The 72089-nt window shown below is 39.6% G+C and overlaps 1 protein-coding gene and 1 long non-coding RNA gene across 10 annotated transcripts; one reads left to right on the top strand and one right to left on the bottom strand.

Moving 5' to 3' along the window:
• Positions 1–33449: 33449 nt before the first annotated feature.
• LOC110799900 (uncharacterized) lies at positions 33450–37530 on the bottom strand. Its single transcript, XR_002536494.2, has 6 exons — positions 37390–37530; positions 36126–36202; positions 35687–35754; positions 35113–35314; positions 34803–34887; positions 33450–33768 (listed from the first exon to the last, which is right to left on the bottom strand). It is a non-coding gene; the product is annotated as an uncharacterized lncRNA (long non-coding RNA).
• On the top strand, positions 36925–60002 carry LOC110799904 (uncharacterized). 9 transcript variants are annotated; one of them, XR_008921023.1, is made up of 10 exons: positions 36925–37178; positions 37837–38017; positions 44053–44169; positions 47852–47891; positions 48603–48669; positions 48983–49059; positions 49285–49354; positions 49443–49529; positions 49620–49689; positions 59754–60002. XR_008921023.1 is itself a non-coding variant. In XM_056828518.1 (3 exons), the coding sequence occupies exons 1-3, from the start codon at positions 37583–37585 to the stop codon at positions 39820–39822; spliced, it is 321 nt and encodes a 106-aa protein (XP_056684496.1). In that variant the 5' UTR covers positions 37461–37582; the 3' UTR covers positions 39823–40010. The 9 variants fall into 9 exon arrangements, 1 of the variants encoding a protein (XP_056684496.1); XR_008921021.1 differs by lacking the exon at positions 36925–37178 and having other exon boundaries at positions 37878–38017; positions 44049–44169; XR_008921024.1 differs by lacking the exon at positions 36925–37178 and having other exon boundaries at positions 37900–38017; positions 59757–60002.
• Positions 60003–72089: the final 12087 nt, after the last annotated feature.

The raw sequence follows: 72089 nt of genomic DNA, 5'->3' as shown, positions 1-72089 counted from the left end.
TGGAAAATGAAGCTTTAGCGGCTGCGCAAGCCAAAAATGACCTCGAAAACGAGAAGAGGATTGAAAAAATGGTCCTACAGCAAACCATGGGGAGCAAATACTTCTCCCTCGATCCTGAACCTTTTCCTGGCATGGCAAATTACCAGAAAAGTTCAGTTCATCTGACTTACCAAAGTTCAAAGCCACGGACAACCCCCGTGATCATCTACTGAGCTTTGTGAATACCATGAACTTGAAAAGCGTGTACAAGTCCATGTACTTACCTGCCTTTCCTTTGTCCTTGGAACCTGTGCCGCTCAAATGGTACTATCACCAGGACCCTAAGCTCTTCCCCACTTGGGAAGACTTTGTCAATGTCTTCATCAAGCAATACTCGTCGAACATGGATTTCCAAGTCACCATGCGCGAGCTGGAAGTTCTCTTCCAAAAGAAAAATGAGGGTTTCACAACCTACTTTGCTAGATGGAGGGACCAGGCGGCCCAGCTAATCAATAGGCCTCCCGAAACAGAATTGGTCCAAAAATTCATTGACAACCTGGACCCGGCTTACAGACAACACCTTAGGTACCTGGGACTCGACACTTTCAAAAGAGTTTATGATGTGGGAATAAAGATCGAGGACGACCTCGCCAAAACCATACAGAGCAAACCCACATATAAGACCAACACCTATAATCGGGGTAACACATCCCAAGCCCAAGAAGTCCATGCTGTAGAAGAGGCTCCCGCCCGAAGAAAACCTGTAAGATGGGTCCGAGACCGAAAGTTTGCCCCACTCGGGTCAACTCTGGTACAAGCCTTTGAAAGACTAACCAATCAAGGAAAGTTGAGACCTATAGGCCCCACCCGTGACCCTCCTGTCAAAAACAAATATTGGGTCGAAGGTACCTACTGCAAATTCCATCAAGGAAATGGGCATGACACTGAAAACTGCTGGACTCTAAAACATACGATCCAGGACATGATAGAGGATGAAGTAATACCTCTCCCTAACGTTGGCAAACCCAACAACAACAAGAACCCACTCGGCTCTTGTCACATCTCTCTCGACCAACCAGAGAATTTCGACCCCACGGTGTATATTACACCTCAAGGTGCACCACTCGCTGTGGTCCCTATGGATCGAATCGAAAGGGAAGTGTGCGGTGTGTGGAGCGATGATGCTGAAGATATTTACCTATCTCAAGTCTCGGGCCAGGACTTCTTCACTGAAACTTGGCCCGGGTATGCTCTCATTGACACCACCCCTCAGGAGCCCGAGGTCGACAACCTCACTCGATCCGGAAGAATATACCAACCGGACATTCACCCACCTCCCATGGACGACGTCCCGGTTAGGCAAACTCCTGAGAATGGACGGCACGCCACCGTCGCGGAAGTCATTGAAAATCCTCTCCTGAAACAACTAAAAAGAACCAAGGCTGAGATTACCATCTGGGATCTTATGTGTACTTCAAAGGAACATCGCGAAAAGCTTATTCGCTCACTTGACCTCATCTCAGTACCTACAGATATCACACCTGACTCATTGGTTAGCCATGTCACGAGAGATGCCGGAGAAAAGGCCATAGTTTTCACTGATAAAGACTTACCCAAAGGGGGGGGGGGGTGCTCACAATAAAGCCCTTTACCTAGTGGTTGGATGCAAAGGACAAAACATCCCCCTAGCGCTCGTAGATAATGGTTCGGCGGTTAATGTCTGCCCATTGCGAACCGCCCATTGCTTGGGGCTAGGAAGCGATGACTTCCAAACCTCCACGCAAGGGGTACGAGCTTATGATAACTCCCGAAGGCCTGTATTGGGGAAAATCAACCTTACCATACAAACCGGGCCTGTGGCACGCACCACGGAGTTTCAAATAATCGACATCAAGCCCACTTTCAACCTCCTCTTGGGGCGACCTTGGCTCCATGACTTAGGAGGTGTGTCTTCTACCTTGCACCAAATGGTTAAACATAACCATAACGGGGTAATACTAGAAATCCACGCCCCTCCTCTCGACGTCAGTTGTACTATGGTTGGAACAGCCGAAACTGCAGACGACCTTTATGGGTTTCAAATGGAAGAAACAATCCAGTTCATCGAAGATTATGATCCAGCATTCCTAGACCCGCATGCATCCCGAGTCATCCCTAGAATGCTGTAAGCTCAAGGTTATTTCCCAGGAACCCCATTGGGCATAAGGAAGAAGGAATACACGTTCCATCCTTTTCCCGACAAATCTACTCCCTTTGGCTTAGGTTATGAACCAACGGAGGAAGATATTGCTGACCGCCTATCTAGGCTACGCCTTAACAAAGCCAAACAAACCACCCTCCTTCCCCCATATCAAAGGACCCTTAACGGGATGTTCGTACGGGAAGGAGAAGAACACCCATGCTGTGATTTCCCTGAACCCTTCGTTCAGGATGGCTTGCTAAAACCCGGATTTGAAATTTTCCATGACTGCCACACCTTGGATGAGACACCCCACCTCACCAAGACTAAAACAGCTGAAATATTGGACAACCAGGCTCTATGGACATTGTTTAACGAATCGAGGCCTATGAAGGACGAGACTGTGATGACTACCCTAGCTTTACAAGATGAAGGTTTCGATCCAACCCGGTTAATATCTCCTGCATCAACACTAGAAGAGGTCGAGAACGGATGGGTGAAGACATATCAGTGGGTCAACGCAAAAGGAATGGAATTCAAGATGAGTACCGGTGAAGGCCGGACCGAAGTTTTATGAGACTAAACCCCAGGCTTGAGCCACATAGAGCACCATTAGTAAAAGCGCCCAGTAGTTTTTTAGATTGATAGAAAAAAATAATATAGACTTTAGATGGTCCTAAGGCCCTTTAGAATACGGGTCAGTTTTAGTTCAGTGTGTTTTCCTTACTTTCCGAATCAATAAAGGCGTAATATTTCTCCTAAATTTTTTATTCTAACACTAAATAAACACCAAATGTACTTGCAAAATACAAAAATAAAGAAGCGGCCCACTCTAGGCCCAACAAACAAAGCCCACTCGGTTTTGAAATAGTGCCATGGGAACCAATTCCCGAAACCTACAAAATAAACCACACTATCCCATTCATATCCCCAAAACCTAAAAAGCCAATCAGCGTCATCATAAGAGTCAATCCATGCAACCCAAAATCAAAGGAAATCAAAAATTTAAAAACAATGCAAATGTTACCAAAAAAAACAGATTCATAAAACATAGATTCCATCATACCCTTCACTAACAACCCACCTCCAAAGCCTACACAAAGATCTTCATAACTTCCGCACCCTAACTCCATTTTCAGAACTGTTTCAAGTCACCAATAGAAAAAATTAATCCAGACAAAAGTGCATTTCACGCTAACAGTCAAAAAAGCCTCCAAAGTAGCCTCAAAATTAAAGCAAAATATCAAGGCACAAAAAAAAGAAAAGAAATAGAAATAAACGCAAGAACATGTGAAGCAAAGCGTCAAAAATTGACCGCCCAAGTCATTTTTAGCGCCCAGGGCTGGGCGCCGAAAATTCTGACGCCCTAGCCTAGGCGTTGAAACTCTCTGCCTGCCAAAAGTTTTCTTGTTGAAAGTGCTCGTCATTTTATCCGCACACAACGGAAAAATAACGAACACTTGGGGGGTACAGTACGTATCCAAATAGGTTTACCAAGAATATAGCCGAATTTTACGCAACCTATGGCAAAAAAAAAAAAAAAAACGGCAGATGAAAATAATGATAAATACTTCACTCATTTGACCAATTAAGTAATATGTTTCCACTTCAGGACATATCTACCGAAATCCGGCATACTAGAACTTATTCTAAAACTAGAACTACGCGCGACCTGATTTTGACAAGATACGTAGGCAATCCTTACCAAGGATTCGGTCCAAATAAAAAAATAATATATTCTTTGTGCAAAAAAGTGTTAGACGTATAAAATACATAAAAAAGAGGAGAAACAAAATAAAAGAGTGAAAATGAAAACTAAAAATACGCCTTTATTAAAATATAATAAGAAGGAAAACAGAGTGCTAAAAATAAAAACAAACACGACTGAAATAAATAGAGGGCACCTACACCCTAACAAGAACTACACTACTCTAGTTCTTCTGGATCATCAAATAAAGTCTTGTATAGGGCAATATTCGCAGGATCCACCCCCACAGCCCTCTGCGCTGCCCCAATGTCAATCTCCATAAGAACCGGCTCCTGGACACTAACTTCCAAAGATGCCAAGGCTTCAGAAACATTCTCAGTTATAGCCCGCTCAGCCTCAAGGGCATAAACAATGGTGGGAGAAGGATTATTATCATCAACTAGACTAGCCACTGTTTCTACAGGCGGTTGAGCCTTCCTAACCCATACATTGTTCCGGCGACGATCTCCGCGAGAGCTTGCATTTCTTTTAACAACAGCAGGCCCCTTCATGTTAGGCATCTTTTTAGGCCTGAAACTGGAACGGGGAGGAACTTCCTTTCGCTTTCGATCAGGACGAGCTTTCACAGTCTGGCAGAATCAGGACCCTCATACTTAACACGAATACGAGGTATCAAAAGCTCATCCGGCTCCCCATTACGAGCCTCGGTCCTCACATCTTTGTCATCGGAGCTCATCCACAACTTGTAGTTTTCAGAAAGACCCACAAAGCCATTTGTAGCTACGGCCCAACGCGGGAGACCATCATAATACTTAGCCCACGCTAAGACCCGTGTTTGTGAAAAGGCCACTACCTTAGGTGGTACCATATCAGAAAAAGGGATTGTCTGCCTTAAACCATATTGACGCATGACTCGGTAAGGGAAAATATAAATGGGACGAGATAGCCCCAACAAAGAAACATAAACCGACACATCAGACCCCCCCTGTCATAGTAGTCAAACCCCACCATGGTACCACCCACTTAATAGAACAAATGCCATAAGTAAAAAAGGAGGTCCATTCGGCCTCGTCCTGGCCTTGGTGCAAGTATTTTCGGTTACCCAAAGCTATAGGGCGATAATGCTTAGGATCGGCAGGAGCTTCCAAAAGTCTAAGCCGTTCCGCAAGCCAAATCTGCAAAAACAGGTACGATCGAATCAAAAGAATGAAAAGAAAGAAAAAACGGTTCCTGGGGCGCAGTTTCAACGCCCAGGACCAGGCGCCGAATATTCCAGCGCCCAGCACTGGGCGCTGAAACTCAGCCCCAAGCAAAAAGAAATATATGCAAAAAAAAAACATACATGTGCGCAAGAAAAAGATCGATTACCTGCAGCAATAGGGGGCTCCCCTTAAAATATTCAGATTTGGCGCCCTTCTTCAGTTCATCCGCACTCAGCAAAGTCTCAGCAACAACCAATGTCATAATAGAATAGCAACTTTCCATCTGGCTAATCAAGGGGATCAACCTTATGTCACCGAACTCACCATTATTATTCGACAGCAAGTAATGATTCAACAAGCAAAATACAAGGGCTCGAATGTTCAATTGTTGTTCGGTCATATTCTTACTAGGCCTAAAATGATGTTTTACAAGTTTTGCCAAGTTAACCTTATCGTCTACAACAATTTCAGCAAACATGTTATCATCTAGCCCTAGGAAAGCCCTTATGGTTGTTTTACCCTCTTCAATGGTGCCAGGAGTAACAGGAGTAGCATTAGTAGGATAACCAAGGATCGCAGCAAATTCATCGGGCAAATGACATATTTCATTGCCCCGAAGGAAAAAACATGATGATCGGAGTCCCAAAAGCTTAGGGCAGCATGCAGAAAGTTATAATCAATATTAATTTGTTGTAAGCCTAAAAGTGCCTCTAAGTGGTATTCTTTTAACAAAGCTTTTTCTGTGGGAGTAAGGGCCCGTAGCCAACGCCTAACAGTCCGTTGGAGTGAGAAAGTAGGGATCGACATGGCAAAAGCAGTGAATAATTAGAGCACAGCAAAAGAAGAGAAAGAATTTGAGAGTGGTGGAAAATAAGGACGTATCTAGCCCCTATATATAGCTAAACGCACCCAATGACATCCTGATCCCATTCGGAAACGTGTTAGAAATCCGAAAATCAAATATTACCAGGAAAGGACTTTCAGCGCCCACCTCTGGGCGCCGAAATGTTTAACGCCTGAACTTGGGCGCTGAAAATGCAGCCCAAGGCCCAAATTTCACAAAACACGGAACAGGAAAGGACTTAAGACCGTGTTGCTAAAACACGAGGCCCTATTGCAAGTAGGATCAAGCCCAAAGCACCTTTAGCTCCCAAATAAGCAAGAAAAAATAATGACATTAAAACTTGGTCGAAACTTAGACTCGTCTCAGAAAATGCTTGTGTACACTTTCAAAAAAAAAAGGGCAAGTTAAATATCATGGTCATTCTTCGAAACACCAAAAATATGTGTCGTCAAGTCATTGGTTTTCCAAATAAAAAATGTTTGTCTGTCAAAGGGTTAATCCGGGCCAGGCTAAAACCGGATGTCGCCTGAAAACTAAAGCCGCACTCCACGGCTTCGCTAAAGTAGCACACTACTATAGAAGGTCGCTCGCACATACGAGCATGACCCCAAACATGATTACAAGATGCGAAAAACAACCGACGAGCCCTAGTGCTTGGGGGTCGCGAAAAAGATAGACTCCAACGAGGAGCGCGCGATCAAAATCACATTCCCGGACTGCGCCATACACCATATCATGTTTGGATATCTCAAAGAAAAAATAAGAACAACAATAGGTTCAACCTCATCGAAAGGACGTCACGGACGCTTGTGCACGGTCCTCTGATCAAAGAACGAGTCGAGCCGTAAAGACTAGCTCAAAATCACGAAAGCGGACGGTCGCAAGACAAAGATCCGTCTGAACACGTTGTCAGCCCACGTTCAGGTTACAACTAAATTCGAGCACCCCTCGAAAGAATTCGCTCTTGCAAGAATGAATAAAAGAAATTCTCAAAAGAAATCCAAAGAACCAAAGAAATAGGAACTTGCCCATCTTCAGTCACGAAAGAATCGCGTCACAAACCGCGCGAGTTCCCAAATCAAAAAGAAAACGAATTCAGGGACGTCCACCCTCAGCGGACAGGGCTCGCCCACCCTCAGCGGGCGGGATCTGCGTCACTAGCCGCGCAGGTCCTCAGTTTTCGACAAAAATAAAGTCTTCAAATTTAAAATAGGCTCGCCATCTTCAGCCGGCGGGGTCTACGTCACAAACCGCGTAGGTCCTTATTTTCAAAACATCAAAACGGATTCGTCCACTTCTATCGGACGGGGTGTCCACCCTCAGCGGACAAGGTTCGCCATCTTCAGTCGGCGGGGTCTACGTCGCAAACCGCGTAGGTCCTTATTTTCAAAACATCAAAACAGATTCGTCCATTTCTATCGGACGGGGCGTCCACCCTCAGCGGACAGGCTCGCCCACCTTCAGCGGGCGGGGTCTGCGTCACTAACCGCGCAGGTCCTTAGTCGCTGCAGCGATAACTTTTTTCGGTTTTCCCTTTTTCCAAAAATTAAAGGATTGGTTTTCCGTTTTTCCAAACAAGAACGATGTGCTGGATTTTCCTTCGTTTTATGTCCTATAAAAACAAGGGGGTTTTCTCGTTTAGCTAGCCCTGAAAATGAGAATCTTTAAAAACGTTTTACCTCGTGATTGGGCTTGGCCGGGCCCATTTACACTTTACAGCTTTAATTTCGAAAACATCTGTAGCTACTCCCAATGACAAAGTGAGGGAGTTTCTACGCACCTTTAGATCCTTCCAATGACAAAGTGAGGAAGTTTCTATACTATCAGTTGACAAATCCCAATGACACGTGAGGGATATGTCGACACTTCAAGTGATGACCCTTAAGTCAAATGTTATCATTCGGGGGCTCGTGAGACCCTCGCAAAACAGGTCACATACACCATGGCTTGTGTGACGCACTCCGTCTAATACTTTGACCATCGTCTTACTCCAAGACTCAGTCAAAGTGGTGGCTAACTGTAGACACCTACTTTTGTCCCCGTTCCCGCAAGGGAAAGGTTCGATGATGAAAGCGTAAATCTCCACTTGACAACGCATCTCCTATAAAATAAACGAATCTCGATTCCCCATTTCATTTCACCCGAAACCTGCTATTTATGGAAACCTGCTAAAAATAGTAACTGCCGTAAAAGGTAGCTTCTAAAAGTGGCAAATCATAAAAGATAGAAACCTGTCAGAATTAGGTGTTGCATTCCAACATAAATCCTAAATGAGATAGAAAACTGCGAGAATCCTATTCCTAATATGATTCAGAAATAAGAGTTACGTATTAATTAAAATCTTAACGAGCCTAGAGTTCGTAACGGGCCCAGACGCATTCCGTCATAAAATTGATACGCGCTAAAAGACTCGAATTAATCTCAAACTCTACGGATTTCAGGAATCCGAATCTGACTAAAGAGAACAGCCCAGACCCTATTTTCAACGCCTGGCTTTGGGCGCTGAAAATACCTGGGTACGTATTTTTTTCCTAATTCTTTGTGGATTAGAACTCTGCAATTTTATCTTTCCACGAACTCTTCCCTATAAATAGGCCCCTAAATTCGACGTGAAAAAAAACAACAACACACAATTATATTCAGAGTATTGACTCCAACCCTTAGCCTAAGCCTCTCGCTGCGAAACTGTTCACGCGTTCTGTCGCAATCGATCCATAAATCGAACAGAACGTATCGTGTCCCATAATTGAGATTCGTTAAATAAAAAGGAGAAATAGCAAAGTCAAAGTGATTAGTTTTCTGAGAACCGTGACGCACCTCTCAAGGGTGCGTCGTAATGTGTCCCTTTTCGATGATTTAACTGCTTTCCTCCCCCTTTTTATGAACTGTTAAACTAACCTAATCTGATTGTTCTATCACGCCTAACAAATATAATATTTTTGGGAAATCGGATTTGAAGGAAATAATGCCCTTGGTCCAAGTATGCATTCTATGTTAAGTCTAATAAATGCGGTTCAGTATTAATTAACAAGTTAATAATTCAGTGAGATCAAGTGAGCTGAATGCCTAGCTAGAGGCCGCTTCAGTTCAAGTGGAATTAATGATATTAATCCACAGCTTACTCTTGACTGAACCCGTAGGGTCACACAAATAGTACGTAAACGGATTAAGTATTTAATGGCATTAAATACTCCATCTATGAATATTCGGAACCGACGGATCTTGGTTTCAGTGGGAGCTAAGATCGTCACGGGCAAGAAATGAATACTCCGGAAACGATGATATTGCCGGAAACGGAAATATGGATCGTATCGGAAATATGAATATTATCCAAGTCGTAGATGTTGCCGGAAACGGAAACATGGTACGTATCGGAAAATATTATTGGAAACGGAAATATTGTCAGAATCGGAAATATTGCCGGAATCGGAAAATAATTCCGGAAACGGAAATATTAAATATTTGTTCGAAACGGAAATTAATTCCGGAATCGGAAATATTAAATATTGTTCGTATCGGAAATAGATTCCGGAAATGGAAATTTAATCGGAAGCGTATCGTACGAATTAGCATCGGACGAGGCTTGCCGGACGAAGGCCCAGCACGAAGCCGGGGCCATCGCCCAGCAAGCATGCGCGCCACAAGCCCAGCCAAGGCAGCGCCTAGGCCTGCCGCAAGGCAGGCCCAGCGCGCGCCAAGGGCCACGGCTGCGTGGGCCGTGCTGCGCGGGCTGCTGCTCGCACGCGCATGGGCAGCCCTTGTGGCTGCCGTGTGTGTGTGAGTTTGTGCTCATGCGTGATTCCTGAATCTACAAGAGTCAGTGTATGATTAAGTTTCTATTCCTAATTGGATAAATTAATTAAATAGAATTCATGTAGGATTCTAATTTCGATTAATTCGTATCCTACTAGGATTACGATTCCTTTTCCATAACTCTATAAATAAAGGCCTAGGGGTCATAATTTATACACAAGTTTCAAAGTATTCAAAAGTGAGTTTTTTGAGAGAAAATTAAAACACACATCTTGCTCAAAAGTGCCGAAATTTTCTAGTACCTTAAGGGCGATTCTAGTTGGTCAATCTTAAGGCGGATCCGGACGTGCTGTGGACTATCTACGGAGGGACGACACTTGGAGTCCTAAAAGACTTGTTCTTGTTCGGTTCGGGCGCAGCTAGGGAGGGCACGCAACAAAGAGTATGCATCTAAATTATGCTATATGATTATGTGTAAATAATATGTTGTCCTGGGTTAATGGTTGTTTCCGCATGATTTATGTAATGTCATATGTATCATAACCTAACAGTGGTATCACGAGCCCCTTATTATTTTCATAATCTAAATTGCATGAACATGGTTAAATATTACAAATTTGCAAGAATTAAAAGGGGTGATTAATTTTCGTAATTGTTAATTAATTGCAAATTGCGTTTATTTAATTATATGTACGCAGTTTTTCGGCAGTTTCTTCATTACTCATCCGAATTGAGTGATTTTTGTGTCAATTCCGCATGTAAAAGGAATTCTAAAATTTTGACAAAAATAGTATTTTTCTGCCGAACCCAGAATTCTCAAATTCGAAGCCTAACTATGACTTTTCGAAGGTTTTAGTTTTTCGAATGCAAAATTTCGTAAATTTAAGATGTTAAATTAAATATTTGCGATTCCTGTTGATAAATCTTGAATTTTGATTGACCTACTGCATATGTTTAACAAGTTTGAATGCCTAGTCTTGTTAATTATGCAATCTAATTTGTAATTATGATTAATTTATTGAAAATTAGAATAATTTAGAATTAATTTGATTTTCATAATTAATTGTAATTTAATTAGAAACCTATGATTAAAAACCACCATAAAAATTGTAAATTTACGATAAATTTTAAATTTTTATGACCTAGACTTGAATCCATATCAATCGGAAATCAATTGGATAATAAATTTTCGATTTTTTCGCCCTAAAATTATGAAATTAATAATATTTATTAATTTGTCATTAATTTTAAATATAAATTTTAAATTTTTATGCGATTCGTTCAAATAACTTGCACGCACGAAGCAATGGACGCTTCGTGTTACCCTTAAGGGGTGTTGTATAATGCGGGCATGCGACGACGAGCAAGGGAGCTCGTCGCCCGTGCGGCACGAATGCAATGAGCAAGGGCGTAGTGCACGAGCACAAGGCAGCAGCCCTGCCTTGTGTCGTGTGCCACGAGCAATGAACGAATGGGCGTGGGCGAAGGGCGAGCCAAGGCAGTCGCGTGTGGGCAGCAAGCGAGCTGCGCCACAACGCGCGCTGCCTCGCACAAGTGCGCGCAGCCTCGCGCGCAGCGAGCGCAAGCTCGCGTGCCACGAGCGCCGCGCCCAGCACTGCTCGCGCGCGCAGCGCGCGATGTCGCTCGCCCAGCGAGCGATGTCGCGCCCCAGCGAGCGAGGGCTCGCGCGCGCAGCGCGCGATGTCGCCCGCCCAGCGAGCGATGTCGCGCCCCAGCGAGCGATGGCTCGCGCGCACAGCGAGCGAGCCAGCGCGCCCAGCGAGCGATCTCGCGCGCGCGCACTGCGAGCGATAGCTCGCGTGCGATGGGGCGCTGTGCGGAGGCTTGCGATAGGACAGCAGCAGCTATGCGACGAGCGCATGGGCTGCGCGCACATGGCCAGCAATGGCTGTGTGCGTACGGCCCATGGGCGTGCAACGCGTAGGGTGTTTGCGTTACGATTAGATCGTTTTGAATGTTTAATTTGAAAATTTCAGTTCACGTAATTTTAATTAATTTTAAAATTAATAATTTGAATTAATTTCTTGGATTTTAATTTTGAATATTATAATTATAATAAATGGAATTTATTCTAATTATTTTACTAAAATTAAAATCATGAATTAATTTAAATGCGACTGAAATTAAATTAAATTTTTGGATTCAATTATAAATTTATATGAGCTTTAAATTTTAATTAAATTTGTATGTTTCCGGTTAGACTAGAAATACAATTTTATGTTTAAAATTAGTAAAGCATATGAATTTATTGGTTTGAGTGGGAGCGCTTTTTAGTCATAAACTCTTGATTAGGTCTACAAATCCTTAAGGTTAAAACAACTCGATTAGAATTAATAAGGACTGAATAATTGGTAGATTATTGGTGCCCTTGATTAATTGCTGCAAATGTTTACGTGATGCATAATGTGTTTTACTAACCAGCTATGTGGGCCATTCATGATAATGAATGGGTGAATGGTATATATTGTATATGTACTGTTTTGCAGGTTATGAAGTGACTAGTATGACCCAAATAGGATAGAAAATATGGTCTGCGTACCATTAATTTGAATGTAATTGGTCTAAAGCACCAAAGTTATTTTTCAATTCAAAATGGTCTGCGTACCATCAAATAGTTGTAATTAGTTATAGCTTATCCTATTTGAAGAAAATGGTGCCTCCCACGGAGATTTTCAAGACGGACTTTGAAGTCAAAGCTTCAAGATGAAGTCGGGCCATACTAGATCACAAATATCTTATGCATGTTTTAAGTTATTTATTGCTTTAAATATGTCTTAAAATGCATGAGATCAAAAGCTTGATTATGTTGCATGATTAAGGATTTTAGTTCACTTAAAATCTAACCAACATAGTAAGAGCCTTAAGTTCCAAACTTAAAAATTGAGTTAAAAGGTGCCATGCCAAAATATACACTTGCTTGGATATCCTTTACATCAATCTAGTAATAGTTTTCGCTCAGCGAGGTGTTACTTATTGGTCCTAAAGGGGCAAGGTACACAAATAATTGTGAGTACATGTTAGTTTTGGTGAAACTCAACGATATAAGTAAGGAGTCCTTTTATGTCGTGGCAAATTCGATAGGTTTACCTAATAAGTTCTTAGACGTACCTATCAACCAAGAATAGTTTCTAGACTATTAGCAAAAGGCTTTTGCTTACCTAAGATGTTCTAGGATTAAGTCGACAAACTGTGCTTAGTTCTTCAATGATTTTAGGATCTTGGAATCATTTTATTCACACCTGCCGGAACACATAACTTGAATAAAATGCTTAATAAACATTGAATTATGCATGTATGCTAGAATTTAAGTTTATTAAGAGAAACTGTGAATGGTTATTTATTTGTTTATTCTTTTCAATTGTAGTTTTTAATATGGCAAACAACAATTCATTCAACATTCGATCAATTCTCGAAAAGGAGAAGTTGAACGGGAAAAACTTCCTTGACTGGCAAAGGAACTTGCAAATAGTTCTTATGCAGGAAGAAAAGGAGTATGTCCTAGATGAGGCGATGCCCGAAGCTCCTGGCGACGGGGTCACTCAGGCTGCCCTCAATCGTTGGATTGATGCCAACAAGGATGTGAAATGTCTAATGCTCGCCACCATGAGTGCGGATCTGCAGAAAACGTTCATCAACTCAGATGCTTTCACAATCATCAGTGAGTTGAAGAACATGTTCCAAGATCTGGCTCGAGTCGAAAGATTCGAGACTCATAGGCAAATTCTTGAGACCAAGCTTAAGAAAGGCGAGCCCGTAAGTCCACATGTTCTCAAAATGATTGGACTCATTGAGAATATGAGTCGGCTGGATCAGCAATTTTCTCAGGAAATGGCTATAGACACCATCCTCCATTCTCTTCATAGCGGGTATGATCAGTTCAAACTGAACTACAGTATGAATAGTCTTGACAAAACGCTCACTGAGCTTCACGGTATGCTGAAGACCGCTGAAAAGACGCTCAAAAGTGATAAGCAGGATGTGCTTATGGTGCGTGGGGGCAAGTTCAAGAAATCTGGAAAGAAGAGGAATGCTAAGAAAGGTGGCAACAAGGCCAGCCCAACTAAGCAAACTGGCGCCAAATCTGCAAAGAGGAAGGTCAGTCAACCCACTTCTGAATCCGAATGCTTCTACTGCAAGAAGAAGGGGCATTGGAAGAGAGATTGCTTGAAGCTAAAGGAAGATCAGAAGAACGGAACAGTCGTTCCATCTTCAGGTATTTTCGTTATAGACTGTATACTTGCTAATTCAACTTCTTGGGTATTAGATACAGGTTGTGGCTCACACTTATGTTCCAATCCACAGGGACTAAGAAGAAGTAGAAAGTTAAGCAAGGGTGAAGTCGACCTACGAGTGGGAAATGGAGCACGGATTGCTGCATTAGCCGTAGGAACTTACTATTTGTCGTTGCCCTCCGGGCTAGTTTTGGAACTGGAAGAATGTTTCCATGTTCCAAGTCTTACTAAAAACATCATTTCAGTTTCTTGCTTAGATGCTAAGGGATTTTCCTTTATAATAAAAGACAATAGTTGTTCGTTTTATTTTAAAGAGATGTTTTATGGATCTGCTAGATTAGTCAATGGACTTTATTTATTAGATCACGACAAACAAGTATATAACATAAATACCAAAAAGGCCAAAAAGGATGATTCAGATCTCACCTATCTGTGGCATTGTCGATTAGGCCATATAAACTTGAAACGCTTAGAAAGACTTCAAAGAGAAGGAATTCTAGAACCATTTGACTTAGAGGATTATGGTAAATGCGAATCATGTTTACTTGGCAAAATGACAAAGCAACCTTTCTCTAAAGTTGGAGAAAGAGCAAATGAACTATTGGGTTTAATCCATACAGATGTATGTGGACCAATGAGTACAAATGCTAGAGGTGGTTTCAGCTACTTTATCACTTTCACTGATGACTTCAGTAGGTATGGTTATGTCTACCTAATGAAGCATAAGTCTGAATCCTTTGACAAATTCAAGGAATTTCAGAGTGAAGTAGAGAATCAATTAGGCAAGAAGATTAAGGCACTGCGGTCTGATAGAGGCGGTGAATATCTGAGCTATGAATTTGATGACCATCTGAAAGAATGTGGAATTCTATCAGAATTGACTCCTCCTGGAACACCACAATGGAACGGTGTGTCAGAACGGAGGAACAGAACCTTGCTAGACATGGTCTGGTCAATGATGGGTCAGGCCGAACTTCCATTAGAATTTTGGGGACATGCACTAAATACAGCTGCACTCACTATAAATAGAGCTCCGTCTAAAGCTGTCGAAAAGACTCCATACGAATTATGGTTTGGAAAACCTCCAAATGTGTCTTTTCTTAAGATTTGGGGATGTGAAGTATACGTCAAACGATTAATTTCAGACAAACTTCATCCAAAATCTGACAAATGTATCCTTGTGGGCTATCCAAAGGAAACAAAGGGGTATTACTTCTACAATACATCTGAGAACAAAGTGTTTGTTGCTCGAGATGGTGTCTTTTTGGAGAAGGATCACATTTCCAAAATGACAAGTGGGAGAAAAGTAGACCTCGAAGAAATTCGAGTCGAACAACAAACTCTAGAGAATGCTCAAGATGACATTCAGGATGAAACTCAGAGATCTTTAGAAGAATCTGGTGAGAATCATGGTCAATCTAGAAATGTTACCCCGCGTAGATCGCAAAGATATAGATCTCAACCGGAGAGGTACTTAGGTATTTTGACGAACGAGAGCTATGACGTTCTATTACTTGAAAGTGATGAACCTGCGACTTACAAGCAAGCTATGACGAGCCCTAGCTCCAAGCAATGGCAAGAAGCCATGCAATCTGAATTAGACTCCATGTCTGAAAACCAAGTATGGAATTGGTCGATTTGCCAGATGGCTACCAAGCCATTGGAAGCAAATGGGTTTTCAAACTGAAAAAGGACAAGGATGGGAAACTTGAAGTTTTCAAAGCTAGATTGGTTGCAAAAGGTTACAGGCAAGTCCACGGTGTGGATTACGATGAAACCTTTTCACCAGTTGCAATGCTAAAGTCTATTCGAATAATGTTAGCAATCGCTGCATATTACGATTACGAAATATGGCAGATGGATGTCAAAACTGCTTTCTTAAACGGCGTTTTAACAGAAACTGTGTTTATGACACAGCCTGAAGGTTTTGAGGATCCAAAGAATGCTAAAAAGGTATGCAAGCTAAAGAAGTCAATCTACGGATTGAAGCAGGCATCCAGGAGCTGGAATATACGTTTTGATGAAGCAGTCAGTGACTTTGGTTTCATCAAGAACGCGGACGAATCTTGTGTATACAAGAAGGTCAGTGGGAGCAAAATTGCTTTCCTAGTATTATATGTCGACGACATATTGCTTATCGGAAATGACATTCCTATGTTGAACTCTGTCAAGATTTGGCTTGGGAAATGTTTTTCGATGAAGGATCTAGGAGAAGCACAGTACATATTGGGCATCAAGATTTACAGAGATAGATCTAAAAAGATGATTGGACTTAGTCAAAGCACTTATATCAATAAGGTGCTTGATAGGTTCAAGATGGCGGACTCCAAGCGAGGCTACCTACCCATGTCTCATGGAATGACTCTAAGCAAGACTCAGTGCCCAAAAACACTTGATGAGCGTAGACGAATGAATGGGATTCCATATGCATCATTGATTGGTTCAATAATGTATGCTATGATATGTACACGCCCGGATGTTGCGTACGCACTCAGTGCTACGAGCAGATACCAGTCAGACCCAGGAGAGGCGCATTGGACTGCTGCCAAGAACATTCTGAAGTACCTGAAAAGGCACAAAGATGACTTCCTGGTCTATGGTGGAGATGATGAATTAATTGTTAAAGGCTATACGGACGCAAGTTTCCAAACCGACAAAGATGATTTCAGATCACAGTCTGGGTTTGTCTTCTGCCTCAACGGAGGAGCAGTAAGCTGGAAAAGTGCTAAGCAAAGCACCATTGCGGATTCTACAACTGAAGCGGAGTACATTGCTGCACATGAAGCAGCAAAGGAAGCTATATGGCTAAGGAAGTTCATAGGAGAACTTGGTGTAGTCCCCTCCATTAAAGGACCAATAGCCCTGTATTGTGATAATAACGGAGCTATTGCACAGGCAAAAGAGCCTAGACACCACCAGAGAGTCAAGCATGTACTTCGTAGATTTCACCTTCTACGAGAGTTCGTTGAAAGAAAAGAAGTCGAGATAAGCAAAATTGGAACTGATGACAACATATCAGATCCATTAACTAAACCTCTGCCGCAAGCGAAGCACAACTCGCACACTGCAGCTATGGGAATCAAGCATATTGGAGAATGGCTTTGATGTCTCTGTTTAATGTTTTAAAGCTTTAGAGTTTAAATCTTTGTAAAACATTATTGGTTAATCATTCACAATAAATGAAAGAAATTCATTTTTCCATTTAATTTGTGGTTTATTAAATGATGAGTCCCTTCAACTTGACGATATATTCAAGATAGACTGTCAGGACCAGTCCTGTGACTAAGAAATGTCTATCAAGTGAACTTGAATGTCAAAGGTTGAAAATGGTCCCTAATCGGAGTTTTCTATAAAATTGGACGCATAGAAAACGTTAGACGATTAGAATGCAAGATGACTAGTAGTTCTGTTTCTTGAACTATGTGGACATGGCAATGTCATAATCATTTGCATAGATACTTACTTTGGGAAGACTAGTATCGGACAAGACCTATGAAACTTTACTGTAAGAGATGAAAGTCTGTCATAAGTAAATTTCATTAAATTATTAGACACTAAATCCTCAATACCTGAGTGATTTGAGATTACTTGTTTGAGAACTGGTTGCTTTGACGTTGACCAACCGTCGCACCGTAAAAGGAGGCTATAAAGGCAACGCTCAGGTAATCACCTATCAAACGAAGTCTAAACTCAAGATCGCAATATTGGGATTGTCCTCCCATAAATCGGGATGAGATGCTTAAAAGTTGTACAAGGCCACTCGGAGAGCTAGAAACTGTGAAATGCATGGCCGTGCTCGGATGAATCATAGGCTATGATTATCTGTTTATTTGATCAGTTGAACTCTGAAACCGAGGAACACCTCTGGACATAATAAGGATGACAACTCTTACCTTATGTTCAAGAGCAAGCATCGAGCGACAAAGGAATTAGGAAATGCACACTTGTCCCTAAGGACAAGTGGGAGACTGAAGGAAATAATGCCCTTGGTCCAAGTATGCATTCTATGTTAAGTCTAATAAATGCGGTTCAGTATTAATTAACAAGTTAATAATTCAGTGAGATCAAGTGAGCTGAATGCCTAGCTAGAGGCCGCTTCAGTTCAAGTGGAATTAATGATATTAATCCACAGCTTACTCTTGACTGAACCCGTAGGGTCACACAAATAGTACGTAAACGGATCAAGTATTTAATGGCATTAAATACTCCATCTATGAATATTCGGAACCGACGGATCTTGGTTTCAGTGGGAGCTAAGATCGTCACGGGCAAGAAATGAATACTCCGGAAACGATGATATTGCCGGAAACGGAAATATGGATCGTATCGGAAATATGAATATTATCCAAGTCGTAGATGTTGCCGGAAACGGAAACATGGTACGTATCGGAAAATATTATTGGAAACGGAAATATTGTCAGAATCGGAAATATTGCCGGAATCGGAAAATAATTCCGGAAACGGAAATATTAAATATTTGTTCGAAACGGAAATTAATTCCGGAATCGGAAATATTAAATATTGTTCGTATCGGAAATAGATTCCGGAAATGGAAATTTAATCGGAAGCGTATCGTACGAATTAGCATCAGACGAGGCTTGCCGGACGAAGGCCCAGCACGAAGCCGGGGCCATCGCCCAGCAAGCATGCGCGCCACAAGCCCAGCCAAGGCAGCGCCTAGGCCTGCCGCAAGGCAGGCCCAGCGCGCGCCAAGGGCCACGGCTGCGTGGGCCGTGCTGCGCGGGCTGCTGCTCGCACGCGCATGGGCAGCCCTTGTGGCTGCCGTGTGTGTGTGAGTTTGTGCTCATGCGTGATTCCTGAATCTACAAGAGTCAGTGTATGATTAAGTTTCTATTCCTAATTGGATAAATTAATTAAATAGAATTCATGTAGGATTCTAATTTCGATTAATTCGTATCCTACTAGGATTACGATTCCTTTTCCATAACTCTATAAATAAAGGCCTAGGGGTCATAATTTATACACAAGTTTCAAAGTATTCAAAAGTGAGTTTTTTGAGAGAAAATTAAAACACACATCTTGCTCAAAAGTGCCGAAATTTTCTAGTACCTTAAGGGCGATTCTAGTTGGTCAATCTTAAGGCGGATCCGGACGTGCTGTGGACTATCTACGGAGGGACGACACTTGGAGTCCTAAAAGACTTGTTCTTGTTCGGTTCGGGCGCAGCTAGGGAGGGCACGCAACAAAGAGTATGCATCTAAATTATGCTATATGATTATGTGTAAATAATATGTTGTCCTGGGTTAATGGTTGTTTCCGCATGATTTATGTAATGTCATATGTATCATAACCTAACAGGATTATCATGCTAGGTCCCTTAATACTACTTAAATCAGATAATCACGATCGAATTAGTGTTATATGTTGCATATTGTTAAAATCAACTCAGATTAAGTTTAATAGTTAACGCATGTCCCTTCAATTATTTATGCTGAGCTAGTAAGGATATCCTGCCTCTGGAGTTATCGACGAGCGAAGTACTCCTCTCGGTAGTTACAGTCCCCCGAACCCTCAATCTCTACCTTGCGGGTGTATATTGAGAGATCCCCACACCAGGGATCACAAGGGAACCTACGGCCGTCGTGGTCAAACATAATTGCACTCCCTTTATGTCACGATAACCGGGTTTTGTCAGTTTTTCTCATTGTCGTTAAAAATTGAATGGCGACTCCTATATTACTAGTCAATTGGGTGTATACTCACAGGAAATCCAATTACACTTGATTGAATAAAAAGAATCGTCACACCCACGAGGGACAAGGTCACGCATTAGCCTCGTGCTTTTTCGACCCCCTCACAGATCTCCCCAATTAACTACCTTGCCAACATTAAGCAAAATGGCGCATGACAAATGAACACCCAAGGGTTAAAATCTAAAGTGTCAACCAACGAAAGTTATGGTCCAATTAGCCTAAGTCTGAGAGTCGCTCGGTCAAGTATTATAGGCTTACGCCATGTCATTATTTTTAGTCTAGGCCACCTCCTTATATTCATACACGGGTTATAATCAGAAAGATTAATGAAAGTTTGAGTCAGAATCACAACTTCCAATTAAATCCCGAAAACTGTAAAAATTATTTTCTATGTAATTCTTTCGTTAAACTTCAATAAGGTAAAAACAACATTTTAAATCTACGCTATTTGCACATTTTAAGAAACGACTAAATACGCTTGCAAAGTAAGACAATTTAAAGGTCCACCCTAGGCCTACTAAAATTAAAGGTCCACCTTAGGCACACTAAAGTTAAAGGTCCACTATAGGCCTACCAAACGAGGCTCACTCAATCTCGCCTCGCAACTCAAAGACCACAACCATCTACCTTTTAGCCCAAAAAAAAATTTATGTTGGGGAGAAATCCCAAGCAAAAAGAGAAAATAGAAAGAGAAAAGGGAGAGCGAAGAGAGCAAGCCATGAAATACTTAGCTCGTACCTCCCGAAGTGCGAAATTTACCCAAGTAAACGAAGGAAAAGAATTGAGTCAACCAATCCAAATCATGTCACAAAAACTACATAAAGTTCTACGATGTCCACCCTTTCCAATCCTTATGTTCTTAGACGCCTTCGCTCAGGGGCCATGTTCAGCTCATTTAACCCATCCATGTTCTCATTGCCATAACCCAAGAAACCATTACCTCGACTCTTGTTCTTGAACTTGTTATCGACTGCAAACCACGTACGGCCATTGACACTTGCGTCAAACCTGCTCTTGCATCACCATTAGCATAATGACCATATAACTTGTGTGGATACATCCTGTTGATATACCCTTGAGCCGTCCCCATGCTACTCATTGGCCTTGATTGATGTAAACTCGTGACACTAGCTTGAGGCTGCAAATTGTGAGTCCTAGCAGATATAATCCTCATGCTTGACCAATACCTATACAAATTATCCTATCTCATTCAACCCATTTTTCAAACCGTCTTGAGTCACGAGTAAAAAAAAGAAGACAAATGAAAAGTACAAAACAATAATGAATAATAAAAAAGCAAACTTTGCAAAGCGCGTTTAAAAGTTCGTCTAAAAAGAAAAAGAAGCATTTAGCGCACCAAAAAAGATCCGCCCAGAAAACATTTTCAGCGCCCACCGCTGGGCGCCGAAATCTTTAGCGCCCCAGCCTGGGCGCTGAATCTCCCTGCTTGCTAAATTTTGTCCAGAAGTGCTCGTCGTTTTATCCGCACATGCACGGAAAAATAACGAACACTTGGAGGGGTACAACACGTATTCAGATATACGTACCACCAAAAAAAACATACATGTACTCAAAAAATAAAACAAATAAACAAATTTTTGGCTTACGGCAAGGTAGCAGATTAAAATAATAATAAACTTCACTTATTCCACCGTTTCAAATAATACGTTTCCACCTCAGAACGTACTTGTTTAAAATCGGCATTCTAAGAAACCATTTTCTAGGATAAGAACTACGCAAGACCTGATTCCAAATTAAATTTATTTAAGGCGGATACGTAGGCAATCCATGATTCGGTCCAACCAATTTGTAAAAATATTAAAGCCTATAGAAAAACAAGAATAAGAAATAAAGTCCCTTATTTGAAATTTAATTACTTGCAACCCAAGTCGAAAGAAAAATTTAAGTCAAAGAAAGAATCCAAGTCGTCAAGATGCCAAAATGAGCACACATCGAAAAATAATAAAGGGCACGTACCCTTGCCAGAAGGATCACTCACACTCCTAGGCACTTAGCCAAGACTCAAAAGACCGCTTTGCCTCAATTGAATGGGGGCTAGCACAAGCGTCCATGACCTCTAAAATACTCGACTTGACCCTCCCTAAAGCAAACTAACTCACTTAAAGACTTTCTTTCACCTCTAGACATAGTCATTCGCTTAAAGACCTCCTTTCACCACTAGACACAGTCATGATCGCCAACAAGTAGTAAAGGCAGTAAGTTTGCAATAAAAAGGATTGTTCTACGGCATAGCCCCATCGTTCCTTCGAACTCAGGGCACCCGTTCATGGTAATTCGATTGTTTGCTAATCTCCTTTGAAAAAAAAACAGACATTGTCAATATGACTTGGCACTTAACCAAGGCTCATCCTACTCAGACATATGACACGGGCATCTAAAATCGAAATCTAAAAGCATCATAAAAGGGAAGACATAATAGCAACTGGGGGCTAAAAATTGAAATGAAAGAGCTAGGGAAAGAACTAGGTATACCTTGACCTTTTGTACGGACATACACCAAGTAAATCTAAGTCGATTTGAAAACGGATTATATTCCCGCAATTCTGGAAAAGATGGCCCTAAAAGCCTAAAGCATATGCCAAACGGGCACAAGTATATCTTGACGCCTGCACCTTGGCTTCCAGCAAATCCTTAGACAGCATTCCAAGAATCGTAACAGTATTTTGATTCACTCATGCAATCTTGTACGAACCCTTCTATAAGTCAAACTTACTTAGGGCACCTCGGATTGTACATAGTAGGACTCGGATTTCAAATAATTTTCAAAGACTTCTTCGAACATAATAAAGTGTCATTGGTTTAATCTAAGTATGCATTTATCTCGATGTTGCAAGTGAGTCAAAAAGATCTATAAATATGATTATGGGTAAAGAAAGGCACCTAGCTTTTGGTCAAGGCACACTTCAACGTATGATTACCTTGACCATGGCAATGTCGCACAATACGACATTTACAAGAAAAGTAGCAAATTACTACCCGAACGTACCTCGCACTAAACGAGTCTGGTTCAAACTATTCATGATCCATGTCACCATGAATGCATAAAGACGTATGCAAAGCATTATAGCACCAAGCCAATCCTGTAGCTACAGTTGGAGGCTTGAGAAAAACACTCTAAAATTGCTCGAAATGACGATTTCATCGCAAATTCTCGACGCTAATGCTATACATATGTCATAGGGGCTCAATCCTAAGCTTTAATCGCGTAAAACGAACCTTGGAATGGCTACAACCCCTCCCAAATTCTAAGCGCTACTTAGAATATATGAAGTCACCCCACTAACAAGGGTAACTGAAAATCGCGAGTCACCAAAACTCCGATCCAACTACTGCACATAACGCTCGCCCTACAAGCGTCCGTTACACAGTCTACCTCGTTCCAAAGCAAAAGCGAAAGAAAAATCAAGGATAAGAACTGTCAAAATATACCCAGAAATCATTTTCAACGCCCAGAGCAGGGCGCCGATATCTTTAACGCCCCATCCTGGGCGCTGAATCTTTCTGCCAGCCATGTTTTGCCCAGATATAAAAATAAGAAAGAAACACCTATGAATCCTCGCATCGAACGAAGTAATAAGCCGTGCAAACCCACGCAGAAGGTGCTACACTTGTTCGAGCACCTGAACGAGGCGTGATGAAGTACTCCAATGCCAAAAAATAAATCCCAACACCTGGAGGAACGTTCTAAGACACGTTGTTAGGCCACACAAGCCTACGTCGCGCCATAAGTTCAACCATCCCACGGTACAAGTCTAAAAAAGGAGAGTAAGGCATATTGCACTAATGTAGGCACGACCAAGAGCACGTGTAAAAGAGGCAAAAACTACTTATCGCCCAAATTCAAAATGCAAGCCACACGACTTCTACATTAAGGATTAAAAGGTAGCCAAATATTACTTGCCACGGAAGGGATAGCTCGTACCTACACGATCGGAACCCCAAGGCATCTTTCTCAAAAGAACCTACAAAATCGTACGCCAAAAGGAAGCATCCCAACATGCATACTTGGGGGCTCCAAGCTACGAAACGACCATAGCAAAATAAAAAAAAATCTCGAAGCAAATGTTTGAACAATCGAAAGGGCACGATGTTTGAGCCCACTTCATGAATGGGCCCGAACCCTATCAAGCTTCTAAGCAAACTATTCAAAATTAGTCACTGCTCAAAAAAAAAATAAAAAAAAAATAATTCAAGCAAACTGATTAATGGACCGCACACAACGGCCATTCCTATGAACGCTCGTTCGCACATACATATCATCATTCTAAGTATCGAACATTCACGAACGCGTTCAAAAGGGAAAAAAAATATATACAAGAGCGATCAAAGTCTTACGCCTCAAGGTATGTTCCTCGGGCCATATAGACTCGCCCAACTGTTGCAATAACTGTACGCCTTAAAGAGCAACAGTTCCTTAAAATAATCGCCCCAAAGCGACAAGCACCGTAGTCCACCAATCGGCCACGGCTTCTCAAGAAAGTCGTCACGTTCTAAAAACAAAAAAAAAAGAAAAAAAAAAGAAAAGAGAATACATAAACTTCTAAGTGAAATAAACGAATGAACAAGAGGCCAACTGTGTCATCAAAAGACCAGCCCAAACAACACTTTCAACGCCCCACCTGGGCGTGAATTATTTCAACGCCCAGGCCTGGGCGCCAAAAATGAACCCAGGCTCAAAAAAGGCCCTAATTTCTATTGGGTCCTGCCGCATCCATTTGACTCGAAAATTACAGATTTCCTTACTGAAAGTCGCACCTCACGACTTTGTCAAGAATAGCACACCACTACAAAGATCGCTCGCACTTACGAGCACGATCCCAAAACACGATCAAGGACATTACAAAATGCGTATCCCCAAGGAACCTCTTTGACAAGAAATGACCGTCAAGCACGAATGCTTGGGGGCTCGAAAGAAAATATATATTTCAAAAGAAAGTGTGCAAAGTTAAAACAATATTCCCAGACTACGTCATACACCATATCATGTTTGGATATCTCAAAAAAGAACAAAAGGTTCGACCTCATCGAAAGGACGTCACTGACGCTTGTGCACGGTCTTCTGATCAAAGACCAAGTCGAGCCGTAAAGACTAGCTCACAATCACGAAAGCGGACGGTCGCAAGACAAAGATCCGTCTGAACACGTTGTCAGCCCACGTTCAGGTTGCAACTAAATTCGAGCACCCCTCGAAAGAATTCGCTCTTGCAAGAATGAATAAAAGAAATTCTCAAAAGAAATCACAAAGAACCAAAGAAATAGGGACTTGCCCATCTTCAGTCGGCAAGATCGCGTCACAAACCGCGCGAGTTCCCAAATCAAAAAGAAAACGAATTCAGGGACGTCCACCCTCAGCGGACAGGGCTCGCCCACCCTCAGCGGGCGGGGTCTGCGTCACTAGCCGCGCAGGTCCTCAGTTTTCGAAAAAATAAAGTCTTCAAATTTAAAATAGGCTTGCCATCTTCAGCCGGCGGGGTCTACGGCGCAAACCACGTAGGTCCTTATTTTCAAAAAAGCAAAATAAATTTCAAAATAGATTCGTCCACTTCTATCGGACGGGGTGTCCACCCTCAGCGGACAAGGTTCGCCATATTCAGCCGGCGGGGTCTACGTCATAAATCGCGTAGGTCCTTATTTTCAAAACATCAAAACAGATTCGTCCACTTCTATCGGACGGGGCGTCCACCCTCAGCGGACAGGCTCGCCATCTTCAGCTGGCGGGGTCGGCGTCACTAACCGCGCAGGTCCTTAGTCGCTGCAGCGATAACTTTTTCTGGATTTTTCTTCGTTTTACGTCCTATAAAAACAAGGGTGCTGGATTTTCCTTCGTTTTACGTCCTATAAAACAAGGGGGTTTTCTCGTTTAGCTAGCCCTGAAAATGAGAATCTTTAAAAAACGTTTTACCTCGTGATTGGGCTTGGCCAGGCCCAATTACACTTTACAGCTTTGATTTCGAAAAACTCTGTAGCTACTCCCAATGACAAAGTGAGGGAGTTTCTACGCACCTTTAGATTCTTCGAATGACAAAGTGAGGAAGTTTCTATACTATCAATTGACAAATCCCAATGACACGTGAGGGATATGTCGACACTTCAAGTGATGACCCTTAAGTCAAATGTTATCACTCGGGGGCTCGTGAGACCCTCGCAAGATAGGTCACAATACACCGTGGCTTGTGTGACGCACTCCGTCTAATACTTTGACCATCGTCTTACTCTAAGACTCAGTCAAAGTGGGGGCTAACTATAGACACCTACTTTTGTCCCCGTTCTCGCAAGGGAAAAGGTTCGATGATGAAAACATAAAAACTCCACTTGACAACGCATCTCCTATAAAATAAACGAATCTCAATTCCCCATTTCATTTCACCCGAAACCTGCTATTTATGGAAACCTGTTAAAAATAGTAACTGCCGTAAAAGGTAGCTTCTAAAAGTGGCAAATCATGAAAGATAGAAACCTGTCAGAATTAGGTGTTGCATTCCAACATAAATCCTAAATGAGATAGAAAACTGCGAGAATCCTATTCCTAATATGATTCAGAAATAAGAGTTACGTATTAATTGAAATCCTAACGAGCCTAGAGTTCGTAACGGGCCCAGACGCATTCCGTCATAAAATTAATACGCGCTAAAAGACTCGAATTAATCTCAAACTCTACGGATTTCAGGAATCCGAATCTGACTAAAGAAAACAGCCCAGACCCTATTTTCAACGCCTGGCTCTGGGCGCCGAAATCTTCGGCGCCCAGGCCTGGGCGCTGAAAATACCTGGGTACGTGTTTTTTCCCAATTCTTTGTGGATTAGAATTCTGCAATTCTATCTTTCCACGAACTCTTCCCTATAAATAGGCCCCTAAATTCGACGTGAAAGAACACACAATAACACACAATTATATTATGAGTATTGACTCCAACCCTTAGCCTAAGCCTCTCGCTGCGAAACTGTTCACGCGTTCTGTCGCAATCGATCCATAAATCGAACAGAACGTATCCTGTCCCATAATCGAGATTCGTTAAATAAAAAGGAGAAATAGAAAAGTCAAAGTGGTTAGTTTTCTGAGAACCGTGACGCACCTCTCAAGGGTGCGTCGTAATGTGTCCCTTTTTGATGATTTAACTGCTTTCCTCGCCCTTTTTATGAACTGTTAAACTAACCTAATATGATTGTTCTATCACGCCTAACAAATATAATATTTTTGGGAAATCGGATTATCATGCTAGGTCCCTTAATGCTATTTAAATCAGATAATCACGATCGAATTAGTATTATATGTTGCATATTGCTAAAATCAACTCAGATTAGTTTAATAGTTAACGCATGTCCCTTCAATTATTTATGTTGAGCTAGTAAGGATATCCTCCCTCTGGAGTTATCGACGAGCGAAGTACTCCTCTCGGTAGTTACAGTCCCCCGAACCCTCAATCTCTACCTTGTGGGTGTATATTGAGAGATCCCCACACCAGGGATCACAAGGGAACCTACGGTCGTCGTGGTCAAACATAATTGCACTCCCTTTATGTCACGATAACCGGGTTTTGTCAGTTTTTCTCATTGTCGTTAAAAACTAAATGGCGACTCCTATATTACTAGTCAATTGGGTGTATACTCACAGGAAATCCAATTACACTTGATTGAATAAAAAGAATCGTCACACCCACGAGGGACGAGGTCACGCATTAGCCTCGCGCTTTTTCGACCCCCTCACACTCGTCCACTTCTATCGGACGGGGTGTCCACCCTTAGCGGACAGGCTCACCATCTTTAGCCGGCGGGGTCTACGTCAAAAGCCGCGTAGGTCCTTATTTTTCAAAAAAAAGCAAACAAACTTCAAAACAGATTCGTCCACTTCTTTCGGACGGGGCGTCCACCCTTAGCGGACAGGCTCGCCATCTTTAGCCGGCGGGGTCTGCGCCACTAACCGCGCAGGTCCTTAGTCGCTGCAGCGATAACTTTTTCTGGTTTTCCCTTTTTCCAAAAATTAAAGGATTGGTTTTCCGTTTTTCCAAAAAAGAGCGATGTGCTGGATTTTCCTTCGTTTTACGTCCTATAAAAACAAGGGGGTTTTCTCGTTTTGCTAGCCCTGAAAATGAGAATTTTTAAAAAACATTTTTACCTCGTGGTTGGGCTTGGCCAGACCCAATTACACTTTATAGCTTTGATTTCGAAAACATCTGTAGCTACTCCCAATGACAAAGTGAGGTAGTTTCTAAGCTTCTTTAGATACTTCCAATGACAAAGTGAGGGAGTTTCTATACTATCCGTTGACAAATCCAAATGACACGTGAGGGATATGTTGACACTTCAAGTGATGACCCTTAAGTCAAATGTTATCACTCGGGGGCTCGTGAGACCCTCACAAAAGCAGGTCACCATGGCTTGTGTGACGCACTCCGTCTAATACTTTAACCATCGTCTTACTCCAAGACTCAGTCAAAGTGGGGGCTAACTGTAGACACCTACTTTTGTCCCCATTCCCGAAAGGTAAGGTTCGATGATGAGAACATAAATCTCCACTTGACAACGCATCTCCTATAAAATAACGAATCTGAATCACCCTTTTCATTTCACCCGAAACCTGCTATTTATAGAAACCTGCTAAAAATAGTAACTGCCGTAATGGGCAGTTGTTAAAAGTGGCAAGTCATAAAAGATAGAAACCTGTCATAATTAGGTGTTGCACTCCAACATAAATCCTAAATGAGATAGAAGTTGCGAGAGAATCCTATTACTAACACGATTCGAAAATAAGAGTTACGTATTAAATTAAAATCCTAACGAGCCTAGAGTTCGTAACGGGCCCAGACGCATTCCGTCATAAAATTAATACGCACTAAAAGACTCGATTAAGTCTCAAACACTCCGGATTCTAAGAGTCCGAATCTGACAAAGAAAACGGCCCAAACATCAATTTCAACGCCCAGCCCTGGACGCTGAAATTGCCAGGATCCTATTTTCAACGCCCAGAACTGGGCGCCGAAATCTTTGACGCCCAGCCCTGGGCGCTGAAAATACCTGGGACGTGTTCTTTCCTAATTCCTCGTGGACTAGAGTTCTACAATTCTATCTTTCCACGAACTCTTTTCTATAAATATAGCCCCAAGTTCGACGTGAAAAAGACAGCACACAATTATTATTCTGAGTATTGACTCTAAACCCCTAAGCCTACGCCTCACGCTGCGAAATTAATCACGCGTTCTGTCGCAATCGATCCAAAAATCGAACATAACGTATCCTGTCCCGTAATTTGAGATTCGTTAAATAAAAAGGAGAAATAGCAAACTCAAAGTGGTTAGTTTTCTGAGAACCGTGACGCACCTCTCAAGGGTGCATCGTAATATGTCCTTTTCCATGGTTTAATTGCTTTCCTCGCCCTTTTTATGAACTGTTAAACTAATTAAATCTGATTGTTCTATCACGCCTAATAAAGATAACATTTTTGGGAAATTGGATTATCATGCTAGGTCCCTTAATACAATCTAAATCAGATAATCACGCTCGATGTAGTGATATATGCTGCATATTGTTAAAATCAACTTAGATTAGTTTAATAGTTAACGCATGTCCCTTCAATTATTTATGCTGAGCTAGTAAGGATATCCTGCCTCTGGAGTTATCGAAGAGCGAGTAGTCCTCTCGGTAGTTACAGTCCCCTGAACCCTCAATCTCTACCTTGCGGGTGTATGTTGAGAGATCCCCACACCAGGGATCACAAGGGAACCTACGGCCGTCGTGGTCAAACATAATTGCACTCCCTTTATGTCACGATAACCGGGTTTTGTCAGTTTTTCTCATTGTCGTTAAAAACTGAATGTCGACTCCTATATTACTAGTCAATTGGGTGTAAACTCACAGGAAATCCAATTACACTTGATTTGACAAAAAAGAAGCGTCACACCCACGAGGGACGAGGTCACGCATTAGCCTCGTGCTTTTTCGACCCCCTCACAGCACCATGACTCGTACATTCTTGTTGTAACTTCTTGCAATATTTTATTGGTATGACGCAATTCTATCTTTGACAACGTGATGTTGGAATCTCGACTTCAGGTGGGATCGCGGCTTCACATCCGAACAGTAATGAAAATGGAGTGTGGTTGGTTGCTGTTTTGGGTGTCGTCCTGTCGGACCATAGTATCATGTGTTGGTTGGTGTTTGAGCCAATGGATATATGGGTTTCTCTATGATGTGGGAGTTGGTAATTGACTTGTGGAAGGTTGTTCATTGACTGAGAAGGTCTCTTTTGTGATGGTTGGATGCTTGAGGTGTACAATAGAAAAAATGGGTTAGTTTGGTCGGGTTGATGTTAGTTTTGCTAGTGCGTCGGCTTTGGGTGTTTTGGTCTCTTGGGATTTGCTGGAGGTTGCACAAATTAAATTTTTGACAAGTGTCTTGGTTGTCTCGAGGTAGGCTTGCATCTTGGAATCTTTTGTTGCATAAGAACCGTTTAATTTGACTAATAATCAATAATAAATAGCAGCGTACCTCAAGTCGTCAAATGTGAATGTCGCGAGTTAGCGTCAATCCTAAGATCAGGGTCTCGCACTTCGCTTCGTTGTTGGTAGCTTTAAACTAGCAACAGGTAGATTGTGCTATCATGTTCCCTTGTGAAGATTTTAGCACAAGTCCTAATCATGTCCCCCGTATGTTGGAAGATCCATCAGTGAACAATGTCCATGTTGGTGAAATAGTGTCGTCTTACAGCATGTTGACTTCATGGTCGACATCGTGTTGCATATTTGGGTTGATGTCGTAACACCCTAACTGGACGGCCCATTTAGACATCCTGCCAGGTAACTCAATTTTCCTCATGATCTACTTCATGGGATAGTTAGTTCTCACAATTATAGGATGACATTAAAAATGATGGCGTAATTTAGTAGATGCTACAAGTAATGCAAGTACAAGTTTTTCAAGATGTGAGTACCTTGTTTCGGCGCTAAGTAACGACTTACTGTAGAAGACTAGTAGTTTCTTACTGTCATCATCTCCTGCAAGGACTGCGCTGATTGTCGACTTTGTGACTGCGAGATACAACTGCAGCTCCTCCTTGTCCCGTTTTTCCCGAGTATGTCGTAGAATAGTTTGCATTTGTCGGGTATGTTGTCGATCCATGTTGACCACATGAAGTCGTCAATCTGTTCACCTTTGTGTGTTATCGCGTTTAAGATGTTAGGCTATTGCCTATGTGGTTACATCTTTTAACGTTCTCCGGTTTTGCGTATGTCGTGTTGCAGTTTTTTGGAATGATTTTTTCGTCTCCGTCTGCTATGCTTTTGTTGATCTTGACAAGATGCTTGATGTAATCCAAGTCGGTGTTGTCGTCATTGACAGTGTCGTCAATCATCATCAACAATGTAGTCGGATGTCATCAACATTATACCTGCAATCAAAGTCTTGTGTGCGATATTATCACGAAAAATAAATCATATAATTAATTGCATTGTTAGTTGTAGCATATAAATAAGATTATAATCAACATTTAAGATCATGAATATGAGTAAAGTATACTATCTCGTCCCCCTGTGGCAACTTCAAGAAAGTATTTGAGTTGGAGTTAGCCACAAATAAGATGTCGTATGCCAATATCTGATGCTGGATATTTGTAACGCCATGTTGAATTGTCCCTATGTCCTTGACACTCTGGTTGTGTCTTCTTCATGTCGTTGACGTCTTCATGTCGTTGTTAGTGAATCACATTGTCATGATCGTCTTTTAATTTTTTTTTTACAGAGATGTCACTAGTTGATGTTGAGCCAGCACTGCCTCGACATGGAGTTGGCATCAGGAGACGACTTATGGGTGTCGCAACATTAACCCTTATGACGACATCATTGGGTTGGGATCTGTGACGACAAACAATGACAACATGGTCTTTTGCATATGTCGTTCGCTTAGTCATTTGAAAAGGTGAACCTGTTCACAACAACACTAAGGTGAGTTGTTAAAATAACATGAATATGAGTGGAGGCTTATCTCTATTATCCGTCGAGAAGCATTATTTTCTGTTAAGAATCTCCAAGCGTCAATGTCTCGTGACTTGAAGTGGTGTTTTCCAAGTTGTCCCTCATTTCCGGTATGTCGCTCACTTGGTGGATGATGATGTCATGACTGCCACCTGCCACAAATTCAATGTAACCAAACGAAACAATGAGTTAAATCTGATTCTAAGGGAATCCATTACCCATTTTCTGTCTCGTCAAGGATTGACGTCTTCATGAAGGCGATCTAGTCAGTTTGCATAGATATGACACCACTTCACGAACTCGTCACGTCCGGATTGTTCAACGTCACTCCACACTCCGATGTTGAACCGTACTTTGACGACGACACAATCTCGACACATCTCTATCGACGCGCGCTTCGACATCGTCTCTTACTTTGATGACGACATTGTCTCGTCACATCTTTCTTCGACGTAAACATGCTGCCACTGACTCGTACTTTGATGATGACACGGTCTCGACACATCTTTTGATGACGACACGGTCTCGACACATCTGCTTGACAGCGGCACGGTCTCGGCACATCTTCTGATGACGAGGTGGGTTTGTACTCAGATTGGGGAATGGTGGCGATGGAGGTTGCGGGATCTTATATGCGATCGTAGAACTTCATTCTCCCTCTGGAGGAGGCTGATGTGCGTCTCCATGGTTTTGAGACGGCGAGTAACATCATTGGATGAGATTAGGAATGCGGACATGGTGGAGATCGAATTGGGTTATTTTTAGTGAACGGATGAGATTATCAGGCTATTCTTGATTGTCAGCCCCACGGTGGGCGCCAAATTGTTTTGGAAAAATTTTACCTAGGGTTGAATTTGTCGGAGGGAGGGGGTGCTAACAATCCGAATAAACAAGATAATATAAAGATGATGAGAACAAGGATATGAAACTCTTACAGAAGGGAGAGGAGTAGTTTATCATTATGAAGTGTGAATGTGTATGATTCCGCATCTACAATGAACAATAACATGCTATTTATACATGAGTAATTTAATTGCAATCATAAAAACCATCATTAAACCAAGGAGTTATTGCATGTAACCCCCTAGCCTTAATGATTGTAACATCCCCTTGATTTCAGCCTTGCATTAAATAACTGTAACCGCCCATTGATTTCATCATTGCTTTCAATGTTTGTAACCGCTAATTTACTTTAGCCGTTTTCCTTGAACAATGCCCATAGCTTTTATTATTGTCTTGATGGTTGTCATATGACCCTTTGAATGGGTCTCCCTTGCCACGTCACGGGGACGTTATTTTACCGCCCAAACAAGTATCATATTTGTTTATTTGTATATTATATAAAATACTCCCTCCGTCCCAAAATTATCTTCTTACTTTCCTAAACGAGCGTCCCAAAATTATCTTCCTGTTTCTAATTTTGGCTAGTAAGGTCCCCACTTTCTCATGTACTATATTAATTAAAATTGAATTGAAAACCCCACCAATGTACTATATTCCACTTTTCCCATATACTATATTCTCTTTCACATGTACTTTATTCCACTTTTCCATACAACTCAATCATCATTTGCACTTTATTCCACTTTTTCATGTACTATATTCCACTTTTCTTAAAATCCGTGTTTTTGGTCAAATAGGAAAATAATTATGGGACGAAGGGAGTATATAATAGATAGTATACTATAAATAAAATACACATTTATCGTTTAGATTGGAACATATATTGCTCAGATAGTACCATATACTGTACAGATTCTACCAGATACATCGTACCATAAATAACACACATGTATTGTTCAGATTGTACCATATAGTACATATTGTACCATATATTGTAAAGATTCTACCAGTAGAATTATATCATTAATAGAATACAAATTGTCTATTATATCATATATGTTACATATTATACATAGAGTCCTAATTATACATTATATATATAGCTAAACATTGTCCCCATAATTCACCAACACCACAATACCACACCTATTACCTATTACTATTACCACAATACATTTGTAGTCGCCTGTTATTCTTGGGGCTCGATCTGCTTCCTTGACCTATCAATCTCCTCCATATCCCATGCCATTAGCCTTGGGAACACCCAACATTACACTGGTCTTTTGTTTAGTAGATCGAGATAAAATATCTGCATAAAAAGACCAAACACACATACACTCATTATCAAGAACTTAAATCAAATTATACTTATATAAAGAACACAACTGAACTCAAAGACTGTTGGCACGTTGTTACGGTGTGCCTCATTGAAGAGAGGCGCACTGTATAAAGTTTTAAAAAACTGACTGAAGTGTTCTTCCGGGCGCGCCTAAGATGCGCCTGGCCCAGAACCAAAAAAAGGGGCTTACCCCCTAGCACAATTTCGCGGTTTGTATACACTCATTTAAGGGGCATAATTTTTTTCATGCCTTAGCTTGAAGGTGTCTATTTGTTCTATTACCAAGACACAAGAGCATGGTGACAATAAAAATAAGAATGGCTTCACAAGGGTCAACAACATCAAGAGCAACATGTAGGCAGCCTATCACTGCTGCCAAAGTGCCAAGGAGCAAAACCTGATCTAAAAAAAAGAATAGCCACTGAGCAGCATTTATTTCATTGTACAGAATGCATGAAAAAGTGAAGAAAGTTTATATAGTTCCCTCTAACGAAGCATTTGAACAAACTAGATGTACATAAATTTCAAGCTACAAAAAATCAAGCATATCAAAGCAAAGTGGGGATAATTAATGGAGAAAAGGAACACATAGAAGTATATATCTTCCTCATTTTGAACATGAAGCAGTCCTCAGTTCCTCACCCCCTCATCCTTACACCTACAAAAACATTAAATTGAAGAGACTCTATGTCAATCTTCCTTTCAACTACTTACTAATCTTAAATCTTAATATAACTTTTACTTAACCTCAAACAACCCCTTTGTACCTTCACCTAAAGGAGCAACGACCAAACCCCCCAAATAATTGGAAGTTAAAATAATCATTTTCTTTCATCCATAAAAAAGAAAATGTGGAGACTAATGGAGTAGCAATTAGGGAAATATAATATGTTTTTCAAGTTATATATTTTCTCCGGACAACCAGTCATGTCTCAGAAAAACAATACTGCCATCATGATCAAACAGCTCAGTAAACATGACAAGATTATCCATGAATACTTTACCAGATTCGGAGATATGCCATGGGAAATTGCAGATCACCCAATTGTATACTTTAGCATCAAAGCCGAACCAATCAACCACGCTACACTGCAAATTGATGAAAGTGATAATGTCAAGAAGTTAAGAAATCAAATTTAGCTGGCACCTAAATAGTGGTTAGGAAGAGAACTAAATCAATAAGCTTCAAGATTTCTTTTAAGAGATCAACCATTCTACTAGTGAAATCAAAACATCTTTTTCAAATAAATTTTATGTCATGTAAACATGAACTTTTAATATTTTCACAATGAGCATTAAATACCAAAGACTTACCCCACTCCAACACATACATATGAGTAATGATACGCACTGCTAGCAGAAGGTCACCAACTGGCGAGCTCTGCATAACAAAATGCAGAGAGAGCAGCAGCTATACCAGCAAACAGAAAGGATAGCGGCAGGGTCGGTCCAGTACTCTCTCTAGCGATTGTACCGATCAGAATAAAAACTCCGGCACCAATGGTCGTGCCAATTCCTGCATATTCGATAAATTAGGTAGCATTAAAAAATACAAAACAAAAGCTTCCATATAAGTAGAATTCAACATTGACATTCAGTAAAAAAAAATCAACTTAAATAAACATGAGCTGAAAATAATCTCAATTAATACCAGATCAAGCTGTTCTAAGTTAGAATATGGTGATGGTGATAACAGAGTGTGTAAGATGCAACTCACTCAAACTTCGAGTATCAGTATCAGATAAAAGTACCCAATTCTAAAAAACATTAAATACAATATGACCACTTGGACACTTGTAAGTAGACCTAAAAAAAATCAATCCGACCTTAAAAAGTTATCAACCACAAAGAAATGGATTTTTTTAATAGTACAAGATCTAACAGTTACCTGGATAAAAATATCAATTACGCACCTTCCTATAGTTCTCCAAGTTCTACCATCTTTAATTTGTAACTCTGCAAATCACAGGAGCACACTATAATTACCATTTTCAAGCCCTAACCCATGATATCTTACAGGTCAGGCTGACAGCCTTGCTGTTTGGAATAGTTAAGAGTTTAGAGCAATAAACTGGCGTGGAGAGTTAACTGAATAACGCACGTTATTGTTTGAAGTGAACAATCCGACATTATTGACCGCCCAATTGTCATTTCTATTAAGAAAATAAGTGGCACGACCAAGGGCCTCATTATCACTTTCATATATGGGTGTATGCAATCATGCTAACAAGAAAGAATCTGAAGTAAAAACCTAACCACAGGGCAGGCAGCAATACAGTGCACGCAACAATACAATCAACTACATAGCCTAGATGGAGAGCACGTACCAATCAACTGGAAATCCAGTGAAGCTCTTATTGAGGTGCATTGGTACTCTCTTATCCCTCCTCTTTTTCCTTGCAGACTGTAAACAATAACGTGTGTTATCCAGTTAACTCTCCATATTAAGTTACAATTGATCAAGTTAAGGGAAGCTTATTCCTTTTAGTTGATTATGAGCCATATCAATTCACATATTGTATTCGTGTAATTTTACTCCAGTTATGGAGTTGAAAAGCAGCATTTCCAACCACCTGCATATTTTCCCTTTGTTCAATCAATAGTAGATCATCCATGACTATTTTGAAGTAATGTCTAAATAACATGCTGTTTGATTTTCAAAGTAGTACAATCTACTACAAAAAGGCACTTATGTTTCAACATTATAATTTTTGAATAATCATTCCTTTCTCAAATATTATTCCAATTTGGAATTTTATCACTATTCATAATTGAAGAGAATCTTTTCATTTATTTCGAATAGGTATTTCAAAATACATCCATGTGAGATCTTGTTTTATTCATCTCAATGTGTAGTTTCACAATATCAAATTTTTATACTTTTTTAACATTAGCCTTATATAGGTTTAAATATTGAGTTCAAACGGGCCAAAAAGTCGTAAGGGATTAATATTTAAGAACGGATGGAGTATTTAATCAAATTTATTACACATACAATAAGAAATTTTTCTGAAGAGTACAAAAAGAATTACTATTATTGCGCCATCAAATTATAATATCTTCCGTACAAATTACTCGTATATTCATAATAATATCATAGTCTATACTAAAGTAAGCATGCCTTTTTACATAAATTAATTAATCTAATTTATATTTGGGTCATAAAATATAGTTTCAACATCTTGTATTACTGTTCATCATCTTCAACACTAAGCAATACATAGTCAAATATTGACAGCTAACCACCATCAGCAACCCAATTCCATAAGAACACAATTCATCATCAACATCTACTATGCCATTTCAAATACTAAAAATTATCACACAAAACTTCATCATAATCATCCACAACTACAACAACAATATATTTACCTCACAAGGTACGAAATCTCGCCTTTTACTACTGTTTATCATCCTGTCCATTGCTCCCAACCCCACACCTTCCGGCCAACAAACATTCACAATAAAATCCGGAACCACAAATCGACATCGATTTTTTTAAAAAAACAAATGATTGGAAGTAATTATAAACAATCTCCAACAATTACAAACAAACACAACTAAATCTCGCAAAAAAGAGTGAATGCTTACCTCAGTTAATCTTAGATTTCAACGAAGAGGGAGGCGACAATTCCAGAATATCAGAAATCCTTGAAGGTTAGGTTTTTGCTACAGTGATTGATTCCAACTACATGAGAGAGAAAATGTTCGTGGAGTTTGGATTGGAAATGAAATTTTGCAAATTTACTACATCTCATTTGAAATTCAAAAGTAACGGTGGAAAATGTCTGACAAACGGAGGTAAACGACAGTTAACTTAAGGCTTTACCGTCAACAAACGTCTACCAGCCTCCATTTTCTATCCAAAATTTCTTTCTCCTTTATTTTTCTCAATTTTTTTCTATTCATACCCCCCGATTAACGCCCTTAGTTAATCTGGCCGATTAATTGGGGGGCCTCCTAAAATTCATATTTTGTTTGTCAATCAATTTTGTCATTTTTGTTGGGGAGTTTTCTAAAATTTGTTGATTTGAGCAGGATTTTGTGTTGCGGAGGCGACGGGATGCTATTGAGGCGACCAAGGTCCTTCTGTTCAGGAGTTGAGTGTTGTAGATGTTCCTATTGGTGGGGTTTCTATTTTGTCTATAGATTGTTCGTTCATTTTCGCGGTTGTTGGAGGAGAGATTCTATGTTTTTGGTTGATTTGCTCCTCAAGAAGGTAACCTACTGCTCCTTGCCCTCTCTCGCTTTCCCCCTTTTCATTTCACAAGCTATGGAATTTTCATGGACGGTGACACTATTAATCTTGAACTAAAATTCGTTGTCGTTTTTATGCAAGCAGATAAGGTACTTTCCCTATCTATTTCACTAACTCTAACGATTTTTTTCCTTCGAAATGGGATATAGTAGTAGATTTACCCATTTGGTTCAATTGATTGATGAAGTTAGGTTTAGATCTGCCTGTCAAATTCTTGATTCCTATAAATCTAATTCTTGAATCGCAGTAACCTTCGATCCCAGCAAAACCTCATAAAGTAGGTAATTTTTTTTTCTCATTTGTTAATTGAGTTTCTATTGTGTTCTTATTTGTTGATTTCTGGCCATTTTTGTGGTGTATTTATAGATTTTATATATCTTGTAAAGTTTCATCCCCTGCTGGGACTTATGATATTGGAACTCTTAATCTAGTTGAATTGCTTCCGGGTAGTTCAACAAAGATCCAACAAAGTAAACGATTTATTTTAATAGCTTTGTTTTGTTTTTATTAATTTTGATGAATAATTTAATTTATATTTCCATTTAATAAGTTGTAGACTAATTGATCGAATTCCAGACTTTTCCATGTGGCTCAATTGTGTACTCCGCCTACATAGCAGCGTTTAATAAGCTAATTTTGTTTGATTGCATAGACTTGCTTTAATAATTTGCACAGAAGCATTCTCCATAAATATCTATCTCTGATATTTTTTTGGTTTGTAACTCTTTAGTGCTTTAAACTTTATCATTTCTACTTCTTGTTTTCTTCAAGCCTAGAGTAAGGAAATGTATTGTGGATAATTTTTTATCTACAATGTCAGGAGATTTCAAATGAATTCCTTAAATCCAAACACGCCATATAAGGTTAAAACTTAAAAATAAGTGGTAATGATCGTCCCTCTTGGTGTTTATTTGAATATACCACTTGACCGTGTTTTATGGATTTTATTTGCAATTTTCTTATATGCTTAAAAGGCATGTGTAATTGCAGACTTGTACAAGATGCCTTGTGCCATTGTAAGAGGTAGGTTAATGGATCTGCTATTTTCTTTGTGATCTTCTCATGTTAAGTTGCACAGTTGATTGCTATCTTATCTTTTGGCAACCATTTTTGATGTAAAGTGAGCCGCACATATTTCTTGCCATTCATGTGGTTGATGGCAACTAATTTGTGGAGCTTCTACAGGATCTTTGGGTATCATTTAAGTATACTTGTGGGTCTTATTTTGATTTAGTAATATTACGTATCACGTGTTCTAATTCCGGACATTTAGCAGAATCGCTTTTGTTAGATGCTGCGTAATTTTGAGTTGAACCTTTCTGTTTTAAATGGGACCCGTCCATGTTCATGAATGTTTTTTTTATCAAGTCGGAAAATACATCTTAAATCATACATAAGTTGTTGTAATTCTATATCTTTTCTCTTATTCTTGCTCTGATACAATGAACTAAAGTATCACACTTTTAATTAATAATGCAAGACTAATTGGGTATTTAAAGCCTTGTGAAAAGTGAGTACTCTGTATTATGGTTTAAATCTTGAATTTAAAGTCAGACTTCTGCAACATTATCTCCTGAGATGGCTTGAGATTTGTTACTAGCAGAGGAATATCTTTGTTTTCTAATGTTTTTTATATAGTGCAGAAGATGCTCTTAGGGTGTTGTAGGCCTGCTGCAGAGAACATTGCGCCATTTTGTAAGATGGGTCACTTAACAATGGTTTTTTATGCTTGGCCTGGGAAAACATTTGGCGGTCTTCTTTGTTAAACTTGATAAATAGGGCTTGAAGTAGGTTTGAGTGCCCGTTGTGAGGGGGTCGAAAAAGCACGAGGCTAATGCGTGACCTTGTCCCTCGTGGGTGTGACGTTTCTTTTTGTCAAATCAAGTGTAATTGGATTTCCTGTGAGTTTACACCCAATTGACTAGTAATATAGGAGTTGCCATTCAGTTTTTAACGACAATGAGAAAAACTGACAAAACCCGGTTATCGTGACATAAAGGGAATGCAATTATGTTTGACCACGACGGCCGTAGGTTCCCTTGTGATCCCTGGTGTGGGGATCTCTCAACATACACCCGCAAGGTAGAGATTGAGGGTTCGGGGGACTGTAACTACCGAGAGGAGTATTCGCTCTTCGATAACTCCAGAGGCAGGATATCCTTACTAGCTCAGCATAAATAATTGAAGGGACATGCGTTAACTATTAAACTAATCTGAGTTGATTTTAACAATATGCAACATATAATACTAGATTGATCGCGATTATCTGATTTAGGTTGTATTAAGGGACCTAGCATAATAATCCGATTTCCCAACATATTATCTTTATTAGGCGTGATAGAACAATCAGATTTAATTAGTTTAACAGTTCATAAAAGGGCGAGGAAAGCAGTTAAATCATGGAAGAGGGACACATTACGACGCACCCTTGAGAGGTGCGTCACGGTTCTCAGAAAACTAACCACTTTGACATTGTTATTTCTCCTTTTATTTAACGAATCTCAAGTTATGGGACAGGATACGTTCTTCTCGATTTATGGATCGATTGCGACAGAACGCGTGATCAGTTTTGCAGCGTGAGGCTTAGGCTTAGGGGTTTAGAGTCAATACTCAGAATAATAATTGTGTGTTTTTCCCCCTTTTTTCACATCGAACTTAAGGCCCTATTTATAGAAAAGAGTTCGTGGAAAGATAGAATTGTAGAACTCTAATCCACGAAGAATTAGGAAAGAACACGTCCCAGGTATTTTCAGCGCCCAGGCCTGGGCGCCGAAGATTTCGGCGCCCAGAGCCAGGCGTTGAAAATAGGATCTAGGCTGTTTTCTTAGTCAGATTCGGATTTCTAGAATCCGGAGTGTTTAAGACTTAATCGAGTCTTTTAGTGCGTATTAACCTTGTGACGGAATGCGTCTGGGCCCGTTACGAACTCTAGGCTCGTTAGGATTTTAATTAATACGTGACTCTTATTTTCGAATCATATTAGGAACAAGATTCTCTCATAATCTCTATCTCATTTAGGATTTATGTTGGAGTGCAACACCTAATTCTGACAGGTTTCTATCTTTTATGACTTGCCACTTTTAACAACTACCCATTACGACAGTTACTATTTTTAACAGGTTTCGGGTGAAATGAAAAGGGGAATTGAGATTCGTTATTTTATAGGAGATGCGTTGTCAAGTGGTGATTTATGTTCTCATCATCAAACCTTTCCTTTCGGGAATGGGGACAAAAGTAGGTGTCTACAGTTAGCCCCCACTTTGACTGAGTCTTGGAGTAAGACGATGTTCAACGTATTAGACGGAGTGCGTCGCACAAGCCATGGTGACCTGTTTTTGCGAGGGTCTCACGAGCCCCCGAGTGATAACATTTGACTTAAGGGTCATCACTTGAAATGTCGACATATCCCTCACGTGTCATTGGGATTTGTCAACGGATAGTATAGAAACTTCCTCACTAGCTTTGTCATTGGAAGGATCTAAAGGTGCGTAGAAACTCCCTCACTTTGTCATTGGGAGTAGCTACAGATGTTTTCGAAATCAAAGCTATAAAGTGTAATTGGGGCTTGGCCAAGCCCAATCACGAGGTAAAAATGTTTTTAAAGATTCTCATTTTCAGGGTTAGCTAAACGAGAAAACCCCCTTGTTTTTATGGGACGTAAAACGAAGGAAAATCCAGCACATCGTTCTTTTGGAAAAAACGGAAAACCATTCTTTTAAATTTTGGAAAAAGGGAAAGCTACTCACATCGTTCTTTTTTGGAAAAACGGAAAACCAATCTTTGGAAAAAGGGAAAGCTACTCACATCGTTCTTTTTTTGGAAAAACAAAAAACCAGTCTTTGGAAAAAAGGGAAAGCTACTCACATCGTTCTTTTTTGGAAAAACGAAAAACCAGAAAAAGTTATCGCTGCAGCGATTAAGGACCTGCGCGGTTTAGTGACGCCGACCCCGCCGGCTAAAGATGGCGAGCCTGTCCGCTAAGGGTGGACACCCCGTCTGATAGAAGTGGACGAATCTGTTTTTGAAATTTGAAAATAAGGACCTACGCGGTTTGTGACGTAGACCCCGCCGGCTGAAGATGGCGAACCTGTCCGCTAAGGGTGGACACCCCGTCCGATAGAAGTGGACGAATCTATTTTGAAATTTGTTTTGTGTTTATTCTTTGAAAATAAGGACATACGTGGTTTGCGCCGTAGACCCCGCCGGCTGAAGATTGAGAGCCTGTTTCATTTTGAATTTTGAAAATTTTATTTTTGGAAAACTGAGGATTTGCGCGGCTAGTGACGCAGACCCCGCCCGCTGAGGGTGGGCGAACCTTGTCCGCTGAGGGTAGATGTCCCTGAATTCGTTTTTCGGTTTGGAACTCGCGTGGTTCGTGACGTGATCTTGCCAACTGAGATGGGCAAGTTTCCTATTTTTTCATCGTGATTTCTTTTTTTGAGAATTTCTTTTGTTCATTCTTGCAAGAGCGAATTCTTTCGAGGGATGCTCGAATTCAGTTGTAACCTGGACGTGGGTTGACAACGGGTTTAGACGGACCTTTGTCTTGCGACCGTCTGCTTTCGTGGTTTTGAGCTAGTCTTTATGGCTCGATTTTTGCCACCACTTGGTCTTTGATCAGAGGACCATGTACAAGTGTCAATGACAACCCTTTTCTGAGGTCGAACCTGTTCTTTTGAGATCATCCAAACATGGGACGGCGTATAGCGTAGTCCGGGAATGTGATTTCGATTGCGCACTCTTTGCTGGAGTATACTTTTCGCGAGCCCCCAAGCACTTGGGCTTTGTTGGTCATTTTTCGCATATTTCATAACGTTTTTTAATCATGTTTGGGGTCGTGCTCGTAGGTGCGAGCGACCTTTCATAGTGGTGTGCTATTTTGGCGAAGTCATGGGGTGCGACTTCAGTCTTGGGGCGACAAGGTCTAATATCATCCGGTTTAGCCTGGCCTGGATTAATCTTTTGACAGACACACATTTTTATTTGAGAAACCAACGACGTAACAACATTTTTTGGTGTTTCGAAGAATGACCTTGATATTTCATATTTGTTTTGAAAAGTGTACATATATGTTCCTTGAGACAAGTCTAAGTTTCGACCAAGTTTTACCATTCATTTTTGCTATTTGGGAGCTTAAAGGTGCTTTTGGGCTTGATCTTAATTGCAATAGGGCCTCGTGTCTAGCAACACGGTTTTAAGTCTTTTCCTGTTCCGCGTTTTGTGAAATCTGGGTCTTGGGCTGCATTTTCGGCGCCCAAGGCTGGGCGTTAATTATTTCAGCGCCCAGCTTCGGTCGCTGAAAGTCCTTTCCTGGCGAATTTTGACTTTCGGATTTCTTAACGCGTTTCCGAATGGGATCAGGGTGTCACTTGATGCGTGCAGCTATATATAGGGGTTAGATACGCCCCTATTTTCCATCACTCTCAATTTCCTTTTTCTTTGCTGCGTTTTAGTTACTCCTTGCTTTCGTCATGTCGATTCCTACTTTCTCACTCCAACGGGCTGTTAGGCGTTGGCTACGGGCCCTTACTCCTACAGAAAAGGCTTTGTTGAAAGAATAGCACTTAGAGGCACTTTTAGGCTTACAACAAATTAACATTGACTATAATTTTCTGCACGCAGCCCTAAGCTCTTGGGATTCCGATCATCATGTTTTTGTCTTTCGGGGCAACGAAATATGTCCTTTGCCAGATGAATTTGCTGCGATCCTTGGTTATCCTACTAATGCTACCCCTGCCACTCCTGGCACTATCGAAGAGAGTAAAACAACCATAGGGGCTTTCCTAGGATTAGATGCTAACATGCTTGCTGAAATTGTTGTAAGTGATGAGGTTAATTTGGCAAAACTTGTAAAACACCACTTTAGGCCTAGTAAGAATATGACCGAACAGAAATTGAATATTCGAGCCCTTGTATTTTGCTTGTTGAATCATTATTTGCTGTCGAATAACAATGGTGAGTTCGGTGACATAAGGTTGATCCCCTTGATTAGCCAGATGGAAAGTTGCTATTCTATTATGCCGTTGGTTGTTGCCGAGACTTTGCTGAGTGCGGATGAGCTGAAGAAGGATGCCAAATCTGAATATTTTAAGGGAAGCCCCCTATTACTGCAGGTAATCGATTTTTTTTCTTTGCGCACGTATACGTTTTTTTTGCATATATATTTTTTATTCGTCCTGCCTTGGGGCTGAGTTTCAGCGCCCAGGGCTGGGCGCAAGAATTATCGGCGCCTGGTCCTGGTCGTTGAAACTGCGCCCCAGGAACCGTTTTTTTTATTATTTTGAATTGGAGGGGAAGGGAGGTGAATCGGGAGAGAGATAGAGGAATAAAAGTAAGGTTTCTGGAAAATGATTTTGGAAGGATGAGAATTAAGGTTTATTGTGGTTTGATGACTCATTATTCATTAAGCAAAAGAATGGAACATTTGGCAGGAGTTGGAATAGTATATCATAACACATGACTTAGAGATGGAAAATAATTTGGCATTTTTAGATGAAACCAAAATTCAGTTTTTTGTAAGACATATTTAGCTTGATGTATATTATATAAAGTCAAATCAATTAATTTACAGAATATTTATTTAAAAAAATATACTTACAAGAATACCCTTAAAAAAATATACTTACAAGAATAAATATATTTTCCCTAATTTAATTTTTTTTTGAAAAAAATTAAATTCTTAATTAATCCTTGAATTTAAATAAATTATTTTAAAATAAAAAAATCCAAAATCATTAAACAAGTTAACTTCTACAAGTTTATCTGAGGTAAAACCCAAGATTTAAATTTCGAAAACTATAATAAAATTTTCAAATTCACTCACTAATTTTTAACACTTCGAAATATCATAATCTCAAATTCGTTTAGAAAAAAAAAGTAAGAGAAACATTAAGACAATATTTACTCTTAATCATCAAGTTAAAAGCTACTCAAAATCTGGGCTAATACAATACATCACTCTTAGATAAAGTTCCATCCTCGAAACTTCAAAACGCAAAAATTTAAGTCATCTGAACAAACTTAGTTAGTAAGATAGTTATAAACAATTGAAATGAGTTGGACTTATGAATGTAAGTATAAAAAGAGATTGAGGTTTACAAGTTAATAACTCTATAAGTTATCAACTCTTATGTATGCAGCACAGGCAAACTTTATTTTTAATTTTTTTATGCACCATACCTCTTATATGTAGCATAACTTGCGCCAGGGGTGAAGGTTTGTAGTAATGCGTTCAATAATAAATTCAAACATAGTTAAAATAAGGTTGTACCAGGTAAATAAGTTTCAATAAATTTCAACCAGCTCACACAAGTTTACTCTAACTACTCTATAGTTTACACTCTTGCAAGCATGTATGAATAGGTCAAATTAGTTCAATTCATATCAATCAAGTAAAGTGTAATAAGTTCCAATAAGTTCAAGGAAAATTTGGTAATATTAATCCAACCTTTGGGCGATTTTCTTTTATTAATCCCGCCTATGACATATTTTTTAATAATCCCACCTTTACTACCCAACGACTTTTATTGGGCTTAAGTGACCGATAACTGGTGAAAAAGTCAACGAGATGGTGATGAATTGATGATGATGACTGGATATATCGAGAGAGAGTACTATAACGTAGGGATATATTACCGCCTACAACAGGTTTATGACTTTTTAGGCCCAATAAAAGTCGTCGGATAACAAATGTGAAATTATTAAAAAATATGTCATATGTGGGCTTAATAAAAGAAAATCGGCCAAATGTTGGATTAATATTACCAAATTTTCCTAATTAAGTTCAATTAAGTTCAGGTTTAGGGGTCAGGTTTTGGGTTTTGGGTTTTGGCGTAACTTAATATTTTTTATTTCTTTTATTTACAATATGACAAGCCCTTATTCAAGGCTATAAACTAAAAAATCATATTGTTTTAAATTGAGATTTAAGAAAAAATTTGCAAATTACTACCTAGGTCTTTAGCGATTTTCAAATTACTACCTAACTTGTTAAAAGTTGTCAATTACTACCTAAGTGTTTAGTTATTGTTGTCAATTACTACCTTAGCTCATACTTCGGCCAATTACTCACTAATTATATCATAATCAACTGCTAATCATAATTTAATTATTTTAATAATTTATTTTTAAAAAATTAAATTTAAAAAAAAAGTTTTAAAAAAATTAATTTTTTTGAATCATTAATTTATTAATATGTTTTCATAAATATTTCACAATCAACCATTAATCATACTTTAATAATTTATTTCAATTAATTTAAATAATTAAAGTATGATTAATGGTTGATTATGATATGCTTAGTGACTAAGTGACCGAAATATGGCCTAAGGTAGTTATTGACAACAATAACTAAACAACTAGGTATTAATTGACAATTTTTAACAAGTTAGATAGTAATTTGCAAAGTAACTAAAGACCTAGGTAGTAATTTGCAAATTTCTCAAATTTAAGTGAAAATTTTCTCTATATATACAATAAAGCATTTTTTGGCCAAACATCTAGAAAGCAACTTCTGTTATTAATAATTAATAGAAGCATAAACAATTTTACTTTGTCTGGCCAATTATTTATTAATAAAAAATACATATTATAGTCCACTATTTATATCATTTGATTTGTTTATGATGAAGAAAGTACACAAATATTTTTTTATAAAAGAACCCACCCAATCTTCTTACAAAACATATCGAACTAGGTTATATAGCTCAATCAGTTCAGATAATTTTCAATAAGGTCCTATAATTTCACTATGTTTTCATGTGCATGACTTATCAAGTCCATTCAGTTCCTATAATTAAGTTTCAATCACCAATTAGGTCTAATAAGATAAGTTATAGTTAGGAGAAGATCAAATGTTAATTTGAACATAACGTACACACCATTAGGTATATTTCAATTTAGATCAGTTGTCTCAACAAAGTAAAATATAACCACCCGAGCATAATTGACAATGAATTATATACATTTAGTGTAAACAAGTTCAAACAACATAACAAAAAAGTATATAACTTACTTATTAGTTCAGATACAGTAATGTTAGTTTTATGACTCAATTAAACACTTAAGTAGTTCATATGTTATATTGAATAAGATACATTTGTTCAAACATGCAAGTTATGTTTAATTTTTCTGTTAATAAAATGAAACATAGTACACTTTATATCATAGTTTAAATAACTCAAAAGGATGAACTCCAATCCAGTCCTAATCGATTTCGATTCCAATTCCAAAATCGAACACTGACTTATTTAGCTCACTCCTAATTATGAGCACTTATCTTATAAGTTTTGAATTTTAATTTTTTTAATAACATTTAACATAAATTTTAAATAAAAAGGCAACCAAAATATTGAAATTGCGAGATTAAATTTGGATTTTTGTTTTCACTTTTAATAGACAAACATCCAAAAAGAAGACTACCAAAACTTTTCAAATGGAGAAAATGTTAGACTATAATAAGTAGAAACCTCTTGAACTATAATAAGAATACAATAATATTATTTGTAAATATGAGTTAAAAGCAGGAGGAAAATAAAGAAGGTAAAACCCCTTTTACTTTTGCGCCAACAAAAAAGAAAGAGAGGAGCTAAAGAGAGAATGCAAATTTCGTTTAAGTGCCATAAAGGAAAGAAAGGTGAATTTTTGGCGCCTTTGACAATTGAGAGCTGAGAGCCTGCAATTTTCATTTGCGCCAAAATATTTCGGTAACCGCACCTTCCCTAGCCACCTCTTCACTCTTCCCCACTCTTCCTCAATTTCCGCTCTCTTATGAACTGCCCTGCCTCAATGAAGAAGATCAATCAACGATTTGATTAGGGGACACGTCTTTGATGAGGTATTCTTCTCTTATCATTGATTAATTTATCAACTTTTTGGCTTTTCTTAAATTTTTTTCGTTTCATGGAATTTCTAAGGTTTGATTATGCTGATAATAGTTTGATAGTCTCCTGTGTATGATCTATCTTTTAATTTAGGGGGTTATCATTAATCTACCTAGATTTTTGCATAAAATTTCGAATTTAATGGTACTAAATTTTTCATCTTTTCCTGTCTTTGTGCTTCATCAGATCTAATATCCAACTTTTGATGTTCTTTTAACTTAAAAAGTTGGAATTTTTTAAATTTCATTGTGGAAAATCGATGGAACTTGTATAATTTTGAGATATTTATTGTTTGATTGCATTGAAACTATGATATATCTAGATATTAGTGGATTGCTCCTTCCTTTTTTTCAACAGGATTTTTTTGTTCATCTAAAATGCGTGGATTTGGAAAATTGGGATAGTATTCATTTAATATGAAAAGAAATAGGATCAAAATTTGGTGTCTTAGCTACAAGAACCCCCAGTTGCAAAGAATGAAAAGATAATTTCGTTGAGTTATTTGTGTTAAGAAATGCTTATTTCTTTAGCCTGTAGAATACCTTCTCTCTTTCTCTTTGTTGATTTCAATGGAGTCTAGGTTCTTTAGTTTTTATTTAATATTTTAAACTTGGATTTTAATATATGCTCGGGTTTTTGTTTTGCTCTTTTATGATATTGAGAAGGAAGTTTTGGAGGCTTCTAAATGACTTGTGTTTGGGAAGGTGAAGTTAGCTGCTTATATTGAAGATGGTAAGAACTTGGTTGAAGTTATTTTAATTTTTAACCACTACATTATGGGTGCAGATTATCTTTTGTTTGTAGTGATTTTAATTGATAACTTATGTGTATTTTATGTCGAATTACGTGACTATAATTAGTAAACAAACCCCTATTTAATTACTCAAAACAAAAGATAATCAGTTCTGATCTTCATGAACGATTTGTATAAGCAGTAAATCAACTAGGGGGAGCAGACAGTATGTCAGTTTTTAACCTGACATTGAATAGGGTGTTGTAGCATAACAAGGGTCAGCTAACCCATTATATTTCCCATATTTTGCAGAAGCTACCTCAAAAGTAGTCATGAAACTCATGAGAATTCCAGGGATAACTTTACACCACCTAAAGTGCTATCTTCAGGTGATTATTATTCTCTGAACACCAGAGTTCAGGCCTCACCCTTAGTTACTCTATATTGGACTATTTTGCATATTGGCATAATATGAAACACCTTATTTCCAAGTGTGGTTGAGACACTGGAACCAAAACGATTATCAAGACTTCAAGATATTATCTTTTCCACCTTTTTCCCTGGGAAGATTAAAATCAAAACCAGTTTCTGATGATTGTTTCACTATTGCTTAGTAAATACAAAGATTGAGAAAGAATATTCATGGACAAATGCCACATACCTCAAGCGGGGCCAACAAAAATGGTATGAAAACCTACTCATCAATATCCTTTATCATATTCCAGAAATTTTTTAATCTTAAAATGGAAACTAACTGAGAATACACATATAGAGTTGTCATGTCAACCTCAGGTGATAAAATTCCAGAAACAAGTCCTTCCCGTACCAGCAGTATCAACATCGCCTCCCAAAAAAACAAGTAAATATGATTCCAAATGATTATGTTTAGCTCCGGGAAAATTACTTCTATGCCTTGAATGGTGCACTAACAACTGATTTTAAAATTCAGCAACTTACATATAAATGAAGCATTGCATATGAAAATTGAAGTCCAGGGAAGGCTACACGAGCAACTTGAGGTACATGATCCTGTCAATTTCCAATTCAAACATAATGGCCTTCTTTAGTTTGCTATACCTCAAATGAACCAGTTTTAAGTTCGAATTCTCTTCTTTAGTTTGTTGCATGCCTTCTGGTGGTAGAGTTATATAAAAAGAGATATCCTTGCACCTAATCTTTCCCTCATGCCACTTTCGAAGATATTTAACTTAAACCTACCTTTTGGTTACCTAATATAAAGTCAATCTTCAAGCATCACCTATAAATACAATAGTTAGTGCCCCTCACTTCTTGATTGAAATAACTAGATTGCTTGCCTTACTTAATTAGTTGATTAAGTGTATGTATTTCATTACCTTCCACTCTTCCTTCCTTTCTGTTATGTTATGAATAATACAATAATATAATTCATGCGGAAAAACCATAAAGCCAGAATTCAAATTAATTGACACATAGTCAATTAACATAATTTAGGTTATATACAATGTGATGCGTGCCTTCCCTCACTGCTCCGGAACCGAACATATGAACAAGTTTTTAGAGCCCCAAACGTTGCCCCTCCGTAGAAAGTCCACAACACATTCGGATCCGCCTTAGGTTCAACCAACTAGGATTTTACTTAAGATTTTATGTATTCGGATTAGGCTATATTATGTTCTCCCTTGAACACAATGTAAGTAAAGAATATGATTTTCTATATTGTGATGTATATAATTATGAGGGCCTAGACTCATATTTATAGGTTAGAAAATAAGGAGTTTGACTCTTACTAGGAAAAAAATTACCAACCCTACTAGGATTGAAATTCTTATCCAATTTAAATTGTAACTTTAATTAAATTCTTAATTAAACCAATCCTAGTAGGACTAGGAAAACTAATACTTAATCCCAAAGTTACTTGGAAACCAAGTAATCGAACTTTTCTTGGATCCCAAGACGAAGCAACCAACGCAGCCACGATGGGCCACGCTGGTGCGCGTGCCTGTCTAGGCCCAACCGCAGCCGCAGCTGGCTAGAGGCCCAACGCGCTACAGCCTTGCCTTAGCGGGCTTGCTTGCTTGGCGGGATGCATCGCTGCCGCTGCCTTGCTTGCTTGGCGGGCTGCAATGCTGTTGCTGCCTTGCTTTCTTGGCGCGGCCCACTGTGCTTCCAGGCCCATTGGCTGGGCGCCGGCGCTGGGCTTCGTGCTTAGTGCTCTGCGCTCGACCTTTGCTTGTCGAGCGATGGGCCGGCTCGCTTGCCGTCTTGTCGCTCCTTGAGCTTCCGATTCGTTTTCCGATTCCGGAATCCATTTCCGTTTCGAACAAATGTTTAGGTTTCCGTTAGTATTTTCGATTCCGGAAATAATTTCCTTTTCCGACAATATTTCCGATTTCGGTAAAAAATTCCGTTTCCGGCAATATTTCCGATTCCGGCAATATTTCTATTTCCGATAATATTTTTCGATACGAACCATGTTTCGGTTTCCGGCAACATCTACGACTTGGATAATATTTATGTTTCCGTCATGAACCATATTTCCGTTTCCGACAATATCTTCGTTTCCGGAATATTCTTTACTTTGCCTTTTGACGATTTCATCTCCCACTAGAACCGAGATCCGTCATTTCCGAATGATCATAAATGGAGTACTTTATGAATAATATATTCACTTAAATACTTGATCTTTTCACGTACTATTTATGTGACCCTACGGGTTCAGTCAAGAGTAAGTTGTGGATTAATATTATTAATTCCACTTGAACTGAAGCGGCCTCTAGCTAGGCATTCTGTTCACTGATCTCACTGAATACTGAACTGCATTTATTAGACTTAGCATTAAATGCATACTTGGACCAAGGGCACTATTTCATTCAGTTTCCCACTTGTCCTTAGGGACAAGTGTGCATTTCCTAATTCCTTTGTCGCTTGATGCCTGCTCATGAACTTTAGGTAAGAGTAATCATCCTTATTATGTCCAAGGTATTTCTCGGTTTCATAGTTCAATTGATCAAATAAACAGATAATCATAGCCTATGATTCATCTTTGCCCGGCCATGCATTTTTCCCTTTCTAGCTCTCCGAGTGGCCTTGTACAACTTTCGGCATCTAATCCCGATTTATGGGAGGACAATCCAATCTCGTGATCTTGAGGTTAAACTTCGTTTGATAGGTGATTACCTAAGCGTTGCCGTTATAGTCTCCTTTTACGGTCCGACGCTTGACAACGTCAATGTAACCAGTTCTCAAACAAGTAATCTCAAATCACTCAGGTATTGAGGATTAATGTCTAATAATGTAATGAAATTTACTTATGACAGATTTTCATCTCTTAGAGTAAATTTTCATTGGTGTGTCTGATACAAATCTTCTCAAGTAAGTATCTATGCAAATGATTGCGACATTTCCATGTCCACATAGTTCAAGAAACATAACTACTAGTCATCTTGCACTCTAGTCGTCTAACGTTTTCTATGCGTCCACCTTTATTGAAAACTTCCGACCAGGGACCATTTTCAAATTTTGACATTCAAGTTAACTTGATAGACATTTCTTAGTCACAGGACTGGTCATGGAAGTCCATCTTGAATATATTGTCAAATTGAAAGGACTCATCATTTAATACTAAACCAAGATTAAATGGAGTATGAAAATACATTTCATATATGATAAATGTTCAACCCCAGTGTTTTACAACCATGGGCCTCGAACCCATCTTTAAAACAATTAATGGAATTCAAAACTATGTTTGACTTCCAGTGCCACAATGTGAGTGTTGTATTTTACTTGTTTCATAGGTTTAGTTATCATGTTTTTCCAATCTTAATATCCTTTTTCATCGAATGTCTTTCGAGATAGGATGATAAGGATCTTTTGAGTTTGTTTATTATGTGATCTAGCCTTTCTTACTTCAATAGTGGTTCTACGCATTTTGCAATGAAGAACCATCAAGTTAGCAGACATGTGATCTACCCAAGTTCAGTGAAGAACTCTTAAAGTAAACAACTCTGTTTCATTGCTTCTTAGGCAATAAGTACTGTACTTCAACTGTATAGGTTGCTAGTGATGCTTTGTTTGGATTTGCTTATCCAAGCAGTTCACGGATATGCGAAATACTTTCCGACTGTATCTTAGAACATAGAAATTAATATTTAATTTCCCACGTAACAACTCATGGTCTTAAATCCATGTTGCCATTTCAAAACACAATGCGTTGTAGCTTATCCTTGCCAATGGTTAACTCCAAAGGGATCTTGCTTGATCATTTGCCAGTGTTTATGCGTGTATCATTGATATATAGCATATCTTTATTTCCTTGAATCAAGAACTATTTCTATGTACCTTTTCAAGTACCATAAGTTTTTCTTGATCTCAATCTAGTTGATCTTTACTTAGAACAATAGAGATTGGTATATGTTCGTTATGCCTAAAGCCATACGATACATTTTTGGCGATCCTCATATTATATCATACATGATAAATTCTCTTGCAGAATAATTCCCAATTGAATTCTGTTCATGTAACTTTAGCTATCCAATTTCAGTAGATACTGAATCCAGCTAAATTCTTTGACATATAATATAGGTGAAGAATCTCATTAGATTTTTTGATGTTTAACTTAGTAAATGCTTATACATAGTGCAAACATTCATTGCTTAGATTTATTCACATGGGTCGAATATCTCCAATGGAATCTTTCATGTTTGATTTAGTAAATGCCATTACTTAATCCAAAACAATATTCTAAGATCCTTTGAGTATAGATTTTAATACCCAGTATGTACTAATTTTCTCCTTGGTCCATTATTGATGAATAATTTCAAATCTAAGTTATTAGCATTTGAATGTTATTTCACAATAGAGAGATATGTGTGTGATACACATAGGACCAATTAAGTTTTACGTACTCCCACTAAACTTCTTATACATTTATAATATTCATGTATATTTTATGAAACTAAAATACTTATTAGTTTCACTAAAATACAATTCTAATTCCCAATTGCTTGTTTAAATCTGTACTTGATTTCATAAGCTAGCTTTCCTTTTCAAGCATTTATTTGGATCCACAAATCCTATGACATACCATGTACATAGTATCTTCCAACATTTGATTGAGGAATACGTTTTTTCATCCAATTGCCATATGTACCAATATGCAATCATTGCTTGATTTATAGACTTGAGCATTACGCTTTTGCATGAGGTTTCAACACAATCCACACCGTGAATTTTCTTGTAACCTTTAGAAACTAATATAGCTTTGTGTGTGACGACACAATTCCATGTTTGATGGTTTTTATCCTTAAAACCAATTTGCAACAAATAGGTGTGAAACTATTCCTGCAAATCAACAAATTTTTAATTTTGTCATTAAAACACTAAGTATGTTTTATGGCCTTTAACCAATTAAACATTAAGTCTATATATGGCCTCTAACCATTTTAGGGAATCTATATTTCGTCATAGCTTTCTTACAATTCATAAAATCATTACCATTCTTGATAATAGTTTGACTGCAAGTTGTAGGATTCTTCACTATCTAATAAAAGAATCTCATAGCTTCAGTGACCTGAACTCTATGCCTACTTGAGTATTGAACATCAAACAATAGAATATCAATAGACACTTTGAAAGTCCTTTGAATATTCTATTCTCCTTGAAGAAATTGTAAATTCTTCTAAGATATGTCTATTCTTTAAAGCCACTTCTAAAGTCCTTAAAGAATAAGTGTTCGTATTTTCTGAAGAACTTCGAAAAGCCTCCGGAATGTCCGTTTATGTTTGTTGTTCGCCTCGAAGACTTTTGAGGTCTATTTTCTCCCACTTGTCATTTTGGAAACGAATCTCCAAAAGGACACTATTTCGAGAAAACAAACATTATGTTCTAAAAAAATCGTGGTAGAAACAATACCCTTGTGTCTCATTTGAATAAATCACAATGAAACATATATCTATACTTAGGCCTTAGTTTGTGAATAACAAACACTAAGCTCCCACTGATTTTAGCAACTATTTATATATATATATATATATATATATATATATATATATATATATATATATATATATATATATATATATATATATATATATATATTATTGAAAAGATATTCTGAAATTACTTTTCAACAGCTTTGACGATTTAGTTTGGTGGTAGGTGAGCATTTTGTTTAGAAATTATAGGAAAAATCTTTATGATTCATCATTGATCGAATCAAGTACTAATTAACTTCGATCATTCCAATTTAGATAAACCATATCTTATGAAGCTAGATTGTAAAATAGGGTATTTTGGTATTTACTACCTTTAAAACACACCACTTTTGTATTTACTACCTTATGAAATTTTTATTTTAAATTACTACCTTAAACTTCCAATTTTTTTTTATTTACTACCACTTTATAGTTTTCTCATTTTAAAATTAAGATATCTCTTTCGTTTCTTAATCGTTTAAAGTGATTCAAAGTTCATTATTTTCCTTTTTCTATAGGGATTTCATTGAGAACGTCATTTCAAAGAAATTCGTTTGATAATTCATAAATATTTTAAAATTTTACAAATAATATTTAATTTGTTTAAACTTTTACGAAATGTTAAAAATTCGGATCCCTTTGGAATGCTTACACATAAATGAGAAGAATGAGCTTTGAATCACTTAAAATGATTAAGAAACGAAAGAGATATCTCAATTTTAAAATGAGAAAACTGTAAAATGGTAGTGAATACAAAAAAAATGGAACTTTAAGGTAGTAATTTAAAATAAATTTTTCATAAGGTAATAAATACAAAAATGGTGTATTTTTAAGGAAGTAAATACCAAAAAATCCTGTAAAATACAACACACAATTATTGATGATCAATCTTGGTTAAAGTAATCAACAACATGATGTAACCTAGATCTTTATGATTTCTTGCCAAGTGGACGTTTTTAATACTTTTCTATGAATCTTTGAACAAGCCAAACATATTCAAACTTATATCACTTTGAGTAAGTAATCCATATTCACTCAAAATCATGTGAAATAATAAAGTCATAAAATCTTTCTTTAGATTTGAACTCTATTGTCTAGGTGTTCTAACACTAGTTCATATCTTTTGTTACTTTCAACAAGTAAGACTAGCTTCTCTAGAATTGATCTAGAAATCGATTAACTTTCAAAAGTCCATCAAAATAGAGCTTTTGAATGTTAACTTGTTGATATGGTCTAAGTAACAATGCCAAAGATTTGTGAAACTCACATCAAGAGATTGATTTGAACCTAGTAAAGTTCTCATTGTTAAAGAGTTGTTTTATTAATCAAGCATACCGAATCAACCCGTAAATGACCATTTCATTCAAATAAACAAACAAACATTGTTTTTGTTTTTCTTGAATGTGAGTCTTAATGTGTTTGAAAACAGAAATTTAGGTATGCTGATTATGGAACAAAATAGCCATTAAGTTCCAGCCTTAAAAGGTCTTAAGAAAAACTAGATGACCCTACAACTAATGTAGCATTTCCATGCTTCATATCCCACTTGTAGGTCATTAGTATAGCCTAGCTTCCATCATTTGAGTTATTACTAAAGTAAGGACCTCAAGCGGTATATGCTACCAAGGAAGTTTGATTGCTAGGTTACTTTTTCTTTAAACATAAACTTATAGGTAGAAACGGCATTGTAAGTTCCTTTCACTTGTTCCTTGTTTTCCTATTTCTTGTACCCTTTCGTATAGTCTTAAGAATTGACTTCTCTAGTGTTGACTTTTATACTTTGTTAGACATGTCCAATGTCACTCCAACAAGGTTCTTACCATTTAATTTATGTTGAATATTTTGCTTCAACGAGATGATCTTACCAGAAGCTTCTAAAGTTCTCTAAGAATCGATCTATTCAAATGTCTAGGGACTAGACTCATTCGAGAATTAAATGGACAAAGATATTAGATTGTTAACCATTGGTAAAGCTGAGCGTTTAAACTCAATGCTTTATGATCTCAAAACTACATTTTATTTTGAATTCACAATCACCAATCGGTTTGCCATTCGACTTTGATACTCGAAAACAACCATAAAAGTTGCTAAAAGAAACGTACATTTTAAATTGCTCACTTTCTCTCATTTCCGTGAATAGTTCTTGGATTCACTACCAATCGAGGAAATTTACTGTTTCCTTTCTAAAAGGATTTACTGTAGTGGAAGATATTTAATTAAAAACAATAATTAAAACATACATTGAAGCATGCAAAGTCTAAACATTTATCATGAGTAATAACTTGAAAATTAAAGCAATCATGCAATTTGAACAAGTCATTGGAATTTTATTCGAAATATTTAGTTTCGGCAGGTGTGAATAAAATGAACCGAAGACCCCAAAATCATTGAAAAATTAAGCACGATTTGACTTAATTCTAAAATATTTTAGGTAAGAAAATCCGTTGCTAATAGTCTAGAAACTATTCTTGGTTGATAGGTACGTCTAAGAACTTATTAGAAAAACCTATCCCATTTTCCACGACATAAAAGGACTCCTTACTTATATCGCTGGGTTTTACCAAAACTAAAATGTACTCACAATTATGTGTGTACCTTACCCCTTTAGAATCAATAAGTAACACCTCTCTATGGCAGAAAACTATTACTAGATTGATGTAAAGGTCATCCAAGTAAGCGTTATTTTAGAATTGCACCTTTTAACTCAATTTTTAAAGTTTGGAACTTAGGGCTCTTACTATGTTGGTTAGATTTTAAGTGAACTAAAATCCTTAATCATGCAACATAATCAAGCCACAATCTCATGCATTATTAAGACATACTTAAAGCAATAAATAACTTAAAACATGCATAAGTTTCAAATGTGATCTAGTATGGCCCGACTTCATCTTGAAGCTTCAACTTCAAACTTCGTCTTGAAAATGGATTGGAAACTCCGTCTTGAATTTCACCATGGGAGGTGCCATTTTCTTCAAATAGGATATTCTTTAATTAAAATTAATTACAACTATTTGATGGTACGCAAACCATATTTAAATAAAAACTTTGGTGCATAAGCCCAATTTTACATTCAAATTAATGGTACGCAGACCATATTTACGATCCTATTTAGGCCATACTAGTCACTTTCCATGACCTGCAAAACAGTACATTTACAATATACCATTCATCCAGTCATTTATCAAGGAATGGCCCACATAGCAAATTAGTAGAAAAATCATGCATTACATAAACATTTGTAGCAACTAATCAAAGGTTCCAACAATCTACAAATTATTCAACCTTATTAGTTCTAAGCGAGTTGTTTTAATCTTAATGGAATAAGGACCTAACCAAGAGTTTAATGACTTAAAGATCCCACCAATACTAAGAACTTACATGCTTTACAAATTTTAAACATAAAATTGTATTTCCTAGTCCAACCGGAAACTTACAAATTTAATTAAAATTTAAAGCTCACATAAAATAATTTTAAATCCCTTTATTTTATTTTGAGTTGATTAAAATTAATTAATTAAAATTTACCAAGGTTTTAATTTTATTAAAATAAATAGTACAAAACAAATTATAATAATTAAATTAATCAAAATTAAATTCCGGGCAAAATTAAATTACGAAATTAAATTAAATTAAACCGAAAATTAAAAAGCAAAACGAAACAAGTTAATCGGCCAAGGCAAGGCACATGGGCGCAAGGCCCATGCCTCCCCGAGGCTTGCAGCGACGCAAGGGCTGACCGCACGCATGGCTGAGGCCATCGCACAGCCAAGCCCTCGCCAGCGCCCATTGGCTCAACGCCATCGCTGGCTGCTGCTGTGCGCGCATGGAACGAGGGCATCCATCGATGCCTCGTCCCCATCGCCGCTGGGCACAACACGGGCTGGCAGTGTTGCCCATTTGCCTTGCTCGATCACTTGCACAACACACACTGCACAGGGGCTGTCCTCGCGCGAGTGGCTCGTGCATTGCTCGCTGTCTTGTACCGCATGTGCGATGAGCTCCCTTGCTCGTCTCGCATGCCCTCACAATGCAACAACCCTTAAGGGTAACACCTAGATTTCATTGCTTCGTGCGTGCAATTTTGTGAACGATTTATAAAAATCAAAACATTTATATTTAAATTTAACGACAAATTAATAATTCATATTAATTTCACTAAATTTAGGCGGAAAATCGAAAATTTATTATTCAAATTAATTTCCGATTACATATTTCCTTAGGGATTAAAATCTAGGTCCATAAAATTTTAAAATATTTTAATTTTCACAAATTTTATAGTGGTTTTTAATCATAGGATCCTAATTAAATTATCAATTTATTATGAAAATCAAAACAAATTCTAAATTATTTGAAATTCAACAAATTAATTATAATTACAAATTAGGTTGTATAATTAACAATATTTCTATTTCCGATAATATTTTCCGATACGAACTATGTTTCCGTTTCCGGCAACATCTACGACTTGGATAATATTTATATTTCCGTCATGAACCATATTTCCGTTTCCGACAATATCTTCATTTCCGGAATATTCTTTACTTTGCCTTTTGACGATTTCAGCTTCCACCTGGAACAGAGATCCGTCATTTCCGAATGATCATAAATGGAGTTCTTAATGAATAATATATTCACTTAAATATTTGATCTATTCATGTACTATTTGTGTGACCCTACAGGTTTAGTCAAGAGTAAGTTGTGGATTAATATTATTAATTCCACTTGAACTGAAGCGGCCTCTAGCTAGGCATTCAGTTCACTTGGTCTTACTGAATTATTAACTTGTTAATTAATACCGAACCGCATTTATTAGACTTAGCATTAAATGCATCCAAGGGCATTATTTCCTTCACTTTCTGTCTACAATGGTTGTTTAGATGCCATTAACTCTTCACGCTTAAATTCTTCGATAATTCTGATTGAGAAATACATTTACCTTTAAATATAATGTCATTTCATGTAATCTTAACTGCCCATAGTATTAGGTATGGTCTGTCATTGTTGTAGTTCTGTTTGTATAATATTTGTTGCTAGATGTTTTGATGGTGTTGTCTTATTGATGTGGTTGCATGACTGTTAGCTAGGACTTACTTGTTGTAATGCTGCTTCTGTTTGCTGTGTTGGTGCAGTAGTGCAGCAGCTTTAGGTTCGGTGTTGCAGTCAGTTGGTGCGAAATCATAATTCTTCTTGCTGTGTTTTTAGTTGTTTCTAAGTGCTCATTACATAGTTGGATAGGGGATACCTTTGAATCATACAATTATCATTGAATGAATTTAGAGTATGCAAGCATGTCGTTCAAATGAAAGTATAACTTATTAATTACCTTCGTTTTAATGATTCTAGTCTTTTTTATAAGAATATCCGTTTTTCATTTTTAATTCATTCTGTTTTAACCTCTGGTAGTGGAAATACTTCATGAAAAAATATTTCTTATATTTGTGCAACCTTGTTCAAATATCTTTTGTAATCATGTCTTAGTTCATGACTTATAAAAGAAGCAAAAGGTATTCTAAGAAGAAGAATGTATCCTATAAAAAGAATCTCAACAAGATCCATATATCATAAATGTCTCTGCCCACCAAGAGTCCCGGGGATCACATATTTCTGTCTAGTTATTGGTTTGTTTTATCCGTTCATGAAGTTGTGAATATGCTATTATCTAGATCTGGACATGATCTGTATAGATTAGTATAGATTAGTTCTGATCTGGACATGATCTGTATAGATTAGTTCTGATCTGGTCATGATCTGTACAGACCAGTTCTCACCTTGTCATTATATATACAAATCAATTCTAATATGGACATGATCTTTGCAGATCAATTCTGACCTCAACATAATCTATACAGAGTCGATATCTAGACCATTTATAATTTGGACATATCGATTCTGATCTGGACATGAACTGTACAAATCGGTTTTGATCAGAACATATTGGTTCTGTAAGGATCGGTTCTGATGTAGAAAAAATCTTTGCAGATTTGAACATGATCTGGACATGATCTGTACAGATCGATAATGATCTGGATATTATATGATCCTATCAGTTCTGGTCTGGATATATAATGGTTATGATCTATAAAAATCAGTTCTGATATGGACATGACTTGATCATATTGTTTATGATCTAGACTTAATGGTTTTAATTTGGACATGATGAATTTGAATGTTTTGTTAATGTTTTTTTATGGCAAAAAATAGATTTTAATTGCACCGACAACAACATTATTTTTTATTAAAGCAATAACAGTAATAAAATAATAAATATAATAACAATGATACTCCGTATAAACACATACCAATAATAATAATAATAATAATAATAATAATAATAATAATAATAATAATCTCTTTCTTGCTGGAAAGTGTCCTGGTGAGCTTGGAGGATATATTGCTAGTGCTCCTCTTACGCCACTTGTTAAGCCTGGTGGTGGTATTCGGCCTATTGCTGTGGGTACTATTTGGAGGCGCCTTGTTTCTAAGGTCGGGGCTGCTTTGATTGGTCCGCGTTTAGGGAACTACTTAGGAGAGCTTTAGTTTGGAGTTGGGGTTCCAGCAGGTGATGAGGCCATTCCCCATGCTGTCAATCGTTTGGTTGAGGCTCGTGGGGCTGATGTTGGCCTCTCTATGTTATTGGTGGATTTTCATAATGCGTTCAATTTAGTTGATCGATCGGCTTTGTTGCGTGAGGTTCGGCTACATTGTCCTGCTCTTTCGCGTTGGGTTGAATTCTTCTACTCTTCACCAGCGCTGCTGTATTATGGGGAGCATACCTTGTGGTCTTGTCAAGGTGTGCAGCAAGGGGATCCTCTCGGCCCTTTGCTTTTTTCTCTGGTTCTACATCCATTGGTGTGTCGAATCAGAGACTCTTTTGATCTATCTCTTCAGGCTTGGTACTTGGACGATGGCACTATCGTTGGTGACACTTTGGTGGTTGGAAAGGTCTTGGAGTTGATTTTGGAGGAGGGTCCTCATTTAGGTCTCCATGTTAATGTTGAGAAGACAGAGGTTTTCTGGCCTTCAGAGGACCCACGCAGTCGTCTAGAGGGTGTCTTTCCTGCGGATATTGCTCGTCCTGCGCTTGGTGTTAAGTTGCTTGGTGGTCCAGTTAGTACGGATTTCTCTTTTTGTATGGAGTTGGTTTCGCGGCGTGTGTCGAAGACTGTTGTGTTGATGGATGCTGTAGCTAAGCTTAATGATCCCCAGTGTGAGTTGTTGCTTCTTCGTGCGTGTACTGGAGTTTCTAAACTCTACTTTGCTATGCGCACTTGTCCGCCTCATCTTTTCGAAGCGGCCCAATTATCGTTTGATGTGGCTCTTCGGGCTTCTTTGGAGCTAGCATATCGTGACTGCTTCGGGACCTGGGTTCGGTGTCTGGCAATGGCGCCTTACCACCTTGCCTTATTCTTATGGAGGATTGGGTGTTTATTCAGCTGGTGATGTTCGGCATTATGCTTTTCTTGCATCCCGTTTGCAGTGTTCTGGTTTGCAGGATTCGCTTCTTCGGCATTCAGGTGTTGATGGTCCGGGACCAGCCTTTGATGATGCTCTTGGTCTTTTCAATAGGACCGTGGAGACCGACCTTACGAGTAGCCCTAGTGAGATCGTTGCCCCCACACTCATGAAGAAATTGGCAGACATATATTTCACGAAGGTTACTGCTGATGCGGTATCCTCCTACTCCTTATCTTCACGTCTTGTTGCCCTATGGAAATCACAGCAGGGGGATCACTCCTCAGCTTGGTTGCGGGCAGTCCCCATCTCGGGTTTAGGCCAGACTATGAACGGTAAGACTTATCGTTCGGTTCTTTGCTATCGGTTGGGCATTCCGTTGTTCTCTGATTCGACGTCGTGTTCTGCTTGCTCTCGGGTTTTCGATGGGGACATTTATGGGGATCATGCCATGTCTTGTGCTGGGATTGTGGGTATCAAACATCGACATAATGTTGTTCGTGATACCCTTTTGGATATTTGCTATCGGTCGGGGATTTCTGCTCGCAAGGAGGTTGATGTTGGGCTGACTAGTGAGAGTGATGGAGCTCTTCGTCCTGCAGATATATTCTTTATTCATGGGATGGCGGTCTTGATGTGTGTGTTGACTTGACTAGGTCTTCCCCTATGACGCAATCTGGGTTGTCAGGCTTCGTTCCGGGTCGGGTTGTGGCGGTTGCAGCGCAGCGGAAGCAGGATAAGTATGTGGGGCGTTGTAGGGCTTTGGGTTACGGTTTCTTTCCTTTTTCCTTCTCTTCCTTTGGGGAATTAGAGAAAGGGGCTGTTTCGTTGCTGAACCGGGTCCAGGCGTACTCCAGGGCTCAGGACATTGGGGCACGGGCAGCTGCCCACATTTTCAGCAAGATCGGGTTTGCCATAGCTAGAGGAGTGGGGGCTCAGATTGTATCTCGGCTCCCCTCCAACTTCTTGTTGTTCACTTGATCTTTGTAGCTTGTTAAACTTGTAACGTTTTGGTGTTTTCATAATAATAATAATAATAATAATAATAATAATAATAATAATAATAATAATAATAATATTCCACGTTCTCTCAAAATGGGCGATTAGGGCAGGATCATTTAGGGCACTTTCCACGTTCCCGGTGTTCGGAGGTACGGTCGACGCTGGTGCAGGAGGTTCCCAGGTGGTGCGTCGGCGGCGGTGCAGGAGTTCGTCGGCGGTTTCCAGGTGTTTACACGGGGTGTTTTGGTGCGATTTCCAAGGGGTTTTCAGGTGCTGTTTGGGTCCGTTTTGCAGGGTGGTGCAGGCGGTGTTTTGCAGGGTATTTCAGGGTGTTTTTCAGGGTGTTTTGCAGGGTGTTTCAACCAGTGTTTGGTGGTCTGGTTTACGTGAATTCGTAGGCGACGATCTGGTTTGGTGGAGTTTCAAAGGAGGTTCTGTTACGTGGTTGGTGTACGTTGTTTGGCAGGGTGTTGGCTGGGTGCAGGAGGTTCGTCGGCGGCTTGTTTGACGCCGGTAGGTTGTTTGGTGGTCTGCTTTGGCCGACAGTTTGTGTGGCAGTTTGTGTGGCATTTGTGTGGTTGTCGGGTGCAAGGTGTTGGCTGGTTGTTTGTGTGGCATTTGTGTGGTTGTCGGTGGCTGGCTACGTGGTTGTCTTGTGCGGTTGTTTGTGTTGTTGTTTGTGTGGTTGTCGGTGGCTGGCTACGTGGTTGGTGTACGGTATTCGGCAGTTTGTTTGTCTGGTGATCGTTGTTGTTTCAGTGGTGTTTTGGTGTGGTTACTTTTTGGTTGAAGTGCTTTGCTGAGAGGTTTCATTGCCCTTTTGTGGGTCTTAGCGGGTACCAGGATGGAGGTGGGCGTGGTCTGGTCGGGAGTTCTCTGATCACTCACTTACGGGATCGTCATTGTTGCACTGGTGTGCGGGATGTAACCCGTCATTCCCTTACTACCAATTTGAAGGTTTTTTCTACGGCTGAGGTGACCTTTCGTCGTATGGGAATTTGGCTGTGTGGAGATTGTTTCAGGACACATAGTCATCGTACGAGGTGTCGACATGGCAGTGGTTCTAGTACTGTTTTGGTGGACCCACCTAATTCTGGGGATGGTATTATTCGCTTTATTCTCTACGGTATTCAAAAGCCTCAAGCTCCTACTGCCGAGCTGTCTTCTTCTGATGCGCCTCGAGAACATCATTTTTCTTTTGATGTTGCTCTTCTTGACGCTTTATTGTCTAAGCGGTTGCGTTCTGTGAAATCCATCCCTACCTTACCTTACCGGATATCCCTGTTGATCATCACCTTACTGCTTCCTCCGCTGTTGTGTTGGAGCAGATTAGGGGCTTTCCGCGGGGTACTTCGTGCGGTAGAGATGGCTTGCGTGCTCAGCACCTTTTAGATTGCTTGGGTGGTGCTGCTGTAGCTGTTTCTGATGAGTTGGTGGATGCTATTACTCAGGTAGTTAATCTCTTTCTTGTTGGAAAGTGTCCTGGTGAGCTTGGAGGATATATTGCTAGTGCTCCTCTTACGCCACTTGTTAAGCCTGGTGGTGGTATTCGGCCTATTGTTGTGGGCACTGTTTGGAGGCGCCTTGTTTCTAAGGTCGGGGCTGTTTGGATTGGTCCGCGTTTAGGAAACTACTTAGGAGGGCTTCAGTTTGGTGTTGGGGTTCCAGCTGGTGGTGAGGCTATTCTCCATGCTGTCAATCGTTTGGTTGAGGCTCGTGGGGCTGATGTTGGCCTCTCTATGTTATTGGTGGATTTTCGGAATGCGTTCAATTTAGTTGATCGATCGGCTTTGTTGCGTGAGGTTCGGCTACACTGTCCTGCTCTTTCGCGTTGGGTTGAATTCTGCTACTCTTCTCCAGCGCGGCTGTACTATGGGGAGCATACCTTGTGGTCTTGTCAAGGTGTGCAGCAAGGGGATCCTCTCGGCCCTTTGCTTTTCTCTCTGGTTCTACATCCACTGGTGTGTCGAATCAGAGACTCTTTTGATCTATCTCTTCAGGCTTGGTACTTGGACGATGGCACTATCGTTGGTGATACTTTGGTGGTTGGAAAGGTGTTGGAGTTGATTTTGGAGGAGGCTCCTCATTTAGGTCTCCATGTTAATGTTGAGAAGACAGAGGTTTTCTGGCCCTCGGAGGACCCACGTAGTCGTCTAGAGGGTGTCTTTCCTTGGATATTGCTCGTCCAGCGCTTGGTGTTAAGTTGCTTGGTGGTCCAGTCAGTACGGATTCCTCTTTTTGTAAGGAGTTGGTTTCGCAGCGTGTGTCGAAGACTGTTGTGTTGATGGATGCTGTAGCTAAGCTTAATGATCCCCAGTGTGAGTTGTTGCTTCTTCGTGCGTGTACTGGAGTCTCTAAACTCTACTTTGCTATGCGCACTTGTCCGCCTCATCTTTTCGAAGCGGCCCAATTATCTTTTGATGTGGCTCTTCGGGCTTCTTTGGAGCGTATCGTGACTGCTTCGGGACCTGGGTTCGGTGACTGGCAAAGGCGTCTTGCCACCTTGCCTTATTCTTATGGAGGATTGGGTGTTTATTCAGCTGGTGATGTTCGGCATTATGCTTTTCTTGCATCCCGTTTGCAGTCTTCTGGTTTGCAGGATTCGCTTCTTCGGCTTTCAGGTGTTGATGGTCGGGGACCGGCCTTTGATGATGCTCTTGGTCTTTTCAATAGGACCGTGGATACCGACCTTATGAGTAGCCCTAGTGAGATCGCTGCCCCCACACTCATGAAGAAATTGGCAGACATATATTTCACGAAGGTTACGGCTGATGCGGTATCCGCCTACTCCTTATCTTCACGTCATGTTGCCTTATGGAAATCACAGCAGGGGGATCACTCCTCAGCTTGGTTGCGGGCAGTCCCCATCTCAGGTTTGGGCCAGACTATGAACGGTAAGACTTATCGTTCGGTTCTTTGCTATCGGTTGGGTATTCCGTTGTTCTCTGTTTCGACGCCGTGTTCTGCTTGCTCTCGGGTTTTTGATGGGGACATTTATGGGGATCATGCCGTGTCTTGTGCTGGGATCGTGGGTATCAAACATCGACATAATGTTGTTCGTGATACCCTTTTGGATATTTGCTATCGGTCGGGGATTTCTGCTCGCAAGGAGGTTGATGTTGGGCTGACTAGTGAGGGTGATGGAGCTCTTCGTCCTGCAGATATATTGCTTTATTCATGGGATGGCGGTCTAGATGTGTGTGTTGACTTGACTGGGTCTTCCCCTATGACGCAATCTGGGTTGTCAGGCTTCGTTCCGGGTCGGGTTGTGGCGGTTGCAGCGCAGCGGAAGCTGGATAAGTATGCGGCACGTCGTAGGGCTTTGGGTTACGGTTTCTTTCCTTTTTCCTTCTCTTCTTTTGGGGAATTAGAGAAAGGGGCAGTTTCTTTGCTGAAGCGGGTCCAGGCGTACTCCAGGGCTCAAGACATTGGGGCACGGGCAGCTACCCACATTTTCAGCAGGATCGGGTTCGCCATAGCTAGAGGAGTGGGGGCCCAGATTGTATCTCGGCTCCCCTCCAACTTCTTGTAGTCCACTTGATCTGTGTAGCTTGTTAAGCATGTAACGTTTTGGTGTTTTCTTATAATAATAATAATAATAATAATAATAATAATAACAATAACAATAACAATAACAATAACTTCCGAGCTGCCTTCTTCTGATGCGCCTCGGGAACATCATTTTTCTTTTGATGTTGCTCTTCTAGACTCTTTGTTGTCTAAGCGGTTGCGTTATGTGAAATCCATCCCTCCCAAATGTCGTTTGGGTTTTTCGCGGGTTCTGAAAGGGGCGCTTGATAAGGTGATTTGCAGATCAGATGACATCGCTTGTTGGGTTCAGTTGCTCGTGTTACCTCTTTGTGTCCTCACGACTTTTTCTCCGCGGAGTAATCGTGAGTGTTCATCCGGTGTTAGGCGTCGTCGTCAGGAAGAGAGTATCACCGCTGCTATTCGTTCTTGGGGTGTGCCTGGTGGTTCTGAGCAGCTTGTTATGGACACATTGGCTAGCGTGTCTCCCCCTCTATTGGATGTTGACGACGACCATGATTTGGCGGAGCGTAATATTAAGCAATGCAAGAGAAAAATTTCTGACGGTCACTACACGGCTGCCGTTAGAGTTCTTTCGTCCTCAGGTCTTGCCCCTTACAATGATGCTACTCTTGCTGATTTGCAAGCAAAGCACCCTTCAGTTCCGGAACCTACCTTTCCGGATATCCCAGTTGATCATCACCTTACTGCTTCCTCCGTTGTTGTGTTGGAGCAGATTAGGGGCTTTCCGCGTGGTACTTCGTGCGGTAGAGATGGCTTGCGTGCTCAACACCTTTTGGATTGCTTGGGTGGTGCTGCTGTAGCTGTTTCTGATGAGTTGGTGGACTCTATCACTCAGGTAGTTAATCTCTTTCTTGCTGGAAAGTGTCCTGCTGAGCTTGGTGGATATATTGCTAGTGCTCCTCTTACGCCACTTGTTAAGCCGGGTGGTGGTATTCGGCCTATTGCTGTGGGCACTATTTGGAGGCGTCTTGTTTCTAAGGTTGGGGCTGCTATGATTGGTCCGCGTTTAGGGAACTACTTTGGGGGGCTTCAGTTTGGAGTTGGGGTTCCAGCAGGTGGTGAGGCTATTCTCCATGCTGTCAATCGTTTGGTTGAGGCTCGTGGGGCCGATGTTGGCCTCTCTATGTTATTGGTGGATTTTCAGAATGCATTCAATTTGGTTGATCGTTCGGCTTTGTTGCGTGAGGTTCGGCTACATTGTCCTGCTCTTTCGCGTTGGGTTGAATTCTGCTACTCTTCTCCAGCACGGTTGTATTATGGGGAGCATACCTTGTGGTCTTGTCAAGGTGTGCAGCAAGGGGATCCTCTCGGCCCTTTGCTATTTCCTTTGGTTCTACATCCATTGGTGTGTCGAATCAGGGACTCTTTTGATCTATCTCTGCAGGCGTGGTACTTGGATGATGGCACTATCGTTGGTGACAGTTTGGTGGTTGGAAAGGTCTTGGAGTTGATTTTGGAGGAGGGTCCTCATTTAGGTCTCCATGTTAATGTTGAGAAGACAGAGGTTTTCTGGCCTTCGGAGGACCCACGCAGTCGTCTAGAGGGTGTCTTTCCTACTGGTATTGCTCGTCCCGCGCTTGGTGTTAAGTTGCTTGGTGGTCCAGTCAGTACGGATTCCTCTTTTTGTAAGGAGTTGGTTTCGCGACGGGTGTCGAAGACTGTTGTGTTGATGGATGCTGTAGCTAAGCTTAATGATCCCCAGTGTGAGTTGTTGCTTCTTCGTGCGTGCACTGGAGTTTCTAAACTCTATTTTGCTATGCGCACTTGTCCACCTCATCTTTTTGAAGCGGCCCAAGTATCTTTTGATGTGGCTCTTCGGGCTTCTTTAGAGCGTATCGTGACTGCTTCGGGACCTGGGTTCGGTGACTGGCAATGGCGTCTTGCTACCTTGCCTTATTCGTATGGAGGATTGGGTGTTTATTCAGCTGGTGATGTTCGGCATTATGCTTTTCTTGCATCCCGTTTGCAGTCTTCTGGTTTGCAGGATTCGCTTCTTCGGCTTTCAGGTGTTGATGGTCCGGGGTCGGCCTTTGATGATGCTCTTGGTCTTTTCAATAGGACCGTGGAGAGCGACCTTATGAGTAGCCCTAGTGAAATCGCTGCCCCCACTCTCATGAATAAATTGGCAGACATATATTTCACGAAGGTTACTGCTGATGCGGTATCCGCCTACTCCTTATCTTCGCGTCATGTTGCCCTTTGGAAATCCCTGCAGGGGGATCACTCCTCAGCTTGGTTGCGGGCAGTCCCCATCTCGGGTTTAGGCCAGACTATGAACGGTAAGACTTATCGTTCGGTTCTTTGCTATCGGTTGGGTATTCCGTTGTTCTCTGATTCGACGCCGTGTTCTGCTTGCTCTCGGGTTTTCGATGGGGATATTTATGGGGATCATGCCGTGTCTTGTGCTGGGATCGTGGGTATCAAACATCGACATAATGTTGTTCGTGATACCCTTTTGGATATTTGCTATCGGTCGGGGATTTCTGCTCGAAAGGAGGTTGATGTTGGGCTGACTAGTGAGAGTGATGGAGCTCTTCGTCCTGCAGATATATTGCTTTATTCTTGGGATGGCGGTGTAGATGTGTGTGTTGACTTGACTGGGTCTTCACCTATGATGCAATCTGGGTTGTCAGACTTCGTTCCGGGTCGGGTTGTGGCGGTTGCTGCGCAGCGGAAGCAGGCTAAGTATGCGGCACGTTGTAGGGCTTTGGGTTACGGTTTCTTTCCTTTTTCCTTCTCTTCTTTTGGGGAGTTAGAGAAAGGGGCTGTTTCGTTGCTGAAGCGGGTCCAGACGTACTCCAGGGCTCAAGACATAGGGGCACGGGCAGCTGCCCACATTTTCAGCAGGATCAGGTTCGCCATAGCTAGAGGAGTGGGGGCCCAGATTGTATCTCGGCTCCCCACCAACTTCTTGTAGTTTACTTGATCTTTGTAGCTTGTTAAGCTTGTAACGTTTTGGTGGTTTCCCATAATAATAATAATAATAATAACAATAACAATAACAATAACAATAACAATAACAATAACAATAATAATAATAACAATAATAATAAAGGGGCTGTTTCTTTGCTGAAGCGGGTCCAGACGTACTCCAGGGCTCAGGACATTGGGGCGCGGGCAGCTGCCCACATTTTCAGCAGGATCGGGTTCGCCATAGCTAGAGGAGTGGGGGCCCAGATTGTATCTCGGCTCCCCTCCAACTTCTTGTAGTTCACTTGTTCTTTGTAGCTTGTAACGTTTTGGTGTTTTCCTATAGCGTTACTTTTCTAAGCCAAGTTTGCTTTCGGCGTAGGATAAGACCCTCTTCCTTATCATGAGCCGGCGCCATAGCTGGCAAATTAAAAGCTCGGAAGAACGGCAAGAAACCTTCGGGACCTGTCTCGGATTCACAAGCAAAGAAGACGAAATCAATGGATGAAGTTCTTGGGGTTATGGCTCTAGAGATTGATTCGGAAGATGATGTGATAGTTCAGTAGGAACACTTGACAAGAGGGGGGGTGAATTGTTTCTTGGGAACTTGGGTAAGTTTCTTGCGGAATTTAAACAATAAAGAGACTGGGAATAATGAGCGAAGAAAGATATAAAATGGAGGAACCTTCTTGACCCTAATCAAGAAGAACCTCACTACTCTTTTGTATTAATGCAATAACTCTATTACAATTACACTCTTTAACTCGAGTTCCTCTCGAACACGAGTTTCCCACAGCAATCCCCTTTGATTACTGTGCTCCTCTTTCTCTCTCTGACTTAACTCTAAGTCGCTCCTTTTCTCTTTGACTTAACTCTAAGTCGCTCTGTTTCTCTTTGACTTAACTCTAAGTCAATTAAGGATCACTCAACCCTTAAACCCAAAATACAATTTGATATAAAACTCTAGTACGTAATAAAGCTCAAAGTAATAAGGAACTCAAGGGACACTCTTTTGAAAACTGATTCTCTTTTAAAACGTTTAAGCTCTTAAGATATATTTTGCAAAGATCAGTTGTGTGTTTTGAAAAGCTAAAACTCTTCTCCTTTTATAGGAGAGTTTCACTTAGGGTTGGGTACCCATGTTTTCCTCAACTACCCACTAACAGTTACTGCTCAGTAACATGGGCATAGTTGGAGAGAAACAAGGGAGACCAAATCAAAACACTAAATGTACGTTGAACAGAAATACGTGGGGAGAGTTTCAAGGAACGTGGAAAAACTTTTACTTGAGAAACAAGGAGAATAAATCAGAATCCTATGTTTCATTTATTAATTAAATACATTTTATTTATTAAAAAGATTTTCCAAGTTAAAACTCTTTTATAATTACAGTTAACATATTTCATTTAAAACGTACCAAAATACTATGTCCCTTTCATACCAATTTACTTATAAACTTTATTAAATACTTACATAAATCCTAAAACATAAACTCATATGTTGTAGTTTTCATGTTGCACCTTTAGAAGCTTCACTCGAAGACTTCCCAATTTGTTCCTTTTCTGGAACGTCGAGGATCCACATAATATATGAGGATCTCGCCTTAGGAACTCGCCTAAGGATCTCGCCTTGCTTAATGATTATTTCTTCAATGTAGTGTCTGACATGGATCAATTACTTGCTTATATTCCACGATGCTTAGTTTATCCAACTCGGGATCTCCTTAACTTAGCATTATCCCTCTAAGGATCTCGGAACCTATTATGCAACATAACTTAACCAATTGTCAGGAGTTTGCTTTGTCATCATCAAAACTTTAGGGTCAACAATATTCCCCCTTTTTGGTGATGACAACAAAAGCAAACTTTCACTAAATGCAACAATAATCAATTAGCGTAACTATAAAGCAATAAATTAAATAAAGTATTTTTATAAAAATTAATCTAAGCTTCCGAAATGAAATTAAGGAAAATTGAAATTAAATTTTAATAAACGAAAATAAAATTAAAAACGAGAAATAAAATTTTATAAACTTGCATCGAGAAGAGAGTAGTGAGACGGATTCAAGTGATCAATTTAAGTTAAGTTTGCATTCATTTCCCCTGTTGGCATTAACAAAAAGTAGAAATACACAATACTAATATATACCGATTAGAGCGCCCTCCGATCAACGGTTGGCAAACTAAGTTAGCCTCAAAGTTAAGTTCCAACGTACTAGATTTGAATAGAAAACATAATAAATAACTAGTCATGATTTTAGAGATACGTTCGTTTATGAGTTCCACAGAAATAAAAGAATAAAAATCGTTATGTTTCCCAACAGAGGGTTACATACCAAAAAGAATATAAAATAAAATAAAGAGTTCCAAAAAAAATCAAAAGCATAATGCAACACAAAAGCTAGGATCAGGGAAGATGGTTTGGGTATGTAGCAAGTTTAGGTTGGTTCTTTCTCAACTCCATATCGATCCACACCCTGTCTCAATTTCTACTGTCTCCATTAAGTCTCCCACCTTCTTATCATTATTCTCATTATCAAAAGATATATC

The sequence above is a fragment of the Spinacia oleracea genome, chromosome 5 (genome assembly GCF_020520425.1).
Source record: "Spinacia oleracea cultivar Varoflay chromosome 5, BTI_SOV_V1, whole genome shotgun sequence".
NCBI lineage: Eukaryota > Viridiplantae > Streptophyta > Magnoliopsida > Caryophyllales > Amaranthaceae > Spinacia > Spinacia oleracea.
The sequence above is the reverse complement of the archived record's forward strand: the minus strand, read 5'-3'. Positions and strand labels throughout refer to the sequence as shown.

Coding starts and splice junctions, on each gene's coding strand:
- LOC110799904 (XM_056828518.1), top strand. Junction 38,018..39,699: donor TTGATTTGCTCCTCAAGAAG/GTAACCTACTGC, acceptor TATATAGTGCAG/AAGATGCTCTTAGGGTGTTG.